Source organism: Lactuca serriola, chromosome 3 (genome assembly GCF_051521515.1).
Source record: "Lactuca serriola cultivar US96UC23 chromosome 3, Lser_US96UC23_V15, whole genome shotgun sequence".
In the NCBI taxonomy this organism is placed as follows: domain Eukaryota; kingdom Viridiplantae; phylum Streptophyta; class Magnoliopsida; order Asterales; family Asteraceae; genus Lactuca; species Lactuca serriola.
This window is the reverse complement of record NC_136410.1, coordinates 94,090,583-94,162,671: the sequence shown is the minus strand read 5'-3', so window position 1 is coordinate 94,162,671 and position 72,089 is coordinate 94,090,583. Positions and strand designations below refer to the sequence as shown.

At 32.6% G+C, this 72,089-nt stretch overlaps 4 protein-coding genes and 1 long non-coding RNA gene across 9 annotated transcripts; 4 read left to right on the top strand and 1 right to left on the bottom strand.

Moving 5' to 3' along the window:
* Nucleotides 1-15,458: 15,458 nt before the first annotated feature.
* LOC145092878 (isocitrate dehydrogenase [NADP], chloroplastic) lies at nucleotides 15,459-19,509 on the top strand. The gene is made up of 14 exons (XM_079030869.1): nucleotides 15,459-15,636; nucleotides 16,478-16,521; nucleotides 16,614-16,761; nucleotides 16,870-16,947; nucleotides 17,039-17,194; nucleotides 17,285-17,376; nucleotides 17,456-17,559; nucleotides 17,667-17,735; nucleotides 17,825-17,940; nucleotides 18,168-18,202; nucleotides 18,320-18,462; nucleotides 18,906-19,028; nucleotides 19,131-19,220; nucleotides 19,314-19,509. The coding sequence occupies exons 1-13, from the start codon at nucleotides 15,588-15,590 to the stop codon at nucleotides 19,210-19,212; spliced, it is 1,239 nt and encodes a 412-aa protein (XP_078886995.1). The 5' UTR covers nucleotides 15,459-15,587; the 3' UTR covers nucleotides 19,213-19,220; nucleotides 19,314-19,509.
* A 9,685-nt stretch (nucleotides 19,510-29,194) lies between these two features.
* LOC145092877 (Adenine nucleotide alpha hydrolases-like superfamily protein) lies at nucleotides 29,195-30,339 on the top strand. Of its 2 annotated transcripts, none has more exons than XM_079030868.1 (4): nucleotides 29,195-29,502; nucleotides 29,603-29,694; nucleotides 29,790-29,908; nucleotides 30,019-30,339. In XM_079030868.1, the coding sequence occupies exons 1-4, from the start codon at nucleotides 29,328-29,330 to the stop codon at nucleotides 30,086-30,088; spliced, it is 456 nt and encodes a 151-aa protein (XP_078886994.1). In that variant the 5' UTR covers nucleotides 29,195-29,327; the 3' UTR covers nucleotides 30,089-30,339. The 2 variants fall into 2 exon arrangements, with proteins under 2 accessions (XP_078886994.1, XP_078886992.1); XM_079030866.1 differs by having other exon boundaries at nucleotides 29,201-29,502; nucleotides 29,585-29,694.
* Nucleotides 30,340-42,889: 12,550 nt separating this feature from the next.
* Nucleotides 42,890-44,120, bottom strand: LOC145094585 (uncharacterized). Its single transcript, XM_079032727.1, has 2 exons — nucleotides 43,723-44,120; nucleotides 42,890-43,633 (listed from the first exon to the last, which is right to left on the bottom strand). Exons 1-2 carry the CDS (start codon nucleotides 44,095-44,097, stop codon nucleotides 42,986-42,988), a joined length of 1,023 nt encoding a protein of 340 aa, XP_078888853.1. The 5' UTR covers nucleotides 44,098-44,120; the 3' UTR covers nucleotides 42,890-42,985.
* An 8,489-nt stretch (nucleotides 44,121-52,609) lies between these two features.
* LOC145092876 (uncharacterized) lies at nucleotides 52,610-54,589 on the top strand. Of its 4 annotated transcripts, XR_013702673.1 has the most exons (5): nucleotides 52,611-52,969; nucleotides 53,051-53,134; nucleotides 53,256-53,426; nucleotides 53,787-53,888; nucleotides 54,019-54,589. It is a non-coding gene; the product is annotated as an uncharacterized LOC145092876 (long non-coding RNA). The 4 variants fall into 4 exon arrangements; XR_013702672.1 differs by having other exon boundaries at nucleotides 52,610-52,969; nucleotides 53,051-53,422; XR_013702671.1 differs by having other exon boundaries at nucleotides 52,610-52,969; nucleotides 53,051-53,426.
* Nucleotides 54,590-59,243: 4,654 nt separating this feature from the next.
* LOC145092875 (cytochrome c oxidase assembly protein CtaG / Cox11 family) lies at nucleotides 59,244-61,433 on the top strand. The gene is made up of 7 exons (XM_079030865.1): nucleotides 59,244-59,520; nucleotides 59,899-60,241; nucleotides 60,333-60,385; nucleotides 60,486-60,558; nucleotides 60,698-60,802; nucleotides 60,883-60,963; nucleotides 61,185-61,433. Exons 1-7 carry the CDS (start codon nucleotides 59,438-59,440, stop codon nucleotides 61,290-61,292), a joined length of 846 nt encoding a protein of 281 aa, XP_078886991.1. The 5' UTR covers nucleotides 59,244-59,437; the 3' UTR covers nucleotides 61,293-61,433.
* The last annotated feature ends 10,656 nt before the right edge of the window (nucleotides 61,434-72,089 follow it).

Here is a 72,089-nt window from a genome sequence, read left to right as displayed (position 1 = left end):
GGCTTAGAGAAGATGCCGCATATATAGGAGGAAATGAACACATCATGTACTTATTCCAAAAGTGATGCTTCTTAACATTTTGTTTATTTGAGTCTTAGTCGTTTTTAAAAGATTTCCTATAAAATATAGGCTACATCCTAAAATGACAAAAAAAAAAAAAAAAGAAAGAAGAGAGAGAGAGAGAGAGAGAGAGAGAGAGAGAGAGAGAGAGAGAGAGAGAGAGAGAGAGAGAGAGAGAGAGAGAGAGAGAGAGAGAGAGAAAGAATACATTAACTGTCTTTTCAGGTATTATAAAATAATGAACATATGTTTCACAAAAACTAATTTGCGAAGGGGATTTGCCTCCACATATATAAAGTCACTTTTCATACCTAAGCATTTATCTACAAAATTATATAATCATCACAAGAGGCTACTTTCACATCTACGCAACATTAAATAATAGTATTATACTTCACTAATTAAATTTCATGTAGTTTAGTAAAGTTGCAATATACAGTTTAAAGTCTCTTATTCACATTTTAATATCTTATCCTTTATTTTTATCGAATTAATTTATTTTAGCAATATACTGCAAATGATATAATTATAGGAAAATGACTTAGGAGGGTAACTACCTCTTATCCGTGTTCACATATTGACAACTTCTTATTTTTTATACATAAGAAAGCAACTAACGTTTTTTAACTGTTTAAATTACACCAATATTACCGGCTAATATTTGTTTTAACCGGTAACTCAAAGGGAAAATGACTTAGGAGGGTAACTACCTCTTATCCGTGTTCACATATTAACAACTTTTTTTTTTGTACATAAGAAAACAACTAATTTGTTTTAACTGTGTAACATCCCAAAAATCATGACCAAAAATTTCGTTTTTAATTTAATACTAAAACCATAATTGTCAAACCATTAATTTAATACTCCGGCATCAGGCCCCGCCTGGCATCAAGCTCCGCTCGGTATACAGACGCATACAAGTATCACACAGACAACAAGTATAATCTAACATGCAAACATTCCTCGGGCACCCTCCCCGCATCGGACCTTGGTCCGAAATAACATACTAGCATACAATGCCTAGGGCCAGGGTCGGCTCTATGTAGAGTTTTTTTAAGGTAGGGCTTAGGGCCCCTAATTCTAAAGGGCCCCATATTCTCCAAAGTCCAAATATTTAGTCCATTAAAAATTCCAATCCGGTAACCACAAAATAAATGAAGCAGAAGAATAAATCAGCGATGGTTGCACTCATGAAGCTGAAACGACTTTGCATTCTTCTACCGATGCTGATTTTGCAAAATATTCAACTCATTCGTTTTCGATTTCCAAGTATAGTAAAGGCCAAAAGGCCCCAAATTTTTGGATCGCTTAGAGCCCCCAAAATGGTTGAGCCTCTCATGCCTAGGGCTAACCCCTGGGTCTTCCTACTCATAGACTACATGGGCTGGTATTGTGGCCATAGACATATTCACACAGTGAGGAGACTCACCTTGCACTGTTGAAGCCTTGATTGGAACTCTGCTGGCGGCTAATTGGCAATTCCGCGAACTGCTACTCTTTCGGCTCCCCGAACTATCATAACCAAAATAACACTTAGACCAGAATACCCTCCAAAAGTCAAACTAAGCCAAACTTGATCAAAGTTAAGGTCAACGGTCAATGGTCAAAGTCAACACCCAAATTTAAATAGGGTACCAAGACCCGGATAAGATGTTGGGAATGGAACCAAAAGAAAGAGAATAACTCGCCGAGTAGGTCACATAAAAACGAAATTTTTGGTCATGATTTTTGGGATTTTACACAGTTAAAACAAGTTAGTTGCTTTCTTATGTACAAAAAATAAGAAGTTGTCAATATGTGAACACGGATAATAGGTAGTTACCCTCTTAAGTTATTTTCCCTATAATTATTAGATGAATATGTTAATATAGTCTTTCTATGACTAAATTACACAAATGGTCTTTATGGTTTGCTCAAAATTGCCATTTTGGTCCAAAAAAGTTTGGACTAGCACCAGAGGTTTAAAGTTTTCATTTTGTTGCGTTTTTGGTCCAAATTTTCTTTAAAAATTTTAAATGAAGATTATGCCCTTAGTATTTTATTTTAGTTTTCATTTCTTTTATTTGCTTATTAGTTTTTCTAATTAAAAAAACAAATGGTCCTTATATATATATATATATATATATATATATATATATATATATATACACTACTAATGCACCCATCTCCTCACTACTTAACAAATGTATTGGCTCCTCTCATAGTTACTTGTCAGACCAACACCATTTGTCGGAGCCTCCATTTTTGTCGGAGCTGCCATTTTCACCGGATCACCTTCTCGCTGGATCTGGAAAGACAAAGAAGGGTTCGTAAATAGGAAACGGGTGATGGCGGAAGATTTGCCAATGTCACCCATTTTTCAATGACGTTGCATATAAGAAACCCTAGATAAATGGGTGGCGGTTGAGAGGGATGACAGTGTCATCGTCTTCGTTAGATGAACAAATCTAGAACATGTTTGACTGACACATGCTAAGATATGAAATCATCGACATTGAAGAGTAATGTTTGACTGAAAAATTTAAAATTAGACTTTGATTTCAACAGAAGGGAGAAAGGGCAACCACCCCCTAAAACCACCACCAACATCATCTCATTGTAGAGTCACGAGGTTGTAAAGGATAATGGTAAAAGAAGACCCCAATATGACGTCAAATCCTAACCGAATCACCGTCATTTCAAATCCGAAATTGTAGATGAAGATCCACCCATATGACGTTTGAGGGGCTTGGGTAACTTCTTTTGAAGAGCAATATGTGGCTCTAATCAGAAATTGAAAAACCATGGTAAATCTCTTATATGTTTTTGTTCTCCTGTGATTTGATTTTGTTTTATGGGATTGGTTAAACAATGACCCCTTTTGACACCTTATTCCATGTCTTGTTCTCTGCAGTTCAACAAAAAGAAAGAAGCAACTTGTCATGGCTTCTTGTGTGGGGGCAAGAGCGATTTATGACCAACCAAAACTCGAATTCCAGACATTTAGAGAAACTGCTTCTTCTTCAATTCTTGTTGGCGGAAAGAACTATGGGATTTTCCATTTCACAAAGTGAAACTTGAAGAAGGAAATTATGTTAAAAGAATTGTTGTGGGTGGTGGCCTTCATCACGATCATCTCTGATTCCTTCATCTCTGATGAAGTTCTGGTAAAAAACAGGGGTATGGTGTTCAGTTAGTGGGGACGAGCAATGGAGATTAAGGTGTAATGGTGTGAAGCCAGAGAGAGAGAGATTGCATATTTTATTTATTTATTTTACTTTATAAAAAAATATAAAAAGAAAGTAGAAAAGATAATTTTTTTTAATTTTTCTTTTAAACATAAAACTATTTAAATAAAAAAAAAAGTAAGGGCAAAATCATCATTATGAAAAAGTTCAAAGAAAATTGGACCAAACTCGCAACAAAATGAAAAATTTGGACCTGTGGGGCTAGTGTAAACTTTTTTTGGACCAAAGTGACAATTTTGAGCAAACCATGGGGACCATTTGTGCAGTTTAGTCTTTCTTTTTTGAATATTTTATTATAGAAATTAAAAAATACTTTGTGTGTGTGTGTTTGTCAAAATGTGTGACCCTATGATACCATTTGAAGAACCCTAGCACTACCACCTTTCTCACCGGTCTCTTTTCTGAACATCGATGTCATCGGAAACCCTAACGTTCTCCCGATTCAGAGAAAGAGGAAAAGAGAAGAACAATATAAAAAATCGATTTTTTGGGGATGAATACCCACACACAAATCAAATTCCATAAATGAAAAAATACACACAAATACAGTGATTTAACTAAAACATAAAAATTATTCCAGCTAATTGAAGCTTTAAAATCCATTACAACGTCCTTCCACTATTGTTCATCCACAGGACGAAGATTGAGATAGAAGAAGAAAACGATACATAGTTGGAGACGAAGATCGAACAGATATTAAACAGATTTGGCTGCGTCAGATAACCTTTCTTCTCCAATGATGTAAGATTTATGAAAAGGATGAGTTAGGGTTTATAGTGATGATCCTTCTTCTCCGACACTTGGGTTTCGTAAAGAGGTGGTGGTCCGATTAAAGGAGCAGGGAGGCACACAATAGTGGTGGTGAGGGTTTTGTTGCTTCATCCTTCTTTCAAATCTAATCCCCTCCGACCGAAGATGAAGTATGGTGGAAGGTTATGAAGGCAAGCAATGGTGAAATGGTTATGTTTATAAAGGCTAGGGCCTGAAGATGGGGGTGTGTGGTTGGCGTACTCAAAGAGAGAGAGAAGAAGGATTGATTGTGAAGAGGGATCGATTTTAAGAAAAAGGGGAACACACATGAGAGAGAGGGTTTCTTTTTTATTTTATTTTTAATCAAAAAAACATTTAAATAAATAAAAAAATAGAAAAAGAAAATACCAAGGGTAAATCCGTCATTTTAAATATTTTTAAATCAAACTGGACCAAAGTCGCAACAAAATGAAAACTTTAGACTTGTGGTGCTAGTCAAAATTATATATATATATATATATATATATATATATATATATATATATATATATATAGGGCTAGGTTATAGTGTGGATAATATATATTGTGTGGATGTAGGGTTTAAAACCAGTGCATTTTACACACATCAAGTTTTTGGCGCCGTTGCCGGGGAAGAGTTTTAGTCTTGAATTAAAAAGCAACACCTTTTGTCCTTCATGAAACTCTTTATTGCCCTTGATCCTCTTGTCATGCCAACTCTTGGTTTTCTCTTTATAAATTAAAGAGCTATTGTAGGCCTCATTTCTAAGTTCCTCAAGAGCATTCATTTGCATCAATCGGTTATTCTTAAGCTCAGCTATGTCAAAGTTGCACATTTTTAAAGCCCAAAAAGCTTTATGCTCGATTTCCACCGGTAAATGACATTGCTTTCCATAAACTAGCCTATATGGTGTAGTACCAATAGGTGTTTTTAAAGCTGTTCGCAAGGCCCAAAGTGCATCATCTAACTTATCCGACCACTCTTTCCGATTGCTCCCCACCGATCTCTCCAAGATTCTTTTTAAGGCTCTATTTGTCACTTTGGTTTGCCCACTAGTTTGTGGATGATAAGATGTAGAGAATTTATGGGTTACCCCATATTTTCTTAACACCTTTTCTAGTTGATCATTGGCAAAGTGAGTGCCTCGATCACTTATAATAGCTTTAGGAACTCCAAATATTGAAAATAACTTCTTCAAAAATCGCACCACCACCCGAGCATCATTAGTTGGTAAAGCTTGTGCCTCCGCCCACTTGGATACATAATCCACCGCCACCAATATATATTTGTTGCCTTTTGACATGGGAAATGGTCCCATGAAATCAATCCCCCATACATCAAATACTTCGCACACTTGAATATTATGTTGTGGCATTTCGCTTCGGGATGAAATGTTTCCCGCTCTTTGGCATGCATCACATTCTTTGACATATTGGGATGCATCTTTAAAAATTGTGGGCCAATAAAACCCAATGTCAAAGATCTTCTTAGCAGTGTAGTGTGCTCCATGATGTCCACCGGTGGGCCCGCTATGACAATGCTCCAAGATTTGTCGGCTTTCATTCCCAAACACACATCTTCGTATGATTCCATCCGCGCAACTTCAGAAAAGATAAGGCTCATCCCAAAAGTAATATTTTATTTATGAAAAGAATTTCTTCTTTTGTTGGTGATTAAGATCTTTTGGGATGTACTTGCTAGCTAAGTAATTAGCTATGTCCGCGAACCATGGCTCTTCCCCCGTGGTCACCATAATGTACTCGTCCGGAAAGTCATCTCCAACTTTATCTTCCACCAATGCTTCCAATTGCGGGTTTTCTAGCCTTGACAAGTGGTCAGCTGCTACATTCTCCATTCCTTTCTTATTGCGTATCTCGATGTCAAATTCTTGTAGAAGTAGAACCCAACGTATCAATCTTGGCTTGGCATCCTGCTTGGCAAACAAATACTTGATAACAGAGTGGTCAGTAAAAACAGTGGTTTTAGATAAAACTAGATAAGGGCGGAATTTATCAAAGGCATACACCACAACTAGTAATTCTTTTTCAGTGGTGGTATAATTCTCTTGGGTCGGATTTAAAGTTTTACTTGCATAATAAATGGGTCAAAAGTGCTTATCAACCCTTTGACCAAGGACAGCTCCTAATGCAAAGTCACTAGCATCACACATTATTTCAAATGGTAAATCCCAATTTGGGGCAATAATGATCGGGACATTAGTCAATTTTTCTTTCAAAAATTCAAACGCGTCTAAACATTCTTTAGTAAAATTAAATGGTGCATCTTTTAAAAGCAATTGTGTTAGAGGTCTAGCTATTTTAGAAAAATCTTTTATAAAACGCCGGTAAAAACCCGCGTGTTCTAGAAAACTTCTAATGCCCTTCACATTAGTTGGTGGGGTAATTTGGCAATTGTGTCTATTTTTGCCCGATCCACTTCAATTCCCGATTTGGAAACCTTGTGGCCTAGAACTATACCCTCCTTGACCATAAAGTGACATTTTTCCCAATTAAGGACTAAGTCGGTTTTTTCACACCTAGCAAACATTAAATCAAGATTAGTGAGACAATCATGGAAGGAAGATCCAAAAACAGAAAAATCGTCCATAAAGACTTCCATGAATTTTTCCACCATGTCGTGGAATATGGCTATCATGCACCTTTGAAATGTCGCGTGTGCATTGCATAACCCAAAGGGCATGCGACGATAGGCAAAAGTTCCACTTGGGCAAGTAAAAGTGGTATTTTCTTGGTCCATTGGGTCTATGGGCATTTGGAAATAACCCGAAAATCTGTCTAAGAAACAATAATAACTATGGCCTGATAATCTTTCTAGCATTTGATCAATAAAAGGTAAGGGAAAATGGTCTTTACGAGTGGCATCGTTTAGCTTTCGATAATCGATGCACACTCTCCAACCGGTTACCGTTCGTGTCGGAATAAGCTCGTTCTTGTCGTTGGTTATGACCGTCATTCCTCCTTTCTTGGGCACCACTTGGACCGGACTCACCCACGGACTGTCAGAAATAGAATAAATGATCCCCGCATCTAAGAGCTTGACTACTTCCTTCTCGACCACTTCTTGCATGTTTGGGTTTAATCTTCTTTGGTGTTGCACAATCGGCTTCGCTCCTTCCTCCAGGTTAATCTTGTGAGAACAATAAGAGGGACTTATTCCCTTTCTGTTGGTAATGCTCCATGCTATGACCCGCTTTCGCTTCTTCAAGACTTGAACTAGTTCTTCTTTTTCAGATTCAGAGAGGTCAGAGGCTATTATAACTGGCTTTTGATGACCATCTTTAAGGAAAGAATACTCCAAGTGATCTGGTAATGTTTTGAGCTCTGTTTTTGCGTTCTGCATGTTGTACTCGTCGAGTACAGGTAAGGGACTCGGTGAGCCTGCAGCAGAATTTACGAATTCATTTGTTCCCTCACATGGACTCGGCAAGTAGATCGGCTCTACTCGGCGAGTTGCTTTATCAAAGTGCTTCACTAATTCTTCATACTCAACTTCTTCCAGCAGCCTCTCGATTGGTAGGTGTTCATATTTGATAACTTAAATGTACATTTTTGTAGTTGAATTTTTTGAAAATTCGAAGTGGAATGTAGTCATTCTGATAGAATTGTTCTTAATATGTCAAAAGCATTCTTATGGAATATTAGTTTTTTGTTAAAAATTCTTAGAGAATTAATGTTCTTAATTTAAAGTAGGGTTCGTGTGTTGGGGGAACTAATCTGAATAAAGTTTTTGTGTGAGTATAAATTGTTCATGTGATATCCCCATATATTAGGATGAGCGGTATCTACTGAAAAACATTTTATAAATTTGAAAAGGGCTGTGATATAAAATTATGCTAGATTATGAATGTATATGTTAGAATCGATTAAAATTCTGAAAGTATTGTTCGGCTAGAATTTAATTTTATAAATTTGAATATATACATATTCTAAAAAAATTGTTCTTTAGCATAAGTTGTGTGAATATATTCTCAAAGAATATGAACATACTAGTCAGTATGGAGGACTAAAGGAGGCTAAAGTGAGAAGGAGTTTGGAATGCAGTCAATTGTTTTGAAAGCCTCCAAGGTTCTCTTACCTGAAATTGCTTGAGAAGATAACAAGAAGTATTAAGATGCAATGGTCAATCACAAATCTAGGATGGAGAAACTAGTAGAGTGAGACGAAGCAATTAGAGAGAAAGAAAGAGGGTTACAAGTTTCTATTTGCAATTCATTTGTGGTTGGGGAGTAACCAGGTGAAAAATAAGTGTCCATTTGTTGGAGTGAAGCTATTGGTGAAATAAATTATTGAGGAATGATAATAAATTTAATTTCTATTTGCAATTCATTTTCGGAAAGAGAAATTAAATATCCTCCTACCTTTGTTCCTACTAATACTCCTACCTATTTAAATAATGACATGTGTCATATTAGTATCTTAAAATATCTTTAAATTTAATTAAATGAGCATTAAATGTTACGCATGTCAATATTTAATTGGGTAGGATGATATGTAGGAATAAAAGGTAGGAGGATATTTAATTTATCTATTGGAAATAATATCTAATCTGTAACATCCCTAATTTCGAGGCCAAAAATTTCATTTTAAAATTTATCATGTAATAAAGCGTGTTACTAAAACATTGTCACAGTTACATTAATTATAAAATATAAGGTTATGTCTCAAAACCATATCATTGGAAACAAAGAAAATCAGAGTACGATCCTAGAAAATCCAGTGCGGAAACCATGTGTGTGATGCGCCGCTACGCCGCCGACTCTTTGCCCTTTGACGAAGAGGTACCTGAAACCACAACTAAAACTGTAAGCACGAAGCTTAGTGAGTTCCCCCATCATACCACATAACATATAATATCATCCGTATCCTTCAACCGGCAACAACCATCGGTATCTTTCAACCGGTAATCATCATCGGTATCTTTCAACCGGTAATCCTCATCGGTATCTTTCAACCGGTACTAGGGACTATCTCACCCCCCATCATACAATAACGAGATATGAACATACAGTCAGGCATAACCGGGTACTGACCTACCCTACGGTCCTAGAGACCGATGTTAGAGAAAACTAACTCCTACTACACACAACATATCATACAGACATATCTCATAACCGAAGCACATAACCAAGCCAAGATAAATATCACGAATACAGTCATCTACTAGATACTCCTTTTGGTGGGCTGGCATTGTGGCCTTAGACCCACCCCTATTGAAAGGTAACTCACCTCGAAAGAATGTCTGCTAAACAACTGATCCGCAAATGTCTGACTGCTGCTCCGGTGATCCTCCGACTATATTTCCATAAAACACTTAATCAGACATTGATACTATTCCTAGGGTAAAATGACTATTTTACCCCTGACCGATTCCAAACCAAAGTCAAGTCAAAGTCAAAGTCAACTTCCAGTTGACCCGGCTCACCGAGTTGGCTTGCCAACTCGTCGATTCCATATCCAGTCGATTGTCCTTACTCCCGTCTCTACTCGTCGAGTTAGGCATTGACTCGTCGAGTTCTCTTCCTAACTGATACTCAATGGTCCTTTATTCGACTCGCCGAGTTGTATGAACAACTCGTCGAGTTGATCTTTATCCGATGAACACTCTAGGCTGTGACTCGCCGAGTTGTATGAACAACTCGTCGAGTCTGTTCTTGAGGCAAGAAGATTGCCTTGGACCCGCCGAGTCAGGGCATTGACTTGCCGAGTCCCTCCATTGTTGAGTTTGGCTTCCGACTCACTGAGTCCACCTATGGCTCACTGCTCTACTCACATACTCGGAAGGGGAAAATAGGAACTCACGAATCGACTCGCCGAGTCCGAAGAACAACTCGCTGAGTCGCAAACATGCAATCTCTATACACTCGATTCTGCTTGAATCTAGTGCATTCCATTCATAGATCTGTGTTCCTAGGGCTCGATTAACATGTAAAGTTTCCAACTTTACGTGTATATAATCATCAATGGGGATTTTAAGGCTCAAAACACCCTAAAAGGGGTAGATCTAGGGCCTTCATGCAATATGGCCCCATAAAGGTATTAGATCTAGGCTCTTGGAACTCGAACATAGCCAGATCTAGTGGCTATTCAACCCATTATGATCCCCATACTACTATCAAGCTTGGAAATGGTTCAAAGATAGATTTAATGGTGTTCTAATGGGGATTTGAGCATAGAAACAGAATAGATCCGAATTGTACCTCAATGAACTTTGGATTAGGTCCTAGATCCTTGCTCTTCACCTTCTCTTTTGGTCTTTCCTTCCTTCTCTTCTTCAATCTTCAAGGAACAAGCACAAAACACTTCAAATCACAAGGAGAGGGTTAGGGTTCGGTATAGGATGCTCTGAGGGTGAAGGAGACTGACTTGGGGGCGCTTAAGGGGGTTTAAATAGGGTGTAAACCCCTGAAATTAGGGTTTCTTCCAGACTGGTTGACTCGCCGAGTCGCCAATTTAAACGTGCTCAAAATCCCGTCCCTACTCGACGAGTCTAGCCTATGACTCGCCGAGTCCAAGGCTAAAAATGTAAAATACTCAGATAAATCATACATACCAGGAACTAGGTGCTACATAATCTAATTAATTAATATTATTAATTAAAAAATAAAATTACTAATTTATCCCTATTTTTTTTAATTGATTGATCTACAATTATCCCTACATCCACACAATATATGTCCATCCACATTTGAACCTAACTCTCTCTTTCTCTCTCTCTCTCTCTCTCTATATATATATATATATATATATATATATATATATATATATATATATATATATATATATTAAAATGGCTCGGTCCTTGAAAAGTGAATTGAACCGATCCAATTGAACTGTATTTTGAATGGTTTAGAATGTATTTGGTTTTAATTTTGACTATTTGTATCCATATGTTAAAAAACAAAATCCATATCAATTTACATAATAAAATTAGATCGAACCAATTTATTTTAACAAACATCCCTACGGGCTCTTGAAATACGAATTTTAGTTAATTTTAGTATTTGGATAAAAATATGATTCATATGATTGTAAAAAGATACAAGTATAGGATTGATTATTTTTCATTTTTTTCTACTAAATATAAAGATACAAAAAGACCTTGAAAAGTTGATGGATTTTATCCATTTCGTTTGTTTTTTTTCGGCTTCGTTGTCTCACTTCCGTGAGTTCCATCTTCCGGTACATCGTCAATATCTGCATTCGGATTGTTCCAAAAAAACTTTTTGTTTATTAACAATAATAATAACTTGTAATATCGTTTTTATATATAATATTTATAAATTTTATGGCATTTGAACATCCATCTAATTAAACTACCTATTAGTTAAATCATCTACCAAATTCCAAAGAACTTATAAGTTATTATCCAACGTTATTTGATAGTGAAATGGTGTCGTTTTCGAAAAACTTTATTAAACTTTTTTTTTTTCTATGAAAATTGAAAAAGGAAAAAAAATGGGGAGAGGATAATGTGATGGTCAATTTTATGGAGAGAGTGACGTGTAGATGACCGCTTTGGGCATCCAGAAGCCAACGACCAAATCCTTCTCCAAGAGGCGAAGTCAAACTTTTGTTTGGTGATGGTCAATTTTTAGAGTTGGTGTATGCAAGGTGATTATGGGATTTTGAGGAAAGATGTAATCAAGTGAAATTCTGTTTGTGTGTGTAATCACTAATCATGAAATTCAGTCTAATTTCATTTATAATATATTATTTTATTTATATAATTCCAGTTACAATTATTCATGTTAAATCTGGTTCTCGAATATTTACAAAAACATAAAAATATGAATATTGCGATACATTTCCAGTAAACTTGTAGAAAGAGCTCCGTCACGGCTGCAAATCAACTATTCATTTTGATAGAGTAGCTACACATTTATAATAGACATTTTGCTGGCTAATTTACATTTTTTTAGAATGATAGAATTTTATAAATGAACAAACAAAAAGCTTTTCTGAAATATTACAATCTAAAAAACACATAAAATTGAGTTATACAACCAACTAACCCTCAATTATCGAGTTCAAAGTTTAGAGCATCTATTAAAAATCTAAAAGAAAAAATGAGCAACAATTTGATGGAAATATAATGTTTTTCATGGTTTAGCCGTTTAGATGTTTAATTATTCCAAAAATCAAAGTATTTTTACAAGGTGGGTCCTGATAATCTAAATAATTTTAAATGTCTTCGACGAACTAAAAAAAAGACCCTTATCATTATTATAAGTTATATATATATATATATATATATATATATATATATATATATATATATATATATATATATATATATTCTAATAAAAAAATAGTTTTATTCTCCTTTTGACATGTGCCATCATATTAGACCTCATAATTAATGTATATTTTATTTTTCTTTTGCCATGTGTCACACTCTATTATGTCTCCTAATTAATGATGCCACTTGCTAACCTATTGAATCTCCATTTCAAATTTTAAATTTTCCACTCTAATTACATTAAATTAATAACATTAGAATGAAAATTAAATAAAATTAACACAAATTATAAAGTGATATAATTTTACATATTTATTTAAAGCAATGATTATAACTTTATATAACTAAAAAATCTCTTAATTAATAATTTATTTAAAATAAGTGATTAATAATTTTGAGTTTTTAGTATTAAAGTTTAATTAAATTTGTAAATGTGGTTCCCACGGGTTATAAACTAGTAACATAATAAAAAAATTTAACTTCAAAAAAAATTAAACCCTGTATAAGTATCCACTTTGCCCCTTCCTTCAACGCCAATGCATTTTGAAATGATAAAAGCATCCAAAACACTGTGAAGATTGGCATCTTAACATTTACCTTTGTAGAAAAATAACTTTAACCCGATGAATTCAATTTAACACAATGTTTGATTAGTATATTTTGACGTCAAAACATAAATCATTAAAAGATATAAAAATAAATAATACATTTATAAATGATAAATTTATTATTACCAGCTATAACAAATAAATAAATAATTTATTATTTATTAATTAAAGAAAAATAAACAAAAAAACTATTTATTAATTAAATAAAATAATTTATTTATTAGCCAATTAATTAATTAATTATTAATTTTTAATTGAATACGTGTGAATTGCGTGGCATGAAAAACTTTCTTAAATGGAAGTGATTCGTATACAACAATTTTTCTCCACACATAATAATTTATGCTTTATAGAGTTGTATGATACAACAATTTAAAACACAAATTGTTGTGTATAAGGAAAATCTGTTATGTACGAATCTGCTTCCTCTCCTAAACTCGTTATAAGAAAGACATGTTAGAGATTATTACAATTGTACACAAAATAACCTAGCTTATCATTGTATCTCTCTCCGTCCTTTGTGGCGCCTTCTTGCCTTCCTCTGCTCTTCTGGTCCATTACGAAGAACAAGGAAGAACCCGAGAAATTTTTCTTTAATTGTTGGTATTTAACAACAGTTTATATTGTTTGTCTAGATACAGATAATAATGATCTGCTTTTATCATGTCTACTACATCAAAAGATCCATACGAATCAAGGTATGAATTCTAAATATTCTATTAGATATTTCTTGGTAGATCATAGTCGGTCTAATGAGATCTAGCTTGGTAATTACTATAATTTTAATATGTTAGTTTTCGTTGAGCATAATTATTAAACGATTTTTGAATCCTATAACTCATAATAATAGTATGAGAGCAACTTTTAGATCATCTGATCACTATTATTTATTTTAATTATTAAAAAATATAATGATAGAAACATTTCAATTTAAATATTTGGATATTTAACTAATTATTGGTTTGGATGTACTTGCATGATTTCTATAACGAACCATTGAATTGTTTGGAGGTGTGTTTGAATGTGTTGATTATAGGAATTATAATGAAATTTGGTTCAACCAATTTTAAGCATTTGTTTTTAATAGCTAGTTTTTTGCTTTTTTATATATATGTATTTTTATTAATGTTATATCAAGAGATACCGAAAGAAGGTAAAAAACGAAAAAAGATGAATTTTTGGTGGCTTAATGGACCAGATAACCAGTGGCGGAGCTTGAAGTTTTGATTTTGGAGGGGGGGGGGGGGCAAAGTCAAAATTTATAGTTTTAAGCATAATATGTAACTTTTTTAATACTTAAGGACTAATTATAGGAAAAAAAATAGGGGGGGGGCTGTGTTATTCAATATTGACACTACAGATAATCTCCGCCACTGCAGATAACGTAAAAGACAAAATCCCTTACTAGGTATGAATTTTAAATATTGACACTACTTGTGTTATTCAATAGTAATTAATTTTATTATAATAAATATGTTCTTTTCTTTGTTTTGTATCATCGTAATATTTCTTTGTATGATATTTTATGTTGTTGGAATGTCTATTTAAGTCGATATTTTAGTATATTGAAATGAGAAATTAAATATCTTAATATATTTTCTTCCTATTTAATTTTCTACCCATATTAAATAATAACTAATGTTATATTTTGATAAAATTAATAATATTTTAAGATATTTGTCACAGTTTCATTAATTTCACATGAATAAATAGATAAGTAGAAAAACAAGTAAAAAGATGTTTAATTTCTCTATTGAAATACCCAACTAACATGTCATTCTCCAAACCCATGTTACACGTTTTGGAGTATCAAATTGAAGAACTATAACCAAAAATCAAAACCGATTGACACATCCAACTAATGTGTCGGGTGTTGTTTGATAGTCTACGACTAGGGATGAACATATGGACCGGGGAACCGGTACCGGCACCGGAACCGGAACCCGATGGAACCGGTCGGGCCGGGACCGAGACGTTATTTTTGTGGATTTTTGGAACCGGGAACCGATAGGAACCGGAACCGGTAGAACCGACAAAAACTGGTAGAAACCGGCAACAACCGGAATCGTATGATGCTATTTTTCAAGGACCGGTTCCAATATTTGAAGACACGACAAGAACCGGTAGGAACCGGGAACTGATAGAACCGCCGGGCCGGTTCGGTTTTTGATTTTGGCCGAAGCTGGTTCCCGGGTCGGGTCCGGTTCAAGTCAGTTCCGAACAGTTCGGTCCTTTTGCTCACCCCTATCTACGACTGAATTAAATCAAAATGAATAAAATTTGATTTATGCTTACAACCGAATCAGAAAATTCTAATAAACAAAAGCTTATTGTCATATCAACCTTTTAAAGAGAGCCGATAAAAAGTATATAAATTAGCCCATAAGAGAGGTTATTTAGGCCATAGACAAATCATTAGACCATTAAAAGCATGCACGAAAAGTCGAAAACCCCTTTGATGTGAACCGGAGTTAATGCGTTTGTAGTTGAGAGATTAGCCCACCAACACCGTTTATATAGACGCGCGATTCTCCGCTTCCTATGCCCATCTCTATTTCACAGTTGCTTCTTTCTCTCTCACTTCGGTTGCCGGCCGGAGTTTTTATATCGCCGCCTTACGCACACACATATCTCCGATCATCTTTCAATCTCAGTCAATAAGAAATGGCTTTTGAGAAGATCAAGGTTGCAAACCCCATCGTGGAGATGGACGGTGAGTCAATATATCCACCTACCAATCCAGATACCATCCTTACACCGCCTTGATCTGTTTCCTCTTTCATTTTTTCCGATCTATATGATTTTAAGCTAGTTTAAGTTAAACTTAAAGGATCGTTGTGTTCAGTAAACACAATAAATAAATGGAAGTAGATCGACGTTTTTTTCTCTGTTTAGATGCTCGTAGCTTGGACTGTTCACCTTTGACGTATGATCTGATTATTGATTGATGATATTTTACATATTGAGATAGTGCTTTGTTTTGAACGCTCAACTTTGTGCGCGATTGATCGTGTATGCAGAAGACCAATAAATGAAATCAATTACAAAAAGCGTCCTCATTTTCTGTGTTTTGGTTGTCGTTAATCAGCTCTTGTTTTTTTTATGAGGAAGTACTGTTTTTATACCACTGTTGAGTTTTATCTCTTCGATTTAACAAATTAAGCTTGTTTGCTCATGGACTCTGTTCATCTGAACATCCAAAATAAAGAATGTTTCTTTCTCATAGATTTCCGAGCATGGACTTAGGGCTATCGAGTACCTTTATGGGTTGATCTTTTGACAAAGCCATAGCTAAAACCCTAAAAGAGTTCTATAAGCATATCTACAAGTAGAATCATTTCTGTTCTTAGTTTTGATCTCAATTCTGAAGTCAGGATTCAGGATCAATTCTCTGCACCTTATTTAAGTTTAATGCAGAATAGTTCTTGATAGGTCATGACATGATTGTTATTTGTAGCAATTACATTGTTTTTAGTTGATTCCCTGTAAATTTAGGAATTGTTTCAATACATACATGATTTGACTTGTAACAAACTTATACCTTTATGATGCAGGAGATGAAATGACCCGTATCTTTTGGGAATCAATCAAGAATAAGGTTTGTATATAATAGTTTTCATCCCAAATATTCTTTATGTAAATAAACATCATCACCAATATCTAATAGACTTGTGTCCTTATATCCTGCAGCTCATCTTTCCCTTTCTAGATTTGGACATAAAGTACTATGACCTTGGCCTTCTCAACCGTGATGCCACAGATGATAAAGTCACTGTAGAAAGTGCTGAAGCTACTCTTAAGTACAATGTTGCAATCAAGTGTGCCACCATTACTCCAGGTATATTATATACAGATTTTAATTTCAAAACCTATATTTGAAAAACTCTATATAATTATAATCTTTGGATAATGACTTAATGAGAATGATTAAACTGTTTCATTATAGATGAGGCTCGTATGCAGGAGTTCACTTTGAAGAGCATGTGGAAGAGTCCAAATGGAACCATAAGGAACATTTTGAATGGTTAGTGATATAAATATAAATATCACTCATATAAAAGATCATATCATTTCACAAAAATGTTTTCTGATGTTACAATTTGTGATTCTTTTAGGAACTGTTTTTAGGGAACCAATTCTTTGCAAAAACATCCCTAGGTTGATTCCAGGGTGGACAAAACCAATATGCATTGGAAGACATGCTTTTGGTGATCAGTATAAAGCTACTGATGCAGTGATTAAAGGACCTGGGAAATTGAAAATGGTGTTTGGTATGTTTTATGTTTTATGGTGTTGTTTTCTTTCTTTTTGTTGATAATGTATTTCTTTTTGCTCATAAAAATTCCGATTTTGTCCTCCAGTTCCTGAAGGTCAAGGTGAAACCATAGATTTGGAGGTTTATAACTTCACTGGTGCTGGAGGGGTAGCTTTGTCAATGTACAACACTGATGAGGTATGTTGCAATTTCTTGCCTGTAACTATTTTTAAATTACTTTGACCAATAGTTTGACTTTATGTAATTTCATGAATAGTCCATTACTTCTTTTGCTGAAGCCTCAATGAACACTGCCTACCTTAAAAAGTGGCCACTTTATCTAAGCACAAAGAACACCATTCTAAAGAAATATGATGGAAGGTATATTTATATTTAATTATTTATCATTTTATCTTTCTTTTTAGTGATTAAATATGGCATTTAATTTTTTTTTTTTTATATTTTTTTATTTTTTAAATTTATTAAAGGTTCAAGGACATATTCCAAGCAGTTTATGAAAGTAACTGGAAATCGAAGTTTGAGGCTGCTGGGATATGGTGAGTAGCTCAACAAGTTTTCAAGTTTTCAAGATTCTTGATTTCATTTCTTTTTTATAATCTTTAATTTTTTTTTTAACTATTAATAGGTATGAACATCGTCTCATTGATGACATGGTTGCTTATGCTCTTAAGAGTGATGGAGGGTATGTTTGGGCATGCAAAAATTATGATGGAGATGTCCAAAGTGATATGTTAGCTCAAGGTATGCATTATTATTTTTAAAATCTTCAATTTTGGTCCTTAATTCAGGTTTTTGTAACGTTTTGGTCCTTGTTCCAACTAAAATTATTATTTTTGGGACCAAACTTGCAAAAATCACCTTCACCAAGGGACCAAAAATAGTCATTTTACTTTTTCGGACCAAAATTGCAAAAATTAACTATACCCAGGGACCAAAGTTGTAACTTTATTTTTATCTGTTTAATACAGGTTTTGGATCGCTTGGACTAATGACTTCAGTCCTGGTAATTTTTTCATGTTAATGCAAATAAATTGAGTTGATAATTATTTATGTTTATATAATTTTTTTTTTAAAAAAAAAATTCTGATATAATATAAATTATGTGGTTTTTACTTTTTAGGTGTGTCCTGATGGGAAGACCATTGAATCTGAAGCAGCCCATGGCACTGTGACACGTCATTACAGGGTGCACCAGAAGGGCGGTGAAACCAGCACAAATAGCATTGCCTCAATTTTTGCTTGGACCCGAGGTCTCGCCCATAGGTAAGGGCATTTTTGTCTTTTTGAAAATTAGAGATTCAAAGCGAGTCTCTGTCCCACCTTTTTTACGTGTCACAAAAAAACTGTATTTTCTGTCCCACCATGTCACTGTTACTGTTGTTGTCACTGTCAGTGTTAGGTATTTATAAATAGTGAAGGGTATTCTCGTCTTTTTGAAAATATAGAGATTGAAATTGATTCTCTGTCCCTCCTTTTTAGGTGCCACAAGAAACTGTAATTTCTGTCCCTGTGACTGTCATGTCATTGTCACTGTCGGCGTTAGGTATTTATAAATAGTTAATATGACTGGTTTCTTCACTGTCACTATCATTGTAACTATCACCTCTAGTATTACTAGATAGTCAATATGATAAATTTGCTCTGTGTCAGTGTCAGTGTCAGTTGTCAGTGAATTGGTAAAAAGTTGATATAAATGGTTTGTGCAGGGCAAAGTTGGATGACAACTCCAAGCTTTTGGATTTCACGGAAAAGTTAGAAGCAGCGTGTATTGGATGCGTTGAATCTGGCAAGATGACTAAGGATCTTGCTCTCATTATTCATGGATCCAAGTATGTCCTCACTTTTTATAATAAAAATTAAATAATTTAGTGAATTTATTTTTGTATATTTAAAGTTTTAAAATACTCATGTAATGTAACCTTTTTTTTCAGGCTGAGTAGGGAGCACTATTTGAACACCGAAGAATTCATTGATGCTGTGGCACTCGAACTCAAAACAAGACTCTCTGCCTAATAATCACCGTACGTATCATAAAATTTAAAATTTCTAATTGTTTAAAATTCTTAAATTTGTAATTATCATAGAGATCCATATTTTGATTATTTAAAATGCAGATGAATGCCTTGACAATTGAGACTAATGCATGGTGGTAACAAGAGAAGATTGGTAATTCTGTTATGAGGGTTGGATGGGAGTTTGTGATGTGTATTTGGTTGGATTATATTTGAACATCTTTATTTTTAATTTTGTTCTACGAAATATTTGGTAGGGTTTATCTGCTAAGTTAATTTCAGATTTTATTTGTTTTAATTCATGGTTGATCTTTTAGAAATGACTAGCATAAAAGACCTGTTGATTTTAAGTTTTAAAGCCAAGACTCTAATGAGCTAAACCTCTTAAGGATGGGCCAACTTACTACCGTTCAGATGAAAAATATAGCCATTCATTTAATTGCTAAAAATATTTTTTAAGACATTCAGAATATTAAGAACGTTCAGATGAAAAATAGAGTTTTTGGTGCAGCACAATAAAGTTTGATGAATCTACACGTTTAGTCACTTAACTATATTTTGTGCGCAATAAGTCCTTAAAGTTGAGTTTTATCTGTAAAATAGTTGAGTTTTACCAAAGGGCTTCTAGCCCAGCGGTATCCGGTGTTGTCCTCGTTCTTTGAGGTTGAGAGTTCAAGTCTCGTTGTGGACACATGTGAATTTAAGGCGTAGTTTAGGAGTATGTTAGATTTACCATTAAAAAAAGTAAATAAATAGGGCATAAATCCTCAAACCAACGGATTTCCAGGTTACTTGGAATTATACGTGGAAAGTGGGTTCAATATACAACCACTTAAGATTAATAATTTAAAAACAAGGCTTACCCCCAATTCCCCCAAAAAGTCATCAACCCTAAATTCACTAATCATTAGAATGTGACATTGTCAAATGGTTTATCTTGTTCGACCATACTTTCATGGAAGATGCCTGATCAATAGAATGTGACATTCGTTCTTTCGAAACAGGGTTATGACTAGGGATCATCAGACCCACCATTTGGCCACTAACAGATGATGATTTTGGGTGAGAGGATAGTTGAGTCGGTGGACACATACAAAGCCTCAACTCAATACAATACCAAATTTAGTGGAATAAGCAGCTACGAGTACGAGGGAAGTGTATCGTCTTCCGATGGCACCGACAATTAAATTTTAATAAAGAAAGATGCAAATTCAGTAAATGGGTATCATGAAAAGCATCACCATGAGTTCCAAATGGGGAATGTGACATTCGTTGTTTCGAAACAGGGTTATGGCTAGGGATCATCAGACCCACCATTTGGCCACTAACAGATGATGATTTTGGGTGAGAGGATAGTTGAGTCGGTGGACACATACAAAGCCTCAACTCAATACAATACCAAATTTAGTGGAATAAGCAGCTACGAGTACGAGGGAGGTGTATCGTCTTCCGATGGCACCGACAATTAAATTTTAATAAAGAAAGATGCAAATTCAGTAAACGGGTATCATGAAAAGCATCACCATGAGTTCCAAATGGGGTACGACGAACATCGATCGACGGAATGTCAACCATTTTAAGGAAATCTCATCCCTTCAAGACATCTTCCACTTGTGATTCTTGGAAAAGTGAAAATGGAGAGATCGAAGCTGTTGAATATGCTTCGACAACTACAAGATCATAGTGGTGATATGCAATATGCATATGTGAGGATGGAACGGGCAGAAAGTGCCAAATTTGCAGGGTTTTAATTTGAAACAAGAATCGAATATCTATTCTTTTACATTTTAATTGGTGAGTTTGCATCCATAATGGGTTCTTTCCTATTTGCTTGATTGTCCCCAATCTTGTGGTGGAGGAAGATGAAAGGTGGTTGTGATGGTGATGGTAAGGATGGAGTGGATGGTGGTTGTGATGCTGATGGTACGGGTAAGGTGGTTGCCGATGGTGTTGGAGTGGTGGGTGGTGGTGATGGTGGCATGAACTATCTTAGCAACATTTGTCGGTGTTGTTGGAGTGCTGATGAGAGGTGGAAGAAGAAGATCAAATTACATACAAATCAAATGATTTTTCTAGTAGATATTATGTGGCCCCTAAAAAATATAGAAATTTAATTTAAAATGCCATCACCAAATTAACCGGCTATTCCCTTATCAGGTCACATAATGATTTAATTGACAGTTAAAACTTAATATTAATGATCTATTGTGCATAAAAAATACTTGAATGACTAAATGTGTAAACTCGTCAATCTTTATTTGTGTTGCAATACCAAAACCCCCAGAATATAAAAGACTCAACTTTTAACTTTTATAACTTTTTCATATACAGTTCGTTTGAGATGATTTTTTTCCATTGTGTTCTATGTAACAAAGGTTATCCACAGACATATCACACTCAATATTCGGATATTGAAAATTCATATTTTGTAAGCTCGAAAGTAGAATGGTTGTGATGTTTGAAAATTTTCCAAATAAAAATAGATAACGTACAACACTAGTATTTGAGTCGGTGTTTTACTGTGGTTGTTACGTTTTTTTCTCGTATTAAGCACGAGATTTGATTAAACAAGTATAACATATCAGAAGAGTTTAGGGACTATTTTTGTAAATTGAATGGTTTTTGAATAATCCATTTAGTCTCAACCGCAAAGCAGTACAGTCTCAACCGCACCATACCATGTCAACATATACATAAAAATAATATATATCCAACAACAAATGATCATATAACTAGTCAACAAACAAACATTCAGATCTACAGACCATTACCGCATAACAACATCTTATATACCAGGACACAAATCTAACATATCACTACAACATAACAACATCCTCTATGCCATGATACATAATCTAGTGGGCTGACATTGGTGCCTTCAACACACAAGTACAGTGAGGAAAACTCACCTCTCAGTCTAAACAGATAGTTGAATAGGTCACTGCTCCGAATGTCATCTCTACTCGTCACTTATACATCCAGATAGTGACAAATCTCAACTACAACTCAACATACCCAAAATACCCTAGGTCAAACTTGGTCAAAAAACAAATTGTCAACCAAGTCAACTCAACTAAGTACGCCCAACGTACTGAGCTTGTACGCTTAGCGTATTAGGGTCTTGACCAGAAACGGGGTTGTTGACCTTATACGCATAGCGTACCCTTGGTACGCCAACGTACGTAGCTACCCTCTTTTTCCCTTCTATTAAGAGCTTAATCCTTAAACTCTTTCACCCAAAATCCAGATCTAGTCCTCAAATGATGTCCTTAACCATCAAGTTTCCAACTTTATGGTCTTGATTGGCTATTAAGTGCTCAATACTAAAAAACCTAACTTCTTAACTCATTAAGACATCCTAGTTCATGCATGGAAGGAAAGTAAGGTCCAAGATTACATTTTTATGATTTTAAACACTCCAAAACGTCTGAAAGTACAATTCACATGAATTAGAGTAACCCATACTCATAATACCAAGCTTATGTGACCAAAATGAACACAAATCCATGGCTAATTAAGATATAAACAAAACTTCATCAAGATCAGAGCTTTTTACCTCCAAGTGGTGTTAAATAATGGTCTGAGTTTGGATCCAAAGTGCTCTACTCTTCTAAGATGGTTTCCCTTCCTTATTCCTCATTCAAGAACACCAAAATACACACTCAATGTCAAGATTGCTTCACTCAAGTGATTAGGGTTAACTAGGGTACAAACTGGGACTAGAGGCTGATGAAAAAAGGTTAATGGGGTTATAAAGATGTTTAAATAGTGCAAAAAGCCTAAATATTTGGGTTTAGTCCAGGCTACATATGCCTAACATACTGGACGTACACCTATTGTACTCAATGAATACGTGTTTCCTCTAAAAGCTACAAGGGACCCATTTTGTAAACATTTTCACACATAAGGGTTAGAAATGTAATTTACTTGAATTATGAATGCTACAATTAGTCATGAATTAACAAATGGGTCATGGATTTGACTTTTGAAGGGACAGAAGCAATCTAATCACATATCCAAGTTCATATCATTGCTTAGAATCAATAAACCATAGAATTCAAAATACCTAAATTATCACCATTGGAACTAGAACTTGATTCAAACATCATGGAATCTCACCATAAGCTACAGGGTTGACAAATGGATTATTGATTGAAGGGAAATGTACCATCTAACCATAAACTTAAGTTCATATCATTGCTTGGAGCATCAAATTTGGATTTTTAAGATCTAGGGTTTTGGAAACCCATTAACTAGCATTAAATCTCACAAATCTCCCAACTATTTGTTAGTTGGGGTTTGTAGATAGATCAAGGAGTTAAAATTCACATTAACTTCACAATTTAACCACAAAATTCAGATTTGATGTTTAGCAAAATCGTAGAACGAATTTGGGCAAAGGAGAGAAATCTACCTCTTTGATGCATGATGTTGAGAAGATTTGAGCAATGATTCATCTTGGAGTTCCAATCATCAAAACACCAAGAAATCTAAGGGAAAATCAGTTATGAAGGTGGAAGGGATTGCTTGGAACTGAGAAGAGAAAAAATAGGAAGAATGAATGAGAAAAGGAGGTTGAAAAACATTGGTATAATCTTTTCACCACCAACATCACGGTGTAGCACACAATGAATCGCAACGCGGTCCCGTGATTTGGCAAAGTTTACATTTTTGGCCCTTCTTCCAAAACTCTTTTAAAAAATGGTCCCCAACCTCACCAAATGCTCATGTTAGCCCATAGATAACCATTACCTATCTTTACTTCCACAAAATTAGTCCTATATGTTTATTTGGTCAGACAATCAGGTCAAACACAAATTTTCCCAATTTGTCACTTTTAACTCCTAAACCTTAAAAGTTTTCATTCAACATCCAAACACTATCGAATTTATTTATGACTTAGCAATAATGTTTATTATGGTTATTAATTAATCAAAACAATTTACTTTTATTAATTTATTTAGTTCATTTCAATTTTATTTCGTTTTAGATTAAAGAAAATTTTTACTTTTACCAAAAAACCAAAAACGTCTAGCCCCAAGAATAAGATGTTACAAGTACATTTATAGCGGATAAAATGAGATGAGATAATAAAAGTAGTTTTTAAATTATCATTTGTCCTTTATACATACATAAACGAAGGAAAACATAACTATATATGAATAATATATACAATAAGTGTTAATAACAAGTAGGTAAATTGAATTTAAAATATTCTAGAAGTATGCCCGACCCTGACATATCGGAGGCCTTGTGTGAAAATAAAACTGAGTACCAATAAATTTTTTCTTGTAAAATATTATTATGTAATTTGGTATCACTAAATTCAAAACTCAAATTTCTAGCAAACATCTCGTAAATTCCTTACCATAACATCATGTATTCATTCGTTAGATGTTCTAGTTTTTAGGACCACACATATTCATTAGAATATCTTCTTTGTCATCATCATTACCATTCAAGGTGGTCATGTCTTGATCTACATAAGACATATCTTTTGAAGCTCGGGGTTAACTTCTTCTTCTCTAGGTTCTTCCACAACATCATGAACTTCTTTCTCTAGGTTTTTCCACAGCTTCATGAACTTCATCTATGTTTTCTGGCACATGTAATTCAACTTCCTCTTCTCTATGTTCTTCCACAACTGATTCTTCATTACAATGATATTTTTACATTTGTTTAACGATAAACCGATTGATGGATCCTCTTTGACTATGATTAAATTGTAATTATTTTATGTTTAGAACAACCCAATTCAATTTTCTAATTAGATGCATCTTTTTTATAACAAAAAAATTATCAATGTTAATAACTTAACAAAATATATTTGTGATATTTATCGAAAGTTAATATTTAAAAAAGTTAGAGCATCAAACAAAATTCGTGTTTTCTAACATTTCTAAGTATTAGACTATAGACTAATAATATAAAAGCCATAAATTTTTAACGCGTAATTAGAAAAAGACTTAATATTTTTTTATTATGCTATGGCTATAACTTTCTCGCAGAATTATCATTGTAGCACACTTAACGAGTTTTATGGTTAACTTGGTTAATTTTTTGCAAAATCAGTCATAAAAAGTTCAAATTTAGTCCCTGAGGTTTGCAAAAAATTACACCACATGGTTTTTTTAACTTTATTTTTCGTTTTTTGTATACTTTATTTATTTTCGGTTTTTTATAAATATATGTACATTTTTTATTTCTTTTTATTTTTTAACCTTATTTTTCAAAAATTAGATTTTTTTATTTACCTTTTTACCTTTTTTTTTTCTATTTTTAGTGTATTTATAGAGTATATTATAGTTTTTTTTTCATATTTATTTTCGACTTATATTTTATTTTTTCATCTACTTATTTACTTTTTTATTTTTTTTTCCATTTTTTGTTTTTATTATTATTTTTTTTATATTTTTTAACTTTTTATTGACCTTTTTCAAAAAAATATAAAATGTATTAATATACTAGAGTATATTATTATTTTGATAATTTATAGTTTTTGTAACTTTTTTATTTTTATACAAGTAAATAAAATAGTTATGTTTATATTTGTAATTTCGGTCCAACTTATTTTCTTTTTATTCTTTTTGTTTCTTTAGTGTTGCTATATTTATGTTACGAGAAAATAAAAATTAAAAAAAGCTAGCTTGTTTATTCAGAATTAGTGTTTCATTGTGTTATATAATTTGCAGATTAAATCATATTTCTATATATGATATCAATGGTTTAAATTCAAGATAATATTTTTCAATTTGATAATAGACTAAAAGAAAAAAAATAATAGTCGGTCTCTATAAAAAAACTTGTTATAGTAATTTATATTGAATTCGAGTTCGTTTACTTGAAACAAAACAAATAAAAACATTAGAAAACTCATAAATAACTAAAATAGAAAAAAATAGAAAACAAAAGGTAAAAAGATAAAAAAAAAAAATCAAATTGTTGAAAAATAAAGTTAAAAAATGAAAATAAATAAAGTATATAAAAAAGAAATAAAAAAAATGTATATATATTTATAAAAAATCAAAAATAAATAGAGTATACAAAAAACGAAAAATAAAGTTAAAAAACCATGTGGTGTAATTTTTTGCAAACCTCAGGGACCAAATTTGAACTTTTTAGGACTGATTTTGCAACATAAAATTAACCAAGTTAACCATGAAACTCGTTAAGAGGGATAGAGTGTTAATTATGCGAGAAAATTATGGCCATAATAATAATAAAAAAATATTAGGGTTTTTTCTATATACGTGTTAAAAGTTTAAGACTTTTATAATATTAGTCCTTAGAGTATAGTATATTAATATTACAGGCCAAAAAATAGGAAGCCCATTGCCCCCCTCTCCCACCCCACCCTAAAATTTGTCAATGCTCTAATGCTCTATTCAGACCCCTCTATACCAAATATTGAAATTAAAGCTATAAAGTATATGGATAGAACGATAAACACAATTCACAAGACATTATACTATATACAAGGAAAAACCAAGAACATTGTTTTTTTTTTTAGTTTCACTACTTTATTATCGTTAACTTCATTATGAATTCATAAACAAATCATTCAAATAAAAATGATCATTTAGCATGAGAGAGAAAGAAGTTAAGTATGGGTGGGATTTAGCATGTATTTTTGTATATACATACTTTCCTTAAACTATTGATAAGTTATAGAATTTATGATAAGATTTTGATTTTTTGATTTTCGTTGATTTTTTTTTCACATTTAAAATTACTTTAAGATTGCAACCAAATGTTACATTGTGTATATAGCTAATTGCTATATTTTTTTTTTAACAAAAACACATAAAAAAGTATTTTATGAAAATACCAACACTATTACTATATATTTTCCCTAAATCTGGAGGCCCCTTAAAATCAAGTGCCCAGTACAAACGCACCACTCGCACATCCCAGAGCTGTCACTCTCTAGAAGAAAGAAAGATTGTATTTCTTACACAACACAAAACAAGATATATTGTACTGTTTTGGAGACACATAAAATTTTAAACTTGTTAACATATTTTTAACTTGACAAAATTGAAAAAATGGTCCATGTGGTATGCAAGTTTTCGGGGTTTTAGTCCAAACCCCAAGTTGTTTGAGTTCATGGTCCTTTTGGATTGGTTTGTATGTGAAAATAGTCCGTCCGAAAATTAAAATGACTATAATACCCTTGGGGTATTTATTTTTCATTTTTCTTTCATTTTTTAAATTTAATATTTATTTATTTATTTTAACAGTTAAGAAAATAATAGAGGACCTCTCTCTCTCTCTCACTCTCACTTTCTCTCTCTCTCTCTCTCTCTCTCTCTCTTGTTCTTCCGGAAAACACACACCAACACCTTCACCCCCACCTTTGTGAGCCTTTTTCATGCAAGTAAAATATTTGAATATCAAAGGCACTTGATTTTTACTCTCTGTTGCATATGTTTGTGTTTATATTAGAGTGGGTATCTTGATTTTCCCTCTCTATTGCATAATAACTTGAAATGGTGGTGTTACCCAACTCGTGAGCTACTGGTTTTGATGTTTTCTTTCAACTTTGAATGCATTATGTGTGAAATTAGACACTTTTAGTTTTGTGAAGGTACATTTCTTTCAGGTGTTTCATTAAGCACCTGGAGTGCATTGTTCTCCTCCTTCATTTTCCGATTTATTTATTAGGAGTTATCACCATTGGAAGCATACAATTCTAATTTTTTGTCCAGAGACATCCAATTCAACAAACAGATGAACATGTATAGAGATAGGAACACAAAATCAAGGAGTTGGAATTAAAATAAGGGAAATTTGTAAGAGACTTGGATATAGGCATGGGGAATCGTAGGTGCTCTGCTTATCCATTATCATTCCCTTCACCTGATCCCACTCCTCACATTCTTGTGTTTCCTAGTCCACTACCAATCCTCCTACGATCCATCCAGAAAAGGTAATTTTGCATTGTAAATCGATTGCAGCAGTAGAAGGTGGTGGTAGCTGCTGGAATCACGGTGATAGCAGCAGATAGCGGTTGTAGTGGTGGCCGGAGGTTGCTCCGGTTGCCTTTCTTGCTTCGTTCTTGCTTCTGCTCAACGAGGATGACAAGAGGGAAGAACGAAGGGCGATGTCATATGGTAGATGGTCTGAGTAGGGGGGTTCCAACAATCACAACGGTGGGTGGCAGCTCTGCTGCCCGGTTATTTTGGCATCCAGTGGTTTCACGAAGAGAAGGAAGGGGAAAGACATAATGTTGATGATAGTGGAAGTGGGTTAATATGGTGGTGGCAGTCGACGAGTTTACAACCGACTCTTCCTCTTGTCATTAATTGCACAGATTCGAAGGGGTGTTTGGTTTTCGGGGGAGAGAGAGAGAGAGAGAGAGAGAGAGAGAGAGAGATGTGGGTCCTCTATTATTATTTTTAATTGTTAAAATAAATAAATAAATATAAAATAAAAAAATAAAAGAAAAATGAAAAATAAATACCCCAAGGGTATTATAGTCTTTTCAATTTTTGAAAAGACTATTTTCACATACAAACTACTCAAAAAGGACCATGAATCCAAAAAACTCGAGGTTTGAACTAAAACCCCAAAAATTTACATACCACGTAAATCATTTTCATAATTTTGTCTTTTTTAACTTTTAAGTTATTCTAGAAGCAACGTGGTAAAATAGTGGAAAATAAAAAGGATACGATAGCAGTAATCATGAAAATTAAAATTAAAATAACACTAATATTTCCTCACAAAGTAATTTTGGTAATTAAATACGTATAAAATTCTTATAAAATCATGTTATATTCAAAGTCTTCTAGATTGCCATAATGATTCCTTTTAATTATTTATTGATCGTTGATGAATAAAAGTTACATTTACGGGTCCCAATCGCTCAAATATTCCATTCTACTTTCTTCCAGAATCTACTCTTTTATTACGTAGCCAAGACACCGAATCCCTACTATACATACCAAAATAAGTTGGCGGCACACCGATTTACCACCTATAAATACCACCATCAACCGGATATATATATACTTGTCATCGGTGGTTCATATCTCAATCTTGCTTCTTTTGTTCTTCGTTATATTTCCGATTTCAATCTAAAGATCTTCGAAAAAACAAAAGCGTGAATTAAAAATGGCCAAGGCTCGTACGATAGGCATCGGGATGGATTACTCAGCAACAAGCAAATCAGCGTTGAAATGGGCGATTGATAATCTTATTGAATCCGAAGACATCATCGTCATCATCCTTGTCTTGTCGCCGAAATCAGATCCCGCTAATAAGAAACTCTTTGCTGACACCGGATCACGTAAGTAAAGACACATGGCGTATTTTTCTAAGTTTTATCTTCTGAACAGGTGATATATAACTTAATATATATTAACATGCAGCTTTGATACCATTGATAGAGTTGAAAGAGCCTGGTGTGTGCAAGAAATATGGAATCACTCCTGATTCCGAGCTCTTTGACATGCTTGACTCAGTTTCCAGGGATAAAATGGTAACCCTAATTCAAATTTCCATCTAAAGTTGTTTAGGTTTCAATTCTTTTTCATATTCGTACATCATATACGTATTGATTTTGGTGAAATGAAGGCTAAGGTAGTTGCGAAGGTATACTGGGGAGATCCAAGGGAGAAGCTTTGTGAAGCTGTAAATCTTCTGAAACTCGATTCTCTTGTTCTTGGAAGCAGAGGTCTCGGTGCCATTAAAAGGTAGTATGCATATGAACATATGATCAATCCGATGAATATTGATATATAATTGAATGTGTTTTTAGGGTTTAGATGATTGATTGTGTATAAGATTTTGAATGTATTCACAGGGTGTTGCTTGGGAGTGTAAGTAGCTACGTGGTGCAAAATGCGAGTTGTGCTGTAACTGTTGTCAAGTAGATAGACATGGAGTTTAGTTGGTGTGTTTATGTAAAAGAACAAAATATGCGCCCACAGAACCAGATGTTTCTAGTGTTTGGAGAGATGAAGTGCGATGGAGACGTTTAGAAGTGGGGAATATTTTGTACACTTCGTATTTTTGCTTTTTGACTTTTTTGTTTTATTTGTCATATAGAATTTGGATTGATGTGTAAACCTTTGATTAAGTTATTTGTTGTTTTGCTGTTATAATCGTTATGGTTTGGGGCATATTTGGGATTGTTTGAAAATCTTTATTATTTATTGGCTTTTGAAAAGTTTGGAATTTTTTGAAAATGTATTTTTTCAATGAAAAATCAGTGGTTTCATACATATTTTTTCAACTTATTGATCATTTGAAAAATCATTAAGTCACAATAACTAAGTCACAGTAACTCAATATTCTGCCTGACAATGTCGCGTCTCATATATATATATATATATATATATATATATATATATATATATATATATATATATATATATATATATATATATATATATATATATATATATATATATATATATATATATGTTAAATCCAAAGCAGCTTAGGAATAGTATTCTTTTAGGCTTTAGGATTTTGCCACAAAAGTTTGCTGAACTTGACACTTTTAGTCCTTAAAGTCAAAATTTTTACATTTTTGCCTTTTGATTAAGATTTTGTGCCTTAAGGTTTTTGCCACAAATCTTTAATGACTTTGACACTTTTAGTCCTTATATTCAAAGGTTTTACATTTTGGTGTTTTTGCCACCATTCTGTAATGAATTTGACACTTTTTGTCATTGTAGTTAAAAGTTTTACATTTTGACATAAAAAACACAAAAAAAACCTCCTTTAAAATTTTGCCAACATATTTTCCCAACGTTGACAACTTTAATATTATTGCCACAACATTTTGAATTTTTTCCACCAATGTCCCTTTTTTTTGTTGTACACTTTTAACATCTAATTTTAGGAGTTGTCGACTTTCTTTCCTATTTATGGTGATTTACAATTTCAGCACATATCTTTTAAAGTTTGTCGATTTTTTCCATATTACCCCAAAAGCGGCGTAGCCGTGAGTTCTTTACTAGTTAAATAATACTATTCCTAAGCTGCTTTGGATTTAATATATATATATATATATATATATATATATATATATATATATATATAATAGGGAGAATCAAAACACATTATTATATATGGTTGAATTAAAAAAAAACTTTGTAGGAGATGCTGCTACTTTTCAAGAAAAAACTTCAAAAATTTTAATGAATTCACTCCAAAAACTTTTCTTTGCTCTAGATACCATTTGACATGCTATATGTATATAGCAGAGTGTCATAGAATGTTCATAAAAATCAAAATAATACAATGATTTAAATAATATTTTTAGAAAAGAAATAGTTTTGTTTTTAGATAATGTATTTGTTTGTAAAGATTTTTAATACTAGTTCTTATGAACCATCTAGCATCGTGAATATGATTATTATTTAAAATTGGACATTGATTAGTAGGTTTGTAAGAATTCTTAAGATTTTGCTCATAATTATTTATAGATTCTTGAATTCGTTGTATTCTTAAAAGAATATCTCTATTAGGGATACAATTCATCAAGGTTTTGTTAGACATGGTTAAATAATTTAAGCATGAATTTGATTAGCTTGATTATTAAAAACGAGCATTATTTTAACAAAAATTTCAAACCTTGTAGAATTAATAGTTAAAATAATTTGAAATGAAATTATCATGGAGAAATAAAAGTAACACCAATTGAATAAATACTACTAGATAATATCTTCTTGAATTAAACTTGAATTACAATCAATACATACATCTGGAGAAAGAATTATTTGAAAATCTAGAGACTTGGAACATCTACTAGTAGATAGAGAAACTCTTGGAGATTTTTTAGATAATGAATATTTTTCTTGTGTTTCTCTACTAAAACATAGTTTCTATTTATAATCATCTTGAAGTCTTCAAATTTTTTAGTGATATTTGACGTATGATCAAGTGGCCAACCAATAGAAATAATTACTTGTAAATGGTTGTCCTTGAAAGTGGTTGTCGTTCATCTTTTGAAGAAATTGTCGTTTGTAATCAATAACCATCTTCTTCTGATAAAACATATCATCATATAGCATCTTCTAAAGTCTTTTGTCTTCATATCATCATTGATGATAAATTTGATAATAAATTTGATAATATTGGTTTATACATAAATACATACACCGTGTATACTCACACAATATATACATACACTCGTATTTGAAAATCATAATTTTGATAATAGAAGAAACGAAATACCCTCCATTGAAGGTATTACACCAAATTTAATGATAATAGTTGCTTATTCTTCATAAGGATCATCAAAAGGGTCTTGAGCGTCTTGAAATAAATCATTCTTTATAGATTTTGGATAATCGTCAGAAACTGATGGAGTTTGGCGAATTTCTGGAAGTAACTTTTGAAGTTCTTCAGGGGAAGAACTAGCAGCTTCTTTAATTCTGGCAATTAAATCGATATCAGTTTGAGGAAGACTATTGATAAATGTAGCTTCAACTTCTGGTTTTTAAATATATATTTCTTGGTGATGTTTAATTACTGCTTGTTCGTTAGCTTGAGAAATCTTCATTTTGTCCAACCATTTTGAGCGAAATTGGCGATTAAGCCATGGAGGAGAGGAATCTTTTGCTTCTTGATAATGAAAAGTCCAGGACATGATCTGTGGAACTTTGAATAACATGGTGAATTGTAACATATATTCAAATTTTGGAATTTGTTGAATAAATAATTCCTTAAATTTGAGATATCCAGCATAAATTTCTTTCGGTAAACAATTTGGAAGAATTCCCATATATTTATACCAATTGATAAACCATCTTGGATATTTAAATTTGAAGTTCAAATCAAAGAAGATAAACCATGAATGTGAATAATTCCGAATAAAGAATGTCTTAGTCCACGCATCTTGATGATCATAATAGGAAAATCGGGGAAAAGCAAGATAACTTATAAGAGGTTTTTCTGAGTGAAGATTCGGAACCCAATTTTCTGGAGAAATGATCTTGATAATATGAGCTTTTCTAAAATCAATGTTTCCTTCTTTTAAATTAGAACGATTAATAAAATTGACTGAACCCGATTCTTGCAATATAGCTTGATAATATTCTCAAGTTTTATATGAATCAACATAAAATGTTTTCCCTTGACCAAAAAGGTGATTTGTGAGAATATGAAAACTTTGATGTAACTTATGGATTTGTAAGTCTTCAAGAATTTGGACTCTTGAGAAATTTGGATTAAGAACATACGGAGTTTTAGTAGAAGGGCTAAGACTAATAGATTTTGGAGTTTGAGGGTTGGTAGGTTTTGCAAAAGGGCTTACCGTGTTGGTTGGAGTAACGAGTTTTGACCGAAGGATATTAGAATAGAGTTGTGAATTCTTAGAAATAGGAGTTAAAGGAGAAAAACGATTTTGACTAGGAAATAGAACAAGCTTCTGAGAGACGGGCTTATTGTCATCATTTTTGGAAGAGGAGGACGAACTCATTTTCCTTGCAAAAATTCTAGAGAATGAAAGTGAGGAAGCGAATTATTTTCTCCTTTTATGAATTCTATTTCGAAATCAAAGTTACCTAAAAGGACTTGCCATCAAGCAAAAATTTGTTTGGAAATAATATTTTTAACATCCTTTTCTAAAATTGTTTTTGCAGATTGACAATCTATTCTTAATAAAAAAACTCTTCATAAATAAATCATCTTCAAATTTTTTTGATACATAAAACAATGCTTAAATTTTTTTTTTGACAATTGAATATTTTTTTGTGTATCATTCCATGCCCCAGAGTAATATCGAACCAAGTATTCCTCTTTTGAGTTAACAAACTTTTGTTTTAGAATTCCTCTGAATCCAATATTACTAGCATTGGTTTCAACTATGATATTGACATTGAGATGAGATAGATTTAAACATGACAAAATAGGATCCTTTTGTTTTATATATTTAATTATATTTGTATGTTTTTGAGTCCATGGTTCAGACTTATCTTTTAATCTATTATAAAGCGGTTTACATATAATCCCTAAATCTTTGAAAAAAATCATGGATATAATTTAAGCATCCTAAAAATCTTTGAAGTTGCTTTTTATCTTTAATTTCGTCATTAAATTTAGTAAATAATTACAAGTTTCTTATAATAGGTCTAATAGTGTTTTTGACAATATCATGTCCTAAAAAACGAGTTTCATCTTTAAATAAATGCATTTTTGCTACAGAGACAGCTAAACCATTTTGATAAATTAAATCATGAAATTGTTTTAAATGTTTGAAATGTTGATCAATGGATTTTGAAAAAATTAGGATATCGTCAATATAAGCAATAGCAAAACTACTTATAGGAGTTATGATATCATTCATAATATTCTTGAATTTAGAAAGGGCATTTTTAATCCAAATGACATTACATTTCATTCAAAATGTCCGAAATGAACATTAAAACCAGTTTTGTTATCTTCCTCATGAAGTTGTATTTGCCAAAATCCATATTTCATACCAAATTTTGAAAATGTTTTTGAATCATAAAGTCTTTTTAGAAAATTTCGTTTATTAGGAATAGGATAAAGAATCAATTCTAAAACTTTGTTTAAAGGTTTATAATTAATAACTAATATTGGTGATCATCTTTCTAATTCTGCGGCATTCATAACATAAATTGTTGAACAAGACCATGATGATTTAGAAGGTTTTATGAGTTTTTTATTTAATAAATCTTGAATTTCATATTTACAATGAATTTCTAGTATTTCATCAAAGTGATATAATGATATGACAAAATTGCACAAATGGTCCCTGTGGTTAGCTCAAAATTGCCACTTTAGTCCAAAAAGGTTTGGACTAGCACCAGAGGTCCAAACTTTTCATTTTGTTGCGAGTTTGGTCCGTTTTAAAAATAAAAGAAGTTAAAATGACATTTTTGCCCTTGTTATTTGTTTTTTTATTTTCTTTTTATTTCCTCTATTACATTTTAATTAATAAAATACAATTAAGTCTCTCTCTCTCTCTCTCTCTCTCTAACCTTCCCAACACTTTTCTTTTCATCTTTGAAAATCTGAAAACTTAAATTTGTAATTTGAAAAATAAATCTTCATCTTCTCCCAACGGAAGCTACCACCGAAAACCTTAGCTCCGGTGAAATAGGATCATGTTCTCAAATCGCCGCCCTTCTCTCCCTCTCTTCCAGATCTTCCAACCCTTCTTTCCTTTTCTTCCAAATCCATAAATCCTGTAAACCCACCTTTCTGATGCGCCGTAGATCTGCAAACACACCTCTAGGAGGTGATGACGAGGGAAGTAGTGGAGACAAGGAGGTGAGAAACGCCGCAGGCGTAAAGAAATTCGTTGACGCCGGTGAGGACACCGGTGATGGCCGCTATGGAGAACAACCTAGTAAAATATGATGTCGCCCTTCGTCTTCATACAACCAAGCTGCAATAGATCAAATCGGAGAAGGACGGGTCCGGTGGTTGTTCATATCTGAAACCTTCATCCCAAACGACCACAGCTTTTTTGACTTTGTCTAGCGTCGTCGTCACTGTCGTTGCTGGAGATCTCACTGATGATAGCGATGTTCCAGATCTGCGACGAAGGGAGGCGGCTACGAAGGACGGGGTTAGGGTTTCTAGATATACAAATGATTGTTGAAGGCTCGACGGTAAAGGTGTTCGAAAACTCATGTGTGTCCCGGTAGGGGTAATAAGGAGATGAAGTTGATGTGATAAGAATAAAGGTGGAGGTTACAGGTGGTGTTTGGCGGAGGTGCTGCTTTGGGGGTGTTTGCAGAACTTCACCGTCGACTGCTTCGTAGTTGTTGGCAGTCAAGCAAAAAAACAAATGAGAGAGAGAGAGAGAGAAAGAGATTGGTTTTTATTTTTATTTTTTATTTTTTAAAATCTAAATATCAGAAAAACAAATAAGAAAAAGAAAAAGTCATATTAACAGGGGCAAATCTGTCATTTTGAAAAAAATCAAAATAAATTGGACCAAACAAGCAACAAAATGAAAACTTTGGACCTTTGGTGCTAGTCCAAACATTTTTGGACCAAAGTGACAATTTTAAGCAAACCATAAGGACCATTTGTGCAGTTTAGTCTAATGATATTCCTAACATACGCTTCCATTCTTTCTATATCTTAAAAAAATTTAGGTTTAAAATATATGCGCAATCCATGCTTTATTTTGACACCACCATTTTATATTTCACTATATTAAGAGATTACCATTCAGACATTAGTTCTCAGTTCGGTGCAAACGACAATCCAACTGTTTTTTTTTTCCTATATACAAAATTTATGGGGTAACAATTCTAAAAGTCAAATAAAAATCAACAGAATTCTATAATTGTTCGGAATGACTGATAATTTTTGTAAAAGATTTAATCCTATTTTAAAATTAGTATTAATTATTACGTTTTGATTTCAAAACATGTGTTAATAAAAAATTTCATCGATAAATTAGCATAATATAATAAACACTATTTAGAGTTAGCAATTTTGATATATTTACTTATGTATTAGCCAATTTAAATTTAAATAATGCTTTATTTTAACAATCAAATTATAAATAAAATACAACAGTTTAAAGAATATTAGGTTTATTACTCCAAATCCCTTTTAATATATATAGTTTCTTTATGATAAAATTAACAATAAATAGAGATGACAACGGGGGCGGGGAACACAGGGGACCCCAATCCCCATCCCCATCGGGGAATATAAATAAACCCCCATCCCCACCTCCAACGGGGACTGGGGATCCCCAATGGGGAAACAGAGATTTCTTTATCTCTTTTAACATGTAAACTTTTACGTAAGAAAAAACTCTATATTTCAATTTTACAGCATAAGTTTGAAGATTTTATAAAATATATATGTACCCATAAATTGCATAAAAAATATAAATAAATTTTCTACCAAATTAAAATACATACATGAAAAATCAACTAGAAAAAAATTATCAGATTGATATTTAAGGTAAAATAGATCAACCAAAGAGAAAAAAATATATATACACGAGTTTAAGTTAGATAAAAGAAAAAGCAAAAAATATAATTTCAACCAAGTAATTACTAATGAGTTAGGTTACTTAGATCAAATTTTATGTATTATAAACTATACTATAAATATACTTTCTGTATTATTTTTATATATTAATATATGTCGGGGGCGGGTCCAGGGTCAGGGATTAAGGGTATCCCCATCCCCGGTCAACCTGGGGATTCCCAGTCAAAACGGGTGCGGGTTTCGGGCTCCCCATTGAGTATGAGGCTTTTTGTCATCCCTAACAATAAATGCTTAATGGTCTGTTTAAAAAGATCTATTTTTTGTACGATTTATAAGCTATTTTTTGAGCCGACGAAACTGGTAAAGTGGTAATAAAAAATAAAGAAAACGTAATACTGTGTACATGAAATGGTATGCATTTTATTAATTTATACTTTTAAAAAGTTATCAAAATTTAAGAAAATATATTATGATTACCTTTTAATTGCTTGAAAATCGGTAACCATTATTATCTAAATCTCCAACATCTTTTAATAACAATCCCTTTAAATGAGGATCTTCATGAAAAAATAGTATATATATCCTATTTTGAATAAAATTTGAAAGATAATATCTTTTATTTTCAGTGAGATTTGAAACGATTTTCTTGCTCAGTATCATGCTATTTCATATTATAAACAATTCAAGGTTTTGAAAATCTTCATTTTGATCTTATAATCTTATGATTTTAAAATCTTACAAGTGAAAAACGATATTGATCACACTATGATACCGATCCTACCTCTCTAGTTTTATTTTATAGTCGATTAACAAAAATTTATCTATTCAACTTAAAATCGAGCGTTACAAGTTGTAAGAAATCTTCTAGAGCATATCATTTTATCAATTCTTCTTGAGTTTGGCAGAGCACACTCATAATAATCTCTAAGGGTCCTAGCTACTAGGGGTGAACATCAGACATGGTACCCGTTTTAGGAATCGGAACTGCCATGGAACCGCCGGTTCCGGTTCTGGTTCCCAAAGTTTTGGAACTGTCTTATGCGGTTCCGGTTCCGACTATTAGTTTTTTGGAACCGCTAACTGCAGGGTAACCGTCGGCATATATATATATATATATATATATATATATATATATATATATATATATATATATAGTAATTTAAACGACTTACACAGTTATGAAAGACTTATTGTGTCGTTTGATTTTGTTATTGTGTAATTAGTACTGTGATGTAAATTAATTAGTTTCAAATTTAACATCAAATTAATGTCTGCACACAAAAAATGTTAGTACGTCTGCATGATTAATTTTCTATCTAAATGGGTCACACAACCTTTTTAGAGTTATGCTACAGTTATCATTTACTTCTTGATGCTTAATGAATGACTAGTTTGATTTTATTGATAATTATTTTTTTGTAAGTATGCAAAATATATAAGTTTTTTAAGATATTAAAAGTCTAAAAAACTAACGAACTGGGTACCCGGTTTTGGAACCGCTACACGCTGGTTCCGGTTCCGGTTCCAATATTTTAGAAATCAGTATCACCGGTTCCGGTTACGGTTCCAACTTTGTAGGAACTTCCGGTTCCGGTTTCAATTCCGGTTCCAGTCAAATATGGCGGGTACCCGCTTATGCTCACCACTACTAGCTACCCATGCATTCAATAAAAAATCTGAAAAGAAAAGCAGAAGGGATGAAAAAAAAGAGAGCGCTTTCCTACACCGGAAAAAAGGACCTAAGAGAAGAACATCTTCTCTTAGCTTTCTTCCTCCCATGGCAACCGCCGGCCGACCCGCGTTAGAGGAGAAGAAAAGTGGAGAGAGAAAAAACAGATGGATTCAATCTCCGATATCGAACACTCATTCCTATCTATTGATAATATCTTATGTCTTACTTGAACCAGGGGCGGATCCAAGGGGATCCCGGGGTAGCCCGGGATACCCCTCAAAATTTTTTCGGTAGTGTAATTTTTGTTTACGTATCCTTAAAAAAAAATCGGTATAGTGTATATATGCATCCCTCCACTTATAAACACAAACAAACAGTTGGTCTGCTGGTTAAGACGTTGACTTATTGAAGTAAAAGTCTCAAAATCAATTCTCGCTTCTTACATATTCTTTGTTTACTTTTGTTTTATTTTCCCAGCTATTCTATCCCACATCGCCAAACACATGTAAACTCAGCTATTTTTTTCTATTATATAAACCTGTTATCCTCATGCTTTATTTGATATCTACTTTGAGTCCCACATCGATTCAAGTATCAAAATATACTTCAACTTCATGTTTATATAACAAGACTTGAGGTTAACTAAGGATTCGATTAAGATTTGGGTTTAAAATCGAAACCGAACTGGGGAAACCCAAGCACCCAGGGAAAAAATTGGGTTACCCTAAAAAAAATTGGGATACCTCTTTACTTTGATCCTGGCTCCGCCACTGACTTGAACATGATTAAAATGAACTTATTTCTAATTAAGATGTTTTATTCTTAATGTTTACGGTTTATATCAACAAAAATTTTGACAATGCTTAAGAAATTAAAGTTATTACACTCTATTGCGAGCAAATTTGAATATAAGCTCATTTTGGTAGGATCTTATGATCCCAATGCCATCATACAATCCCGATTTTGCAAAACATAAAACATTTTTAAATAAGATCTTGATTTTGACAACATTGATAAATATTTCTAACCTTTGTAGTATTGCATTCACACGGCCGTTCTGTCACAAATCCTCTGTAGAAATTGAAGAAAAAAAATATCAACATTTTCATCACTTTGATTCGTAAAATCAGAGTATGCCCTCTGTTAAAGCCTTTTAATCTTTTATATGCCTGTGTGTTTAAACCTAAATTATGCTAAACATTTCTATTCAAGGCTTCATCACCTTCTTCGAATTTTAAATGTATAAGCTTTTAAATACTAATCAATGCATGCAATTTTATTTTAAGATCTAAAGGTAAGATTTTGTATTATACATAAAAATGAAAGTATATTGATTTTTACCATTAACAGCAGTAAACTATACACTTTAAATTTTCATGTTATAAACTACAATATCATGTTTCTGATTTTTTACCATTAACAAGAGTGTAGTATAAAGTTTAAAATTTTATGTTATAAACTACAGTCATATTACTTTTCTGTGACCGCATCTGTAATTTATGCCTAAACTTGAATAAAGTGAAAACAAACACAAATAAAAGGTGCAGTCTAAAGATTTTTATCTTTTTCCGTGTATAACGAGTACCTACACCTGTTGCTTAGCAAATTTTGAATTCGTCGTCCTAATTATATGCATAACTAATCAATGTCAACACTTTAAATTTCAAAACTAAAATTGAAACTTATATCCCAAATTCTCTATATACACTTAGAGCATCCGGTGTACATTGCACGAATCGGTCCGTGGTCTACTTGGCCACGAACCACGGCCGTGCACACCACCCCGGTGGTTTGTGGTGGCTCGTGGTCGTGGCCATCCGTGGCCCGGACAACGAACCCAAACGCCCAATCGAATTCGTTTCTTGTGTAGCCGTTGATTTCTAACCGTTACTAGCCGTTGTTAAACTGCTAAATTTGTAAAAAAAAATAAATAAATAAATAAATAAATAATTTATTTACCTATAAATACCATACTTTTACTCCTTATTTTTTACACCATTCTTTTCTTTCTCTATACACAAACTACACACTACATCTTCACAACCAAAAATCATGGATCCCAACCAAAATACCCCTCCAAACTACCGAAATCGCAAACCCGATAACGCTTTTGCGTTAGACACAACACCTCGACAATTCCCGACGATGGAGTCACCTCAAGGCGGTTTTATCAATTTACTTCAAAGTGGTTCCCCTATCCAACAAACACCACTTTTCCAACAACAATATCAACCTTTTCCGGCTTTCCAACAACAACAAATGCAACAACAATACCAACAATTTCAACAATTCCAACAACTACAACAACAATCGTCACAACAACAACCACCAAGCTCACAACCACCACTTTCGCCGGATTTTGTTCCGGAAACGCAACCTTCACCACCACCTCAACCAAAAAAGAAAAAAGGAAAAAAACCGACCCGACCCACTACCAACCAAGAAAGGGTCCCATGGACAAAAGAAGAAGAAGAAAAGTTAGCGGAGGCATGGGTGGCGGCTTCCGAAGATCCAATTGTAGGAGATAGCCAGACGTACGGAAGTTTTTGGGAAAAAGTCCGAGCCATTTTTTACGAGTTAATGGAAAGTGAAGCTCGAAATGCCGATCAAATTACGTCGAAATGGCGAGATATTCGATTAAAATGCACCGATTTTGGAGGAATCTACAACAATCTCCTAAACATACGCAAAAGCGGCTCGAACGATTTTGATGTTTTCAAGGCGGCCATGGACCAATATGAAAAAACAACGCCTACACGCAAAACTTTTCCGTATATGAAGCCGTGGCTAAAATTGAAAGACTCCCCAAAATGGAAAGAGCAAACGGAAGGAAGTTCCCAATCTTCCGGTTCAAAGCGTTCGAGAAACCCCGATGGAGCTTCTCAACAATCGGACGGTCGAACACACATCGACATCAACGACGATCCGATAGATCTTGAAACCGACCAACCTCTTCCTCGGCCCGTTGGAAGAAATAAAGCAAAAAAAGCGGCGTCAACATCTTCGAATTCTAGTGTTATGGATATGTTCGGCGATAAATTTGATCGATATGTGCAGCTTCAGGAAACGAAGGCCGAGGTGATGACTCGGATGGAACAAAAAATGATCGAAGCACAAACATCATTTCAAGAGGCACAAGAGACACTTCAAACAAAAACCGACATGGAAATCTTGAAAATGAAAGCGGACGACCTTGAGGGCGAAGACTTGGAACTTTTTCTAGCAATGAAAGAGTCGGTTCGAGCCCGACGTAGGCGTAGGGGGTAGTTTATTTTATGTATGGTTGGAATTTTTAGTTTTTTAATGTTTTTTTTTTTTTTAAATTAACTAATGTAATTTTTATTTTGATTGTTATTTTTATTTTAGTTTTTAATTTCAATTAATTTAGTTTTTATTTAATGTAATTTGGTATTTTAATTTAATGGAAAAATAGTATTAAAAAATGTTTTTAATGTATTTTTGAATTAAATTTAAATAAAAAAAATGAGGTGGAGTGGTGTTTTAATGTATTTTTGAATTAAATTTAAATAAAAAAATGAGGTGGAGTGGTGTGTTTAGTGGTAAGTACCCCATGTATGTGGTAGTGGAATGTGGTGATGATGTGGCACCCACCACATATATGGTATGTGGTGGGTATAACGGATGGCCTTAACGATCTAGCATTTCCAATTTCCCATACACTCCCTCATAATGGTAATTTTGATTCGGTTCTCTCATGTTTTCTCTCCTATAACCCTAGACTAACACCCTGTTCCCGAGTTTCATTTAAAGGAAAGAAAAGAAGAGAAGAGAAATGTGGAGAGAAAAGAAAAGAATGGAAAGGAAAGTAAAGTGTATTTTTGTGTTCCCGAGTTCGAGAGAAAGGAAAGGAAAATTATTTTTCTTTGTGTTCCCGAGTTGGAAGGAAAAGAAATGAAAACTAAAAATGGACAATTATACCCTTGTCACCTTTTTTCTATAATTCCAAATAGATAATTTCAATAAACCCAAACCAAAAATAACATACATGTATTAATAATCAAACACATTCATAAGTAACCAATTTAAAGTCAATGCAAGAATAATCAAACGAGTTCCAATGTATGAGCTCAAACCAAAAACCAAAAACTATGAAGTCAAACTGATAAAAAATCACAAAACCATCATCCTAAGTACTTCATTTACTTGCCTCCATCATTTTTTTCAGCAAACTTTTTCGTATTTTAAATGGAACTCTAAATAATGTCCCGGCATCAGATTGATTTCGCGACAAAAACATGAGAGCTTCTGCTAATTCATCGGGTTCCAAATCCATTGGCTCTAACTCTTTATAAATTTCATCACCAGTATAAACCCGATGATGAGAGTTTTCGAAGATTTTGTTACCCTCCCTCATAGCAGAAGCCACGTCTTTAACTGCACTTATAATAACCTTTTCAAATGATTCAGGTTCAGCTTCAAGTTCATCTTCAACTTCAATTTCATGTTTCCTTTTTTTACTTTTGTACTTCTTAGAACTTGAATTTTGCACCGGTGAAAAGCATGTAGGAGATAACACTTGAATATCATCAAGACCATCATCATCATCATCATAATCTTCATTATTTGTTTGTTGTTTCTCAAGTGTTATGTCATTGCTTGCTAGTAACTGATCCACTTCTTCAATTGTTTCTACTTTGATATCCCCAGTCCTTTTCAATCGAGCATTCTTCTCTTTCGGGGTTTCAGCATGTACCCCTGAAGCCCTGTCTTTCGCAAACAAAGCTATCATTTCATTGTAGTTTGGTATTTTTTTGTTCTTCAATGAAATTGCATCTGGCTTTGACTGTAACACACAATCCCAAATACAAATATTGTTAAGAAAAATAACATAAATGTATACAAACTAAGTAACATGCAATAAAAGAAACTTACATTAATTAAGTTGGCCCACACTTCCTCGTCCGCTTCAATTAGTTGTGTTTCAGAATTCCAACCGAACCCACTCAATGAAGTTCCGCGGAACATGTCATACCACTGCGAGAAACCTGATTTTAAAGTTTTCAAACGATTCTTTAAATGATTTTTTGTTAAAGTCTTCCCAAACTTTTGATTAAGCTCCTCCACCATGTTGTTGTACGCTTGTGGGATGAAGCTCCCACTAATCCTTAATCCTTTCTCATCTTGTGTCATCATAGATTGAATAAAACAATAATCCATCCAATCTGTCCATTTTAGTTGTTCTTTCTTTGTAACTTGTTCTTCCTTCATCATTTTGACCTGCATAAACATCATAAATAAACAAATCATGCATTGATAACATAATAAATACATACTTCGATGATGTACAAATAATGAGTAAATAACATGCTCAAAAATATAAATAGCACAAATAAAGTCAAAACACTAACAATTCATACAAAATCAAGTCAAACATAAAAGATCCATACAAAATCAAATTGAAATGCTTTAATAAAAACTAGTAGCTACATTGACATATCTATCTCATGGTTTCGATTTGGCAAGTAATCAGTCCACATTTGATTTGCAATTAAGTTCCTCATTTTCTCTGCTGCAGCATTACCCTCACTTGTCTCTCTTATATTATGGCGCATTTCCTCTCTTGGTTCATTTAACATCTCCTGTAGGACCTCATCTTCCAGATTTTTGTCTCGATCTTCTTCTAACAAAAAGTTATGTAAAATACAACATGCCAAGAAAATGTCTGATTGTGTTTCACAAGAATAAAAAGGCTCTTGTGTACTTCTAATGATAGGAAACCTTCTCTTTAGAACACCGAATGCCCGTTCTATAGCGTTACGTAATGAAGCATGGCGGAGATTAAACAACTCTTTTGCATTCTCAGGGGCCCGAGCAGAATACTCTTTCAAATGATATCTGACACCACGATATGGTGCCATTAGTGTAGTTATATGAGGCAAACCAGCATCTACCAAATAGTATCGTCCTACAAATAAGTTGTAGTTAGTTATGTATTAAAAATTAGATTACATGTAAGAGTAATTTTGGTATTAAAAACTAACCATTTGGAATTACTAGTTTATCTTCTCTAGTGAGTGCATTCTTTAGTATCCTTGAGTCTGATGCTGTACCCTCCCAGCCACTCAAAATGTACGTAAACTTTAAATCAAACGTACAAGCAGCTAAGACATTTATCGTAGGGTAGCCCTTGCGACCACGATATCTAGGGGCATCTTTGTTAGGTACTTTCACACGAACATGTGTCCCGTCAATTGCACCTACACAGTTCTTTAAGTAAGGATAAAATCGTTTTTTTTCTTGAATTTCTTTTTGTACAACATCACCTTTTGGTTGTTGAATATAATGACTTTCCAGTGATATAATTGCTCGGAGAACTCTATGGAAGCACCTACTAGTACTTGACTTAGAGCGACGATATAGCCAAGAGACAAATCGATTTCTAAAATCATTGCCGACAATGTGCAAAAATCTTGCAACATGTTCTTCAACGGACATGCGTTGAGTAGCTCGAAGACCACCAACTTGTTGTAAGATAGTGCACAATTTCTTAAAAGCCTGCTCACTCATACGGATAAGTTCACGACATTGACCACCGTTTGAAAGGTCGTGTAGCAATTGTTCACGTATACGTCGCCGTTTTAAAATAAGTTTCCTAGAAGGTAATTTGGGACGATTTGTGTTGGCAACGGCACGATGTGTCAGAATGGCCAACAACAAGCAAATCAGATGAACTACTTGCCTTTGCCTGACTCTCAGAAATTGAGCGGGTGTTTGTAGGTCACTATCCATTGAAGATATTACCTAATTTATGAAAATTATTAAACTTTGAGTTTTCTTTTATAGGTTAGAGAGATATTTAACAACTAGGGTTGGTTAAGGAGCCTATGACTTGAATTTTAGTATTTATTGCAGTAAAGTAGTTTTAAAATTGTGATAGTTAACTCTATATCTAAACAGAGTTACAAAACCATTATAGGACAACATAAGAACATCATCCAATTTCATTTTACTATTTAAAAGCAAATAAATTAAATACCAAAGAATCTTTTGACTACATTAGACAATGTATATCATGAGGACAGACAATAGAGCAAAGCAATCTTCTTCAAACTTGTACATCATGGGATTCGTTGTTTGAACCTCTCCATAGCTATATATCTTGCTACATGGTGATCATATCAAAGGATATATATGTAATTTTACTATTGGCTAGTATATTATGTATGTATATGTTCTGAGTTTTAGTTAACAAATAAAGCCAATTCTTTTTGGGTTTTAAGTGGCATTTTTCTGAGTATTACTGTGGTTTTATGCTAAAATTTACCATAACTATAGAGAAATACATAAAGTTAACAATCTGGAAAATTGAATGATAGTATTAGATAAAAAAAAAGTGTTGATTTTGATCAGAAATATCAACATATTATGTGGTTCCTCTGTTTGATTTAAATGCTTTTAATTTTGACTTAACAGATAAAATAAAATGGGGAAGATGATGGCAGATAAGAATCATAATAATAATCATACAAAAGAAATCGATGAAGAGACTGTGTTCTGAATAATGATATCATTTATAAGAAACATAAAGAAGATATCAAAAAAAAAATGGAACCTGATGTTGGAAGTGAACAACTCAACAGAACGTGAAGAAGGAGGAAGAAGCGTGAAGAAGGAGGAAGCACTGTAGCAACTATTTCGTTTCCTGCGTGTTGCTGCTGTATACGTGATTTTATATGGTTCGAGGGTAATATGGTAATCACGGGATTTTCTATGTATCACTGATTCTCTTCTCTCCAATTTGGGAGGAAGATTAGGAGAGAAAAGATACCTCCGATTTCCTTTCCTTTCTTCCCAATTCACTCCAAAAATTGAACTCGGGAACGCCACTAAATCCGTCTTTCTCTCCAATTCCATTCTTTTCTCTCGACTTCCCTTGTTAATTACAACGCCTACACGCAAAGCTTTTCCGTATATGAAGCCGTGGCTAAAATTGAAAGACTCCCCAAAATGGAAAGAGCAAACGGAAGGAAGTTCCCAATCTTCCGGTTCAAAGCGTTCGAGAAACCCCGATGGAGCTTCTCAACAATCGGACGGCCGAACACACATCGACATCAACGACGATCCGATAGATCTTGAAACCGACCAACCTCTTCCTCGGCCCGTTGGAAGAAATAAAGCAAAAAAAGCGGCGTCAACATCTTCGAATTCTAGTGTTATGGATATGTTCGGCGATAAATTTGATCGATATGTGCAGCTTCAGGAAACGAAGGCCGAGGTGATGACTCGGATGGAACAAAAAATGATCGAAGCACAAACATCATTTCAAGAGGCACAAGAGACACTTCAAACAAAAACCGACATGGAAATCTTGAAAATGAAAGCGGACGACCTTGAGGGCGAAGACTTGGAACTTTTTCTAGCAATGAAAGAGTCGGTTCGAGCCCGACGTAGGCGTAGGGGGTAGTTTATTTTATGTATGGTTGGAATTTTTAGTTTTTTAATGTTTTTTTTTTTTTTTAAATTAACTAATGTAATTTTTATTTTGATTGTTATTTTTATTTTAGTTTTTAATTTCAATTAATTTAGTTTTTATTTAATGTAATTTGGTATTTTAATTTAATGGAAAAATAGTATTAAAAAATGTTTTTAATGTATTTTTGAATTAAATTTAAATAAAAAAATGAGGTGGAGTGGTGTTTTAATGTATTTTTGAATTAAATTTAAATAAAAAAATAAGGTGGATTGGTGTGTTTAGTGGTAAGTACCCATATATATGGTAGTGAAATGTAGTGATGATGTGGCACCCACCACATATATGGTATGTGGTGGGTATAACGGATGACCTTAACGGTATAGCATTTCCAATTTCCCATATATATGGTAGTGAAATGTAGTGATGAGGACACCGGTGACGGCCGCTATGGAGAACAACCTAGTAAAATATGATGTCGCCCTTCGTCTTCATACAACCAAGCTGCAACAGATCAAATCGGAGAAGGACGGGTCCGGTGGTTGTTCATATCTGAAACCTTCATCCCAAACGACCACAGCTTTTTTGACTTTGTCTAGCGTCGTCGTCACTGTCGTTGCTGGAGATCTCACTGATGATAGCGATGTTCCAGATCTGCGACGAAGGGAGGCGGCTACGAAGGACGAGGTTAGGGTTTCTAGATATACAAATGATTGTTGAAGGCTCGACGGTAAAGGTGTTCGAAAACTCATGTGTGTCCCGGTAGGGGTAATAAGGAGATGAAGTTGATGTGATAAGAATAAAGGTGGAGGTTACAGGTGGTGTTTGGCGGAGGTGCTGCTTTGGGGGTGTTTGCAGAACTTCACCGTCGACTGCTTCGTAGTTGTTGGCAGTCAAGCAAAAAAACAAATGAGAGAGAGAGAGAGAAAGAGATTGGTTTTTATTTTTATTTTTTATTTTTTAAAATCTAAATATCAGAAAAACAAATAAGAAAAAGAAAAGTCATATTAACAGGGGCAAATCTGTCATTTTGAAAAAAATCAAAATAAATTGGACCAAACAAGCAACAAAATGAAAACTTTGGACCTTTGGTGCTAGTCCAAATATTTTTGGACCAAAGTGACAATTTTAAGCAAACCACAAGGACCATTTATGCAGTTTAGTCTAATGATATTCCTAACATACGCTTCCATTCTTTCTATATCTTAAAAAAATTTAGGTTTAAAATATATGCGCAATCCATGCTTTATTTTGACACCACCATTTTATATTTCACTATATTAAGAGATTACCATTCAGACATTAGTTCTCAGTTCGGTGCAAACGACAATCCAACTGTTTTTTTTTTCCTATATACAAAATTTATGGGGTAACAATTCTAAAAGTCAAATAAAAATCAACAGAATTCTATAATTGTTCGGAATGACTGATAATTTTTGTAAAAGATTTAATCCTATTTTAAAATTAGTATTAATTATTACGTTTTGATTTCAAAACATGTGTTAATAAAAAATTTCATCGATAAATTAGCATAATATAATAAACACTATTTAGAGTTAGCAATTTTGATATATTTACTTATGTATTAGCCAATTTAAATTTAAATAATGCTTTATTTTAACAATCAAATTATAAATAAAATACAACAGTTTAAAGAATATTAGGTTTATTACTCCAAATCCCTTTTAATATATATAGTTTCTTTATGATAAAATTAACAATAAATAGAGATGACAACGGGGGCGGGGAACACAGGGGACCCCAATCCCCATCCCCATCGGGGAATATAAATAAACCCCCATCCCCACCTCCAACGGGGCTGGGGATCCCCAATGGAGAAACGGGGATTTCTTTATCTCTTTTAACATGTAAACTTTTACGTAAGAAAAAACTCTATATTTCAATTTTACAGCATAAGTTTGAAGATTTTATAAAATATATATGTACCCATAAATTGCATAAAAAATATAAATAAATTTTCTACCAAATTAAAATACATACATGAAAAATCAACTAGAAAAAAATTATCAGATTGATATTTAAGGTAAAATAGATCAACCAAAGAGAAAAATATATATATACACGAGTTTAAGTTAGATAAAAGAAAAAACAAAAAATATAATTTCAACCAAGTAATTACTAATGAGTTAGGTTACTTAGATCAAATTTTATGTATTATAAACTATACTATAAATATACTTTCTGTATTATTTTTATATATTAATATATGTCGGGGGCGGGTCCAGGGTCAGGGATTAAGGGTATCCCCATCCCCGGTCAACCTGGGGATTCCCAGTCAAAACGGGTGCGAGTTTCGGGCTCCCCATTGAGTATGAGGCTTTTTGCCATCCCTAACAATAAATGCTTAATGGTCTGTTTAAAAAGATCTACTTTTTGTACGATTTATAAGCTATTTTTTGAGCCGACGAAACTGGTAAAGTGGTAATAAAAAATAAAGAAAACGTAATACTGTGTACATGAAATGGTATGCATTTTATTAATTTATACTTTTAAAAAGTTATCAAAATTTAAGAAAATATATTATGATTACCTTTTAATTGCTTGAAAATCAGTAACCATTATTATCTGAATCTCCAATATCTTTTAATAACAATCCCTTTAAATGAGGATCTTCATGAAAAAATAGTATATATATCCTATTTTGAATAAAATTTGAAAGATAATATCTTTTATTTTCAGTGAGATTTGAAACGATTTTCTTGCTCAGTATCATGCTATTTCATATTATAAACAATTCAAGGTTTTGAAAATCTTCATTTTGATCTTATAATCTTATGATTTTAAAATCTTACAAGTGAAAAACGATATTGATCACACTATGATACCGATCCTACCTCTCTAGTTTTATTTTATAGTCGATTAACAAAAATTCATCTATTCAACTTAAAATCGAGCGTTACAAGTTGTAAGAAATCTTCTAGAGCATATCATTTTATCAATTCTTCTTGAGTTTGGCAGAGCACACTCATAATAATCTCTAAGGGTCCTAGCTACTAGGGGTGAACATCAGACATGGTACCCGTTTTAGGAATCGGAACTGCCATGGAACGGCCGGTTCCGGTTCCGGTTCCCAAAGTTTTGGAACCGTCTTATGCGGTTCCGGTTCCGACTATTAGTTTTTTGGAACCGCTAACCGCAGGGTAACCGTCGGCATATATATATATATATATATATATATATATATATATATATATATATATATATATATATAGTAATTTAAACGACTTACACAGTTATGAAAGACTTATTGTGTCGTTTGATTTTGTTATTGTGTAATTAGTACTGTGATGTAAATTAATTAGTTTCAAATTTAACATCAAATTAATGTCTGCACACAAAAAATGTTAGTACGTCTGCATGATTAATTTTCTATCTAAATGGGTCACACAACCTTTTTAGAGTTATGCTACAGTTATCATTTACTTCTTGATGCTTAATGAATGACTAGTTTGATTTTATTGATAATTATTTTTTTGTAAGTATGCAAAATATATAGGTTTTTTAAGATATTAAAAGTCTAAAAAACTAACGAACTGGGTACCCGGTTTTGGAACCGCTACACGCTGGTTCCGGTTCCGGTTCCAATATTTTAGAAATCGGTATCACCGGTTCCGGTTACGGTTCCAACTTTGTAGGAACTTCCGGTTCCAGTCAAATATGGCGGGTACCCGCTTATGCTCACCACTACTAGCTACGCCATGCATTCAATAAAAAATCTGAAAAGAAAAGCAGAAGGGATGAAAAAAAAGAGAGCGCTTTCCTACACCGGAAAAAAGGACCTAAGAGAAGAACATCTTCTCTTAGCTTTCTTCCTCCCATGGCAACCGCCGGCCGACCCGCGTTAGAGGAGAAGAAAAGTGGAGAGAGAAAAAACAGATGGATTCAATCTCCGATATCGAACACTCATCCCTATCTATTGATAATATCTTATGTCTTACTTGAACCAGGGGCGGATCCAAGGGGATCCCGGGGTAGCCCGGGATACCCCTCAAAATTTTTTCGGTAGTGTAATTTTTGTTTACGTATCCTTAAAAAAAATCGGTATAGTGTATATATATGCATCCCTCCACTTATAAACACAAACAAACAGTTGGTCTGTTGGTTAAGACGTTGACTTATTGAAGTAAAGGTCTCAAAATCAATTCTCGCTTCTTACATATTCTTTGTTTACTTTTGTTTTATTTTCCCAGCTATTCTATCCCACATCGCCAAACACATGTAAACTCAGCTATTTTTTTCTATTATATAAACCTGTTATCCTCATGCTTTATTTGATATCTACTTTGAGTCCCACATCGATTCAAGTATCAAAATATACTTCAACTTCATGTTTATATAACAAGACTTGAGGTTAACTAAGGATTCGATTAAGATTTGGGTTTAAAACCGAAACCGAACTGGGGAAACCCAAGCACCCAGGGAAAAAATTGGGTTACCCTAAAAAAAATTGAGATACCTCTTTACTTTGATCCTGGCTCCGCCACTGACTTGAACATGATTAAAATGAACTTATTTCTAATTAAGATGTTTTATTCTTAATGTTTACGGTTTATATCAACAAAAATTTTGACGATGCTTAAGAAATTAAAGTTATTACACTCTATTGCGAGCAAATTTGAATATAAGCTCATTTTGGTAGGATCTTATGATCCCAATGCCATCATACAATCCCGATTTTGCAAAACATAAAACATTTTTAAATAAGATATTGATTTTGACAACATTGATAAATATTTCTAACCTTTGTAGTATTGCATTCACACGTCCGTTCTGTCACAAATCCTCTGTAGAAATTGAAGAAAAAAAATATCAACATTTTCATCACTTTGATTCGTAAAATCAGAGTATGCCCTCTGTTAAAGCCTTTTAATCTTTTATATGCCTGTGTGTTTAAACCTAAATTATGCTAAACATTTCTATTCAAGGCTTCATCACATTCTTCGAATTTTAAATGTATAAGTTTTTAAATACTAATCAATGCATGCAATTTTATTTTAAGATCTAAAGGTAAGATTTTGTATTATACATAAAAATGAAAGTATATTGATTTTTACCATTAACAGCAGTAAACTATACACTTTAAATTTTCATGTTATAAACTACAATATCATGTTTCTGATTTTTTACCATTAACAAGAGTGTAGTATAAAGTTTAAAATTTTATGTTATAAACTACAGTCATATTACTTTTCTGTGACCGCATCTGTAATTTATGCCTAAACTTGAATAAAGTGAAAACAAACACAAATAAAAGATTTTTATCTTTTTCCGTGTATAACGAGTACCTACACCTCACCTGTTGCTTAGCAAATTTTGAATTCGTCGTCCTAATTATATGCATAACTAATCAATTTCAACGCTTTAAATTTTAAAACTGAAATTGAAACTTATATCCCAAATTCTCTATATACACTTAAAGATCTAGCATTTCCAATTTCCCATACACTCCCTCATAATGGTAATTTTGATTCGGTTCTCTCATGTTTTCTCTCCTATAACCCTAGACTAAACCTTGGAATAAAAAACGATGGAATGGAGAGGTACACAAGCAGAGGAACAAATGGAGATGCTTCATTTTCTAAACACCATTGCTTCTCTCTCCACCATGTCGATTTCATGAATATTGATCTAGATCCCTATACCATCTGCATCGATTCACCGCCAAGCACCTTATTTATGAATTTCCAGGCAAGAATCTCGAACCTCTCTATTCTCTTATATTATGCTCTCCCAACTAAAGTTTTGTATGTTTGTCACTCAAAATCTCAGGAAACCCTAGCCTCACCACAATCAAACATGTTCCTGTGAAGTCCATGGGATGTTTTGGTGATGTCGGTAACTGGATCGTAAGAAGTACGTGAGAAAACTTTATTTTGGGTTTTTTGTTGTTAGGTTTCTTAATATATCCACATAGGAATGCATATCTACATATCTATCTTATTGGGCTTTTTTGAAGATAAAATAATTTTGTTAGGGTTTTGTTTGCTGCTTTCGATCCCACCACCATTTACAAGTTCGATTTTTTCTACTTCTTTTGGTGACGTTTCCATCAATTAACAACGATACGATTTTGATTTTGGTGATGAATGGATGCAAGTCTGATTTTATGTTCATTGATGGATTTCTTCTCCAGATCCGATTGTAGGTATATTACTTTTGAATAAAAATATTTTCTTTAGAAAAACTCAAGTCTGAAATCTTACGACCTAGAAAGTGGAAACCTGAATACATGAAGGATTTCTACCTTAAAGTCATATTATTGGAGAAAACATTTATTAACATGCTATTTCGTCTAATTCTTTAGGTTTAGGTATGGAAAACTAGAAGCAAATGTTTGTTTTTCAGTTCGTTTGTTTAGGCTTATATTGAAATTTGATATTGATTATGAGTTCATTGAATGATAATCTATATAAAGATTGATTTCTATATGTTAGTGTCTTATTAATAATATGATGGTTCTGTTATGGTTCATATGTATTTAATTTTATGGTTTTTTTCTTCGCAGATAAATTTCAATTTTAGATAAATGCACTTTCTACATCTTTTACTTATGAATCTTTTATGGTCCATATTAGACCTGGAATTTTGAAGCCTACAACAATAAAAGGTGCAGTTTAATATTTTAATGTGCTTCCCCCTTTACCACATGGGTTATCTATAAAATTCTTCATACCTTATAATTTGAATTTTATATATATATATATTTGACATAAATTCAAAATATTGAATCCAAACAGGGGAAAGTTGATCTTCTAAATGTCTTTGATGGTAAATAGGAAAAGATACTTGAAAGAATGAAGTGTTTCAAAAGCTGGTAGTTTGCTACCAATTGGTGACAAGGAGGAAATCAAGTATTCATCATCTGGACTCACTTTGGTGCTATATAAAGGGAAAAACTAAAGGATTTTGTAAAGACATGGATCACATGGTTAGAAAAAATGAAGTAAAACTAAAGGTTTCAGTTACATATTAATATTGTTATAGAGTCAATTGGTTTGTATTTTTAGTTTTTTATTCTGAGCCTCTTAATCCATCAATTTCCCCTTTGTTTTACTACAATTTTACCCTTCGTGAAGCTACAATTTCAATTAGATCTTTAACAATTATCACTTTTAGCAAAGGGTTCAAGTGAAGTAAAGCATCGCGAATTTCTTTTATTATAAGAAGCACTTCTGGCCATTGTAACAAAATCATCTCTATTATATTTATTACTATTTTTTGATTTGTTGTAATTGTAATAATACAAGGAGGCATGAGATGTTTTTTAATCCGTGCTGTTTATCAATGTTTTACGTATCTTTTTTGTAATCTTAATGTTTGGATAAATTTATGTGTATAGATATATATATTCGTATGATCGGGCCATGAAACATTGATATGCGTTTTGATAATTTGGTATTCAATCTTAATAGAGTTTACATAACCTTCAATACTAAAACACAAACGTTGATTTATTTAATAATTTTTAATATTAGGATAGACATGATATTCAATAATTTAATTAACTAAAATAATATGATTTTTTTATTAGTTGGTAGTCAAACCTCTAAGGTTTTATATAAACAAAGTTTAAGTAAATTGATATCAGTCGATATCGATTTAGACACAATCTTAAATTTTTTTTTTTTTTTTTTTTTTTTTTTTTTCTAATATGAAGTTATATAAATAAGACAAATCTAACCAAACATTTAATGACAAAAATTCTAATATGGAGTCATATTAGTCTTTAGAATCATAACTTAGTTAAATTTTATTAACATAAAAACTAACTATTTAAACTCCAATAATTTTAATATAACTATAGTGTAATACCAACAACTTATTACTTTTATTTCTAATTTTTACAATCTTCGTCCATTGTATTTATTATTTCAAATTATATATATATTTATAGTGATGAGATAAGTATTACAAAATTATATAATAATCTACTATAATATGACATGTTTCCTAAGATAAATTATTCGATGAAAGATATTTAAAACGACATTCAGCAATTTTTAATATGGAAATCATAAAATGTATTTTTTTGAATACTCAAACGATCCATTGTTTCCGTTTTACATTTTTTTTTGAATGGATTCAAATAAAATAAAATTGTTTCTATATGTAAATTTCAAACCATACATGTAAAAAAAATGAAAAATAAAGTTATGGGTTTTAGAAAATGACAATAAAGTTAATTGCAATATCTTGGAACACACAACTAATAAATCTATCATTTTCTTTATAATACAATCACACACACACACACGTATAAATAACATTTTTTTTTATGAAAATACTGATAATATAAAAATATTTGCCAATATGTCAAATAAAAAGAATGAATTTCATCCCAATTGCTCACTATCCATGACGAGGTCTATAGATCAATGGAGATTGGTCATTGACAATGAAAATTAATAAACAAATATCTTATCATATCATACTTTAGAGATTGGAAAATGGATTTAAATTGAATGCAAACCGGATCAGTTTTTTAGAATGTAGTTCAATTCAGTCGAATCTCATTAAATTGATCACATAATACTTTAGAGATTGTAAAGTGAATAACTGGAACATGTTAGCAATGAACTGATAAGAAAAACTAGAATAGCAATTGGAATATATGTATAAAAAGGGCATAACTACCATTTTCTAAAAACTTTCATCACTTAATGGATCATACCATCTCCATACTGAACTCCCCACCTAAGATCACAACTCTAACAACTATACCACTAATTTTGGTCAAAATCTAAACCAAAAACCGAAAACCCATAACCCTTAAGGAAACTAATTTTCAAAATAACACATAATATGTGTTCTTTGTAATATGTCATATTTCCAAAAGGGAAATTAATTGGCCAAAAATATGAAAGTTTGAATATTGTTTAAATTGCAACCTAATCTTATTACAAGACTGTTATCATTTTCGGTATACAATCTTTAAGTTTAAAGTGATATATTTGAAATTTTTTTGTTGTATTTTACTATTTTGTATGGAGATGAGAAATTTTATAGTTTAGGGTCTTAAACTAATTAATCTTGATTACTTTACTCCTTAAATTTACTAAATGTTTGACATTCAACCGTCATATCCAAATTTATAGCATAAAAGTCCAAAGTTAGTAATAAAATCATAAAGAAGACAAACTTTAAGTATTTTTACATAATATTGTTTCTGCTAGGACCACAAAAGTATTAGTGAAGCCTAACGAAAATTTAAAAGGTGATGAAGTTTATATATTAAATGTGGTGTATAAAGAAGTGTTGTACGATTAATAATATATAGTTAGTCATGTGTTATTACAAATTTTCATATTTTGTGTATTCTTATAATTCTTTATTTTTGTTTGAATGACTTAAACATTTCATATTTTATGTCGTCTTGACCAGTTTATTTTTATCGGTTATTTGATGTATCATATAACAAATAACACCATAGTTTGATTAGTTTGTCTTCGACATGTATTTTCTTTTTGTAACATAACATTTTTGTAGAAGAAACATATCACCGAAAGAATTTACACGCCCCGCCGCTTTGCGCGGGTACACCGCAAGTATGTATATATATATATATATATATATATATATATATATATATATATATATATATATATATATATATATATATAGGACGATTCACTTGAGATTAAAAGAAAAGTAGAGATCTTAACATTCAACATGAGCCATACATTTCTAATTTGCCGCTGTAACTTTTTAGTGTACCGACAGTAGGAATGTATGCGTAATCATAAATGATTATACATATATTTCTGTTCACAGACTGAGTAATCACATATTGTTAGGACAATTTGTGGTAAAAAATATGGTGGTGAAAGAGGTGACGATGATATAAGTGACATATGTGACAGTAGCGGGGTCGGATGGTGTTAGAAGTGGTGGTCGTGGTGGTGGCGGTGTCGGTTGTGGTGGTGGGGATGGTGGCGAAGGAGAAAGGAATGAGCGATGCTATATAATCATTTATGATTATAACAGACCTGTTGCGCCGGTACGCTTGAGGTTTAGAGCAGCAGACTTGAAATATGTGGCTGAGATTGAATTTCAAGATCTCTATTTTATTTTTAATCTCAACGGAACCTACCTCTGTGTGTGTGTGTATATATATATATATATATATATATATATATATATATATATATATATTATTGTTACGATTATTGGAAATAAAGCTATATGGGAGAACACGTGGGCAATGACTTTTTTGAAGAGACAATGTTAGGCTCCACATATATGTTGGATAGAGCCTTTCTTTTTCATAAGACTCTTTTGGAGCGACGATTTTGAGTTCTACGTATTTTTACATGATATCATATTATTGTTGCAATTATTGGAGACAAAACTATATGAGAGAACATGTTGTGGACAATGACTTTTTTGAAGAGGTAATGTTAGACTCCACGTATATATGTTAAAGTCTCTCTTAAAAGCAAATTGCAATTGCATAAAAACTGAACCACATAAACTGCACTGAAAAATAATTGCACCATTTAAGTTAAAAAATGTAAACCATATTTACGGTTTGCGGTTCGGGTTTAGCCAATAACCGTATCGAACTGCACCATACTCATTTCTAGTTTTTGCAATTTTTTTCGTGTAGTACATATCGGTTTGTGAGCGATTGTTGTCACATTTGTTCTATGCATATGATGCTCTCTCAATATGGGAGCGGAATGAACATTATATGAGGAACTTTGTCACACTCATGTGTTGTTTTTATCTGATTCCAAATTTGATTATAAGTCTCTAAATCAAACTTGTTCGATATTGAAGTAAATTCAATATTAAAATGATGTGCATATAATATATAACTAGGTGTAAGACCCATGTATTACATGAGTTAATTAAAATAAATAACTATAAATGTCTAAATACTTATGAACTTTATATTTATAAGAAAATATAAAAAATAATGAATTATTAAAATTGACTATTTTTATATTTTAAATTTAAATAAACAAGCAAAATAAACTAATTAGCTTTAACTTGATTATTTTAAAATAATAAGGTAAGTCTATTAATGAAATTGATATTCATTTATTACTACATTTATTGAAATTATTATATTAAAATATTTTGTGAAATTTATTAAAATTGAAAAAACCCATAAAATGATATGTGTAAAATAATTAATCAAAATAACCACAAAATGACATTTGATAAATTAAATGAGAGTGTGACATGTGACAAAAAAACCTTCATTTATTAGAGTAAACATTAATTTGTTACATAAGTTAAAATAATATTAATTAAAATAAATAAACATTTAACATCTTTTATCTTTAGGTTTCTTTATGTGTGTAGCTTATAAATTGAATTTGTGAATAGAAATGAATAAAACATTAATTCGATCCACATTTTTGCATAAGTTTTGAATATACTAAAAATGGCTGTAAATGAACTGAACGTTAGCAAATTGTTCGTGAATCATTTGACGAGAAAGTCGTTTATGTTCGTTTATTTAATAAATGAATAAACGCGAAAACAAATTCTCGTTCATTTAGTTAATCAAACGAGCATGAACAATTGTCTTGTTCATTCAATTGTGTCCGTGAACATTTGTGTATATTATTCGTTTATGGTCGTTCATGTCAGTCCCTTTTATGTTAATATATGTTCAATTGTGTTTAATTACATTATTATATTATATGTTCAATTTTTTTTTTATCTCTGTTCATTTATGTTCATTTAATATGTTCACGAATTCAAACGAACGAATATTAACAATGTAATTTGTTAAACAAACGAATATAAATAAAAAAAATATCACTTTATTTTTTTAATGTTCGTTCGTTCATTCATCTAATTTAAATGAATGAATATGAACAAACCCTTATTCGTATTCGTTCGATTTATTTATAACCTTATCATCCGTTTGACCCACCTTTACCCGTTTAACTTTCATTCGGTAGGCCCAACCCGGAACCGAAGATACATATGGTTTTGGGGGCGGGTACGTAGTAAATTCTGGCACCCCAGGGTTCTTCATTCGAATTCATTTCATCTCATTTATAAAATTTTAGCACAATATCAATTTTAGGTTTGTTGCTAAATTAGTTTACAGATCCCTGATTTTGTTATTGTGCTTCATATCCTACGAAAAATGTTCAACTAATTATACGTGTTGATTGCAAAACAAAATCATCGAGCATGTCATTTGCTAGGCTGTATGCAAGATCCTCTCAGTTGTCTTCCCTTTGCAAAACCCTAAACCGCACCCCTGTCAACTCGAGGTATGCGTCTTCACTTGCTCTCGTTCCAGTAATTACGTGCTGTATACAACATGCTATTGTTTCATGTTTTACTTATATGAATATATCTTCACACTCGAATTGAATCCGTTTAATCAAAATTAGAATACCAATTCTCCGTTTTGCTACTTCTGGATCGCAAATTTCTTATGCTGCCATTGGAGTGACTAACATTATGTTAGGTTTCATAAATTTAATCACTTTTCCGTCAATTTGGAACCGTAAATCATCATCTCCGCTTTCTGTTATCGAATCTTAGGGATGTTTGGATATGCGTTCAAATCTGAATGTCTAATTATTTAGGGTTTCAACTGATTTAGGTCTTCTTTAATCATTATTAAACCATTATTATTGATTCAGGTCTCTACTCGAAGCTGGACAGAGAAGATATAGTTTCGTGGGAGCTAGTAGTTCAAAACATAACCAATTCTACTCTGAATTTCGAAGTTTCACCTCTAGATCTGCACATAATACGAACTCTTTCAACAAAATCTCTCATTTGCGAAATGGATACTTCAAGACACCTTTGGGTTCTCATCGTCAGTATGTTACAAATGTCATTAGAGAACAGAAATCAAGAAAGATGCTTTATTACTTAACAGGTTTAGTGTTTGCAATGGTGGGATGTACTTATGCTGCTGTTCCTCTATATAGAAGGTTTTGTCAAGCCACTGGCTATGGAGGCACTGTTCAAAGGCGAGAGGTATGCACAAAACTTTCTGATTTTATTTCTTTTCAATTTCATAATTTACATTTTTCTCCCATAAATTTGTTTTTTTCTTTTCACTCTGCAGACAGTAGAGGAAAAAATTGCACGACATTCCCAAGATGGAACAGTTACAAATAGGTGTGTAATTTCAACTTTCAAGATTCCAATGAAATGATCTCCTTTTTATGTCTTTTATGTTATACTTGTTTCTTAGAAGATTTTTGATGTATTATTACAGGGAAATTGTGGTGCACTTCAATGCTGACGTGTCAGATGGAATGCCATGGAAATTCATCCCTACTCAAAGAGAGGTTAGTATAAATTTATAATTCAAAGAGAGGTTGACCAAAATTGATCAAAATATAATGAAAGGAAAAATAAACAAGGGTAAATTTGTAAAAAGTAAGTGATTATATATTTATTGATTTATCTTGTGTATATATAATATAGGTAAGGGTAAAGCCAGGTGAAAGTGCTCTTGCTTTTTACACTGCTGAAAACCGTAGTTCAACTCCTATAACTGGCATGTCTACATATAATGTTACACCAATGAAGGTAATTAAATATAATGTTACAAGTTTAAAGGGTAAATTTGTCATTTTGTAAAAATTTTAAAAGTTTATGTGGATGTTCAGGCTGCTGTTTATTTCAACAAAATACAATGCTTTTGCTTTGAGGAACAACGGCTTCTTCCAGGAGAGCAGATTGATATGCCTGTAAGTAAATGGTCTAAAATACCCTTTGTCCCATGAAAACTAGTTAACTACATTATTTTGATTTTTGACTTTCTAAAGTGCCCTTGGAAACAAGTTGACTTAGAAGCAATAACATCATGAATGTGTTATAATAACTACAATATGGAAGTTAGAGTGTAGACTTTTTTAATTGCTAAAAAATGAAATGTTATGCCAAAAGACTAAAATGCCCTTCTTTGTAGGTGTTCTTTTACATAGACCCAGAGTTTGAAACGGATCCTAGGATGGATGGTATTAATAATATAATTCTTTCGTATACATTCTTCAAGATTGCTGAAGATAAGTTATGATTTTTATTTTTTTCTCTTTTATTATATTTTGTTTTTATATATTGTAGTCATACAAACACTTTGTATCTTGTTGTTTATGGATGCCAAAGTCATTGAGAATAAGTATGACCAATTAATCTATTTATGTATTTTATGCATTAATGAGTTGTACGTTTTGCATCTAAAGGGTACAAATGTCAATTCAGACCCCTCCATTATGCACATTTAGAGGTATGAATTGGTTATGATTGTATTTATATTATTATGCAATCATATGGTGTAAATTTGAAACTACAATGCTTTCATGAGTATTTACATATATAGTATTAATGGATAAAATCTCAAGAACTACATGATTTAATGCAATTGAGGATAAGGATAAATGTAAATATATTGTCTATTATGGCAAAATAACAAAGTATAGTATCTTAATTAGAATTTAGAAATGCAATGTATGAAATGCTAGGAAGTATTTCACATAGTAATTGAAATTAGTGTAAATGTTATAGCATATGAAAATAAGGGAATTTATGTTGAATGATCCGGATGAAATCATTGTTGAAGATTATTAACCCAAATCAAAGGTGCATTAAGTATTAACATTCTTTTGTTACTATAGAGAGTTATGCGATTACTATTAGAAGTCCAATGAAATCTTAAGGTGTATATGATAATCAATGACATGGTATGTCTATGGACAATGTATATTATATCCACCTTCATTAAAATGTATTTCGACTATATGCATGGGTTAATGAAATCGTTTGCATGATAATCCAAAGAGGCAACTTCGATTTATTGGCACAAAACACGAGGAAGAATATATATTATATTATTGTGTGTGGTTTGAGATCTTCAAAGAGACCAAAAACATGGCATTGCATATGTATATGTATATGAATATGTATACACCAATAACTACCACAAACGTATGAATGTTATTAGTGGTTTTGAATACTAATGTCGGTTAAAGTTGATCCCATAAGCTAGAGATTGGTGGATCTTATGTGTAAGAAACAAATAATTTTTTGTAGTGCTAAGTATATATATACGAACATACAAGTTCATACATGAAAAAACAGTAGTCGAAATACATTTTAAGGTCATACATAAAAACAATGTGTATTATATCCACCTTCCTTAAAATGTATTTTGACCCAATAAATTAAAATTCATAAATAAGAAACCCATAACTTATCAACTTATAAGAATAAGCTATAAGTTAAAAAGTGTTTATGATTTTTCATAAACTTAGCCAAACACTCTCTTAGTAACTTATCAAAAACTACTTATCTCCGATTCCATACCATTATAAGCTATTTTTAAAAACCAGTCTATCAAAACCCTCATTTTAACTTATACCGGTGTGGAACTGACAATAAGTTAAAAAACTTATTTTTTAAGCTTAGTCTAACACCCTCAGGATCCACTTTTGGGAATTTAAATTTTAAAACCGTATATCCACTATATTTTTTGTTAGAGAATGTTTTGTATGCTATAATTTCCAAGTTCCAACCGTGTTTAAAAAGCCTCTTTTGTATCTCTTGATTATCTTGGAATTTTTAATTTACTTCCTGATATCATTCTCATGGAATGTTTGAAAAGAAAAGAAAATTTTAAATATTAAATTTTTTTTGATATCTAACTTTTAATGGCCTGATATTAATTTTATTAGTTCAAAATTATTAATTTTATAATATTAACATAAATAGGGTATCAAATATTGTTTTCTTTTCTTAAAGTTGAGAGTTCAAGTCCTGAAATAATTAAAAGTAATTTTTGAGTGCCATAAAAAAAGAAAAAGAAAACATATATATATATATATATATATATATATATATATATATATATATATATATATAAAATAAACAAACCATTACAATGTTTTCGGATGTGAATGTAGGTGCATCGACTTTATCCGTTTTTAATCATTGTGATTGGTTGATGTTATAATTGTTGTTTGTTATTACTGTAATTTTTGAAGCCCTATAATTAGAAAAAATGACACGTTAACCCAACAATATATATCGAATTTGTTGATTCAGTCTCTTAACTTATTTGCGTGCTTTATGAAAGAATAAAATTATTTTTGTCAGGTCTAATTGGTAATTTTTGAAGAAGTAAAGGGGTAAGTTGACGACTGCTTTGTCACCTCATTAAAGCAATCCACATGTAATTGCTAATTGTGTGTCCTTAGGATTTTTAATGAGACAAATACCGACAACACTTCATTCATCATTTCTCCACCGTTTGTATCTGTTTCCTTCTTCCATTTTCTTTCCTCAACCATGGCTGTCCACATCATTTTGGATGTTCACTTCCAAGAATCTTTGCCAAGTACCCTATACGATACATCGATAAAACTAATTAGAGGCTGCAAAACATTGATTTCACAGGCATAAATAAGGACGAGTGCTACGTGTTAATGGAAAGATTCACATGAGAAAAATGTGATAAGCTATATTACTGTTTTCCTGATGTTGATTTCCCAAAAGGTTTGAGGTTAATTAGGAATGAACTTCAATATGCCAAATTTATAGCCATTGTGTATGAATGTTGTGTTAAAATCCTAATGTATGCAGTCCATTGTGGTAATACTAACATAAAAGAGTCGTTGGATGAAGATAGATAGGAAGTAGTAGATAATATCCAGGAAGAAGTAGTATATGATGTACATGCTGATGTTGAAATGAGTGAGACAAAGCATAGGAATGAAAATTTCAACCCTCATATTTTCAAAACAGATAATGCTCCAGATTGTGAGATGGGTGAGAATATAGGTCATTGTAAACCTATTGATGTTGACATGGCTGAGAATGAAGCCGAAGAAGTTGATGTTGCTGATGATTTGCCAAATATTTTCAATGAAGAACAAGACTGGAAGGAGCAAAAACCTATGATAGGTATGAGGTTTGAGAATCCTAAACTGTGACAACTAACATTGTGGCTAGGAAATTCTAGTCTCATGTAAACATCCTCTACTGTGATACTTGTAACCCTAATTTGATATTATACCCTATGCTCATTCAATGACAACAAACTTAATCAACATTCTTCAGTAAAGCTCAAAATCTTATACAATACATCTCCTATAGTAAATTATGTGTTGAAAACCCTAAAAATCCCGGTTCAAGTTTAATATGAATTAGGATTCTCTTATTGGGCCTAATGGACCAATAAACCTTCATCTTGACTATCTTGAGCCTAGGAACCCTAATTGGACCCACATTCATGAAACTTTAGCATTTTGGACCATGTAAACCTAGAATAATACATCTTATCTCTAATGGGCCTTGTTGGACCATAAACGATTTCATTTGCCCTAATGGGCCGTAAACTCTTTAATTGGGCTTCATTGGGCCGAGAAATTTAATAAGGGGCCCAATGGGCCGAAAAATATTATTAAGCTTCATAAAAATCGAGCAAAACCAAGAATGGGCCCAAACTATTCCATTTCCCTTCTTCCTAGCCCAATACTCGGCCCAAAACAAAAAAATAAATAAATAAAGAAATGGAAGAAGGTTTGATTAAACCTTGACAACACATAATTATCTAGCATGTATCTAGATAATCACATACCTCAAGGAGATCTATTATCCTTCATGCAAAATTCCTAATCTCTTCTCCCCCTCTTCTTCTATCCCTCGGCCGAACACACCTTCCCACCACCTCCCTTTCTTTCAAACACTTTCAAGACTCTCTCAAGAACTCCTCTCTACTCCTCAAAATTTCGTGGCCTTTGGAGGGTGCTTCTAAGAAGTTTGCATCAAGTCCTCATCCATAATTGGTAATCTACTCTTACTCAAGCAAGTTTAACTTCACAATTTTGTTAAAATTTGTTACTCATTTGCTCCAAACCGTGGATCATACTTCACTAGGACCATCTAAGTTCAAAAATCATCTCAAGGAGCTTGCTAGGGCCGAGAATCACATCATCTTTTTCCATCTCTTCATCAAACCGAGAACCTCAATGAAAAGTGAGTTTTATACCCCTTGTTTTTGGTTTTAACATGTTTTGGGGGAGAGTACAAGTTGCACATGTGGTAGATCTATGTATTTATGCATGTTATGGGTGTTTTACTTGATTTAAGTTGTGATTAGGTGATGAAACACTATAGATCTCGAAAATTCTAACCAAAAGTTGTGATGTTTATAAACTAAAACACTTCATACAACTTACTAGGTTAAACATGTGAAGATTCATAAGAAACTAAACAAAATCTTGAAAAAGAGTCATTTTTGACAAATAAACAAAAAAAATGAGACCTTCTTGACATTTACGGTTTTTGCAAGGGTCAAAAGAGCCATTTTATTTTAAAAAGTGTGTATTTATGACATTTGTGACACTTAAGGGGCCAAAAGTGATTTTTTCGCATAATGGGCCATATCACTGGCCTTTACGGTTATTGGGCCCAAAATGTAAAAATTATCATTTTTGTGGACCAAAATGTCATTCTATACAAATTTGAGTCAAAAATGAAAATCTACAGTTTTATGGGCTGAAAATGACTCTTTATTCTAATTTGGGCCTAAAATGTTATTTATACAAAATTTAGGCCGAAAATGTAGTTTTTATTAAAAATGGGCTAAAAATATAAATTCTTATAATAACGGGCTGAAAATAGAAATATAAATATTTGGGCCAAATATGTCATTATATATATATATATATATATATATATATATATGGTCCGAAAATGTTGTTTTCTACAAAACTTGGACATAAAATGTCATTTTATTTAAAAAGGGGCAAAAAATGTAAATTTTTATATTAATGGGTCGGATACATCAACTTATGGGTACTCGGGACAAAAATCTCAACTTACATTGGACTAAAGATGTGAACTACATGCCTATTGGGCCTAAACTATGCATTACATGTTTAATTGGCCTTAGTGGCCCATATACACGCTAATTGGATCTAAACTATGCATTACATGTTTAATGGGTCTTAGTGGCCCATATACATGCTTATTGGACCCAAACAATACACTACATGTTTATTGGGCTTACTACATGTCTTTTGGGCCTCGTACATTCATTTACATACCCGTTAGATATTTTATTAAAAACATGAAACATACAAGAAAACATTATATAACATTATGCAATAATCGCGTAAACTCAGTCAAGGTTGCTAGTGAGACACGTCGGTTGACACCTCTAGAGTGTATGATCGTAGCATGTAGTTATAACCAGAGTCTCTTGGAGGGAGAGCAGGAGTTTGTGTATAGATCTATACGGGGTGACAACCTACACCTGAGCTGTTCGCTACAGTTAGACTAGGCCAGTCTAGGGTGACAAACCTTACCGTAAATCAAACTGGCGCCTAAGGACGCCACGACAAGAGAATTCGACATAATCAAGTATGGTTAAAACGACTCACTTAGAATTCCTCTCCAACATAATTTTATGGAATACCTATAAAATCTTGTGGTAACAAAAACATACATATACTCTTATTCGGTCTTAGGGTTGAGAGCACAACACTTTTATAAACAGAAAATATAGGATTTTCTAGGGTAATACACAGTTAAACAATATCTTTTACTTGCTACAGAAAATAATGGGTTTTTATCTGGATTACATTTTATACATTCCAAATACTGAAAGCAAACATGCATAAATACTTGATTTTGATACATCACGTTCAAAACATTTTATTTTAGAAAATATCGGATTTTCTGGACTTTTACAAATAATTCAAAACTTTTCATTGAAATATGCTTATGAACTCACCAATATTATATATGTTGACGTTTTCAAAATAACTTGTATTCTCAGGAAATTGTTAAGCGGAAAGGTAAGCTAGAAATGTGGAATTTGTTGTATTTTGTTATCATCATACATTTAATATATTGGACATGTAATTTATGATACTGTACTTGATGTAAATAATGCTGGTTATATTTTGATATGTACGATGATGGTGTTGTCTAGTTTCAATTATATACAGTTGTGATGATATTACAAGATGAAGTCACGCGCAAGCCCCCAGACGTTTTCGCCGTCTGGTTCGGGGGTGTGACATAAACAGCTCAAAGACACACTATGTAATTATGCAGTTGCAAATAGTTATCAACTATGTTTTTTAAGAAATTATAGTAGTTAAATGTTGTGATATAAACTATACTTTTAGGCTTTGGGGGGGTCATGGATGAGTGACAATCAGTCTTTCCAGATCAAGTCTCTTGTAAATGAGCATAATTGTGCTAGGAATTTCAAATTTGGCTCAATTGCCATTTACGGATGGATAGGAAGCCATTTCACTCAAGAATTTGTAAAAAATTAGAAGATGAGTGTTAGACTGCTTAAAGTGGAAGTGAAGAACACATTTGACATTAAAGTGAGTATGATTTAGTGTAGGAGAACCAATAAATATGCTTTCACTCTAGTTGAAGGAACAATTATAGATATTCAAAAAGAGCCAAGACACTAGAGAGTATCTTTGGGTTGTAATTGAACAAATAAAGTGAAATAGTCGAATAAACATTTGTAAATTTGCAAGTATATAAATTGGTTAAAGAACAAACAATAGGTAAAAATGATTGCGAGAACACAAAGATATACGAGAAAATACTTTAATCCTTTAGGATCTCCGGTATAAAACGTTAGGAGGTGACAATGTCACACTTCATTAGAACTTTTATTAAATAAATGCTAGCTGATCATGATGATTGTGTAATTATTTTCAAGAGTGAACCGTGTAATTTTGTTCAAGTGTGTTCAAAGAGAAAGTGAGAGTAGAAGTCAGAACATGTCTATGAAGTACGATCCACTAGTCTTTTATATATATATATATATATATATATATATATATATATATACACACACACACACACACACACACACACAAGGATCTTCTAACTAATTGTCCTAATATCTCGGGATGTTCCTTGATTAATGATTGACCCAATGTTTAAGAAATACTTCAACATTTATTATACTTTAACAACGTACCCTTTAACTTGGTCCATCCCTTTTCAATAAAGTCTTTAATCCCGCATATAACATCACAAGAAATATGATGTTAATACCAAGATATTGACTAATCCAAGATCTTGAGTTACCTAGGATGTTAGTATAAGTTCAAGATATTTTTAATAAGTAAAGGTGAAAATTCTACCCATCACAACTGCCCCTATAAATTTTCAATCAAAGATCTTAGGAATTAGAGATATCTAGAATTGAAAATCAGCCGTTATATGCTGAAGAGACGAAATGGCTGTTTGATTTCCCAGGAAATATAAATTCTTTTCGGCCCGTTGACTGTATATTCTTCCCTATAAATTTGATTTAACATATTCTTAATTTCCGCGTCTCAGAGGTAATTATTTCTTTATCTCTTCAATTGTATTTGATTTCCCAAAAGGTTTGAGGTTAATTAGGAATGAACTTTAGTATGCCAAATTTATAGCCATTGTGTATGAATGTTGTGTTAAAATCCTAATGTATGCAGACCATTGTGGTAATACTAACATAAAAGAGTCGTTGGATGAAGATAGATAGGAAGTAGTAGATAATATCCAGGAAGAAGTAGTATATGATGTACATGCTGATGTTGAAACGAGTGAGACAAAGCATAGGAATGAAAATTTCAACCCTTATATTTTCAAAACAGATAATGCTCCAGATTGTGAAATGGGTGAGAATATAGGTCATTGTAAACCTATTGATGTTGACATGGCTGAGAATGAAGCCGAAGAAGTTGATGTTGCTGATGATTTGCCAAATATTTTCAATGAAGAACAAGACTGGAAGGAGCAAAAACCTATGATAGGTATGAGGTTTGAGAATCCTAAACTGTGACAATTAACATTGTGGCTAGGAAATTCTAGTCTCATGTAAACATCCTCTACTGTGATACTTGTAACCCTAATTTGATATTATACCCTATGCTCATTGAATGACAACAAACTTAATCAACATTCTTCAGTAAAGCTCAAAATCTTATACAATACATCTCCTATAGTAAATTATGTGTTGAAAACCCTAAAAATCCCGGTTCAAGTTTAATATGAATTAGGATTCTCTTATTGGGCCTAATGGACCAATAAACCTTCATCTTGACTATCTTGAGCCTAGGAACCCTAATTGGACCCACATTCATGAAACTTTAGCATTTTGGACCATGTAAGCCTAGAATAATACATCTTATCTCTAATGGGCCTTGTTGGACCATAAACGATTTCATTTGCCCTAATGGGCCGTAAACTCTTTAATTGGGCTTCATTGGGCCGAGAACTTTAATAAGGGCCCCAATGGGCCGAAAAATATTTTTAAGCTTCATAAAAATCGAGCAAAACCAAGAATGGGCCCAAACTATTCCATTTCCCTTCTTTCTAGCCCAATACTCGGCCCAAAACAAAAAAATAAATAAATAAAGAAATGGAAGAAGGTTTGATTAAACCTTGAAAACACATAATTATCTAGCATGTATCTAGATAATCACATACCTCAAGGAGATCTATTATCCTACATGAAAAATTCCTAATCTCTTCTCCCCCTCTTCTTCTATCTCTCGGCCGAACACACCCTCCCACCACCTCCCTTTCTTTCAAACACTTTCAAGACTCTCTCAAGAACTCATCTCTACTCCTCAAAATTTCGTGGCCTTTGGAGGGTGCTTCTAAGAAGTTTGCATCAAGTCCTCATCCATAATTGGTAATCTACTCTTACTCAAGCAAGTTTAACTTCACAATTTTGTTAAAATTTGTTACTCATTTGCTCCAAACCGTGGATCATACTTCACTAGGACCATCTAAGTTCAAAAATCATCTCAAGGAGCTTGCTAGGGCCGAGAATCACATCATCTTTTTCCATCTCTTCATCAAACCGAGAACCTCAAGGAAAAGTGAGTTTTATATCCCTTATTTTTGGTTTTAGCATGTTTTGGGGGAGAGTACAAGTTGCACATGTGGTAGATCTATGTATTTATGCATGTTATGGGTGTTTTACTTGATTTAAGTTGTGATTAGGTGATGAAACACTATAGATCTCGAAAATTCTAACCAAAAGTTGTGATGTTTATAAACTAAAACACTTCATACAACTTACTAGGTTAAACATGTGAAGATTCATAAGAAACTAAACAAAATCTTGAAAAAGAGTCATTTTTGACAAATAAACAAAAAAAAAATGAGACCTTCTTGACATTTACGATTTTTGCAAGGGTCAAAAGAGCCATTTTATTTTAAAAAGTGTGTATTTATGATATTTGTGACACTTAAGGAGCCAAAAGTGAATTTTTTGCATAATGGGCCATATCACTGGCCTTTACGGTTATTGGGCCCAAAATGTAAAAATTATCATTTTTGTGGACCAAAATGTCATTCTATATAAATTTGAGTCAAAAATGAAAATCTACAGTTTTATGGGCTGAAAATGACTCTTTATTCTAATTTGGTCCTAAAATGTTATTTATACAAAATTTAGGGCGAAAATGTAGTTTTTATTAAAAATGGGCTAAAAATATAAATTCTTATAATAACGGACTGAAAACAGAAATATAAATATTTGGGCCAAATATGTCATTATATATATATATATATATATATATATATATATATATATATATAGATATATATATATATGGTCCGAAAATGTTGTTTTCTACAAAACTTGGACATAAAATGTCATTTTATTTAAAAAGGGGCAAAAAATGTAAATTTTTATATTAATGGGTCGGATACATCAACTTATGGGTACTCGGGACAAAAATCTCAACTTACATTGGACTAAAGATGTGAATTACATGCCTATTGGGCCTAAACTATGCATTACAAGTTTAATTGGCCTTAGTGGCCCATATACACGCTAATTGGATCTAAACTATGCATTACATGTTTAATGGGTCTTAGTGGCCCATATACATGCTTATTGGACCCAAACAATACACTACATGTTTATTGGGCCATAGTGGGCTTACTACATGTCTTTTGGGCCTCGTACATTCATTTACATACACGTTGGATATTGTATTAAAAACATGAAACATACAAGAAAACATTATATAACATAATGCAATAATCGCGTAAACTCAGTCAAGGTTGCTAGTGAGACATGTCGGTTGACACCTCTAGAGTGTATGATCGTAGCATGTAGTTATAACCAGAGTCTCTTGGAGGGAGAGCAAGACTTTGTGTATAGATCTATACGGGGTGACAACCCACACCTGAGCTGTTCGCTACAGTTAGACTAGGCCAGTCTAGGGTGATAAACCTTACCGTAAATCAAACTGGCGCCTAAGGACGCCACGACAGGAGAATTCGACGTAATCAAGTATGGTTAAAACGACTCACTTAGAATTCCTCTCCAACATAATTTTATGGAATACCTATAAAATCTTGTGGTAACAAAAACATACATATACTGTTATTCGGTCTTAGGGTTGAGACCACAACACTTTTATAAACAGAAAATATAGGATTTTCTAGGGTAATACACAGTTAAACAATATCTTTTACTTGCTACAGAAAATACTGGGTTTTTATCTGGATTACATTTTATACATTCCAAATACTGAAAGCACACATGCATAAATAGTTGATTTCGATACATCACGTTCAAAACATTTTATTTTAGAAAATATCGGATTTTCTGGAGTTTTACAAATAATTCAAAACTTTTCATTGAAATATGCTTATGAACTCACCAACATTATATATGCTGACGTTTTCAAAATAACTTGTATTTTCAGGAAATTGTTAAGCGGAAAGGTAAGCTAGAAATGTGGAATTTGTTATATTTTGTTATCATCATACATTTAATATATTGGACATGTAATTTATGATACTGTACTTGATGTAAATAATGCTG

Excerpts from the sequence above, each read along its gene's own strand:
- LOC145094585 (XM_079032727.1), bottom strand. The coding sequence starts at position 44,097 with ATGATTTGTTTATTTATGATGTTTATGCAGGTCAAAATGATGAAGGAA. Across the intron at positions 43,634-43,722 it reads TGTGGGCCAACTTAATTAAT|TCAAAGCCAGATGCAATTTC; the intron begins GTAAGTTTCTTT and ends TGTGTGTTACAG.
- LOC145092875 (XM_079030865.1), top strand. The coding sequence starts at position 59,438 with ATGTCATTTGCTAGGCTGTATGCAAGATCCTCTCAGTTGTCTTCCCTT. Across the intron at positions 59,521-59,898 it reads CGCACCCCTGTCAACTCGAG|GTCTCTACTCGAAGCTGGAC; the intron begins GTATGCGTCTTC and ends TTATTGATTCAG. Across the intron at positions 60,803-60,882 it reads ATAATGTTACACCAATGAAG|GCTGCTGTTTATTTCAACAA; the intron begins GTAATTAAATAT and ends GTGGATGTTCAG.
- LOC145092878 (XM_079030869.1), top strand. The coding sequence starts at position 15,588 with ATGGCTTTTGAGAAGATCAAGGTTGCAAACCCCATCGTGGAGATGGAC. Across the intron at positions 16,762-16,869 it reads GTGTGCCACCATTACTCCAG|ATGAGGCTCGTATGCAGGAG; the intron begins GTATATTATATA and ends GTTTCATTATAG. Across the intron at positions 19,029-19,130 it reads CTCATTATTCATGGATCCAA|GCTGAGTAGGGAGCACTATT; the intron begins GTATGTCCTCAC and ends CTTTTTTTTCAG.
- LOC145092877 (XM_079030866.1), top strand. The coding sequence starts at position 29,328 with ATGGCCAAGGCTCGTACGATAGGCATCGGGATGGATTACTCAGCAACA. Across the intron at positions 29,503-29,584 it reads CTTTGCTGACACCGGATCAC|CTTTGATACCATTGATAGAG; the intron begins GTAAGTAAAGAC and ends ATTAACATGCAG. Across the intron at positions 29,695-29,789 it reads CAGTTTCCAGGGATAAAATG|GCTAAGGTAGTTGCGAAGGT; the intron begins GTAACCCTAATT and ends GGTGAAATGAAG.